The following is a 72,089-nucleotide window of genomic DNA, read 5'->3' as shown; positions in this document are numbered from 1 at the left end:
TAACGTCCAGTGGCAAATATTTCATGCATATTCAGGACAAGAACAAGTTCACAATAAATACAATAGGTAGGTTGATACAATAGTGGCCAACTGGGATGATGGTCGGAGAAATTTGGACTGCCACTGGAAAATGAGGGTATATTGGATAGGGACAGAAATTTTGCCTTGCAACAGGCCACCTACGGACCCCTCAAACAGTTGTTTCAACGGTTCTTAACGTGCAAAGAGCGTGGCACTCTCTTTACACGAGGCATCGGATTTAACGTCCCCTTCTGACCGGAGGTGACTGCAAACTTGATACATCCCGCACAGCCAAACGGACGCCCCACTTCGGCATGCGTTTTACTGCCGGTCGGGAGAAGTAGTGTAGTAATAGGTATAAGCGCAGGTGTAAAAGTGGTTAAGAGTGGTTATATTTGTTTAGGGGTGGTTCTATTTACCAGCACTTAGGATAAGCGCAGGTGTTAAAGTGGTTAAGAGTGGTTATATTTGTTTAGGGAGGTTATATATACCAGCCCTTAGGATAAGCGTAGGTGTTAGAGTGGTTAAGAGTTGTTATCCATATCACTTCTTAGGATAAGCAAATCTGTCAAAGTGTCTAAGAGTGTATGTTTTTTTTTTTTTGGTTTTTTTTTTTAAGGTGCTCATTTATACCTTTGCATGAGATAAGCAATCTTCTTAAAGAGGTAACGAGTGGCATTTATTTGTTTTAGGGTTGTTGTTTCAAACATAAACAGTATATTCATTGCATTATCACTGCAGACATGAAAAAGTAATTCCAGGATATTAGTGTATTGTAGTAGCTAGCTATTTTCATATGACAAGAAAGATAACTCTAGCTTCCAACTGAAATACCTTGAATCTATCAGTAACATAAATGAGGACAAATATTAAAATGTTCATTAAACTTTATTAACATATCATACATTATATATAAAACAAGCACCAGATTTGTTTTGGTTTTTAATCAAATAAATATTGCACTTTAAAAATAAATAGTTCAAGTTTTTTAAATCCCTAAGCTTTCAACATTTTTATGAACTGATATTATCAAAGAAAATGAGGTTCACATGATTTGAATTAAATTTGTAAATGAAAAATTATTAACATTATGAACTACTGAGGTATCATACATACATATAAAACAAGCACCAGATTTGTTTCAGTTTTCAATAAAATATATATTCCACTTTAAAAATAAATAGTTCAAGTTTTTAAATCCCTGAGTTTTCAACATTTTTATGAACCAATATTATGAAACATTATTAACATATCATACATTATATATAAAACAAGCACCAGATTTGTTTCGGTTTTTAATAAAATAAATATTGCACTTTAAAAATAAATAGTTCAAGTTTTAAATCCCTGAGGTTTCAACATTTTATGGACTAATATTATGAAAATGAGGATGGCAAGATTAGAACTTAATTTGTAAATAAAACACTAGAAGGAAATACAACACATTTTTCATTATTATCAAAATATCAAAGTTTACGAAATATAAATGAGAATTGGAATGTATTTATCAATATCACCATGAGACAGTAAAATTATCGGTAAGCATGTATAAAAATATCACAATCAAATGAATATTTTAAATATTCTTATCACAAAACAATCACAAAAATAAAAAAAAGTGTAACATACATCACATAGTGGATTTCAATATATATGTTTTAGCACCTTTTTAATACAACTATTGAGACACTATATAAACCTTCATTTCTCAACTAAATGAATAAAAACTTCCATCATAGGAGCAAACAATAAAGTAATATATATTGGATTTCAGTATATATTCTATATCACCTTTTTACTGAAACACACCAATAGAGTATATTAGTCTTCATCTCTAAACAATGTAAAAAAAAAAATATTTACATATACCGCTATAAAATACATCACAAATAATTGAACATTTTAATAAAATAACACTAGGATTTAATTTATAGGGAAATGACATATTAACTTTTTCCAAATTTAAAGACCTATCAAAATATTTTAGTACATTTGTGTACTTTAATAAAATTAAACCTTCTAGTAAATATAATGTTCTAAAATAATATAGTGATGAGTCATAATATAATAGTTGTTTTTCCAACACTAATCTTTTCCTCAGCTTGGATTATCCCTCATTATTAAAAGCTTAGCATCTTTTTATCTTGATACTTATTGAAATCTCAATTTTTGTTATACTTTCACCCCCTCCTTATAAAATATGACTAAGTTTTAATTCTTGTTCCAAAAACAAAATTTAATTCCATCCGCCTAGTTTATTCCCTCAAAGAGAAACATTCTTTCAATTATAAGTCTCTATTTTTTTAAAAAATACATCCAGCTTTTACTTCTTTTAACATTTATTATCATTAAGTTTATTCTAGTCTTGTTGCATATAACTGGAATATCAAAACCAAATATAAATACATTTTTTTGGCTTAAACATCAAGATACAACGATTATGGTATCCTGTATCAATGAAGAAAATATGTAAAATTCTGAATAAATTGTACTAATTGTTTTCAAAACAAGCACATATTTAGGAGTTTTATAATACTGTTACATTTAAGATTGATTTTAAGAAAAAGTATACTGTTCAGATTATTTTAAGCAGTTTTTGCAATAAAATAAAACTAAAAAAATGCTTTCGATTTCTTATGGTTTCCTGTCAGGTTTGAAAAAAACTTTAATATAACATTGAAAATAGATTTTAAATATTAACATGAAGCAAGTACCACTAGTAATGGTGTTTATTTATGCCTTTTGAATTATATTGTGCAAAATAAAGAAAATAAAGATTGGTTTCCTGTTTGGTTTCATGTCACGTAAACGGTGAATCAAAATGTATTAATTTTTTCTCGAAAAACTCAATTGTTCCATTCATACTATTCTAACACCAACACAACCCACAAAATAAAAGTTAAAATTTTAGAACTTATATAAAAGGATACAAAAAGAAACCAAAGGCTGAATACAAAATTATGGTCCATATATATATAACTTTTACGTTGTTTACTTTTTTATTACATATTTTTTTTATATTTTACTAATATTTTAATATAATGAAAGTATAGCAAGTTTCTCTCTGCAATGTTAAAATAAAAAATAAATTACATTTGCTAATTATATAAAGTAGCGGAAATGGACGAACGATGCTTTTGAGAATGAAACAATGGGAGGATAACTCTTTAAGGTTTTTTTGATTATTCTATTCATTATTTTTTTTTGGTAGGGGTGAGCAGCTGAGACAATCCATCACGTACCCCACCCTTTTCATATATTTTGTATATCAAAAATATATACCCTGTCATATATTTATGAACAACAAATAGACCTATTCATGTATATTAAACTAAATTATTTTGCCATTTCCTCTCAAAATTTGCTGACACTTTTGAAATTCCTTTTTATAATTGTAATCTTTTTTCATGTTTACATTTTTTTTTAATGTTAATTAGATGCAAAAGTAGAAATAATGGGATTAATAGCATCAACACTAGTGAATAGCTCAATGAAAATACTGCATGTAAAGATTAATAGAGAGATAAATTGATTTGACAATTATTATCTGATACATTTAATACCTTCGGACGTTTACAACTTACTGTGGTTTTTAACCACATCCAAAATATTCTGTCATCTTAATTGTTTCAGACGGTTATGATATAATCAGAGTCAGATATATACAGGTATCTATATCTCTGTTATAATCCTTAAAGTTGAAAACCCTGACCTATTGATATATTTATTCTAAATTTCGCACCCTTTTCATGTATAATGAAGCTTGAAAAATCTCCTATTCCAGCGGCTCATCCCTACCACTAATTACTTAGGAAGTAGCCCCCCGTCCCGAGGGGGGGGAGGGCTCAAACTCATCAAACGAATGGAGAGCAACTGTCATGTGTAATATCCCGCTATAATACCAAATTAGAAAACTGTATTTAAACGGAGGGCGGGGAAAAAAAAACAGAGCTCGAAATAAAAGCTAATTTTTGAATCATTAAGAATTTTTTATTGACTTCAGAGATTGAAATTATTAAGTAACTCTAAAATATGGATGTAATATCAGACCTTTCCGCAAGTATGGAACATACTATCGATGCTACAGATCAAGTGCAAATAAACATAAATACTTTTAGAACCAATCTAGACATACAAAAATGTATGATAACTAATTGCGACTACTGTCCCGATTCACTTCCAGATGAAGGCAAAAGAATTAGTGAGTGCTTTAATAGAAATGCTAAGGAATTTGGAGATCTCATTAATGGAATAAAAGGTGATGTTTCTGCCACGGCATGGCTTTTAGAAAATGAAGAAGTTTTCCCTCAAATAGCGGAACTTATTCAAATGATGGGGATTTTTTTAAACCAACATGTTTATCCTCAAGAAAGCCATCTGAGTGAGATGGAGACGGTAGCAGATTTACTGGATAACTCTAGACGAGTTGCAAAAATTCACTGTTTTAAATTCATTCTTCAACAAGTTAGACTAATGAATATTGCTTTAGATGAATTCCATCAGAGTCTGAAAATCATTTTGCTGAAAATGTTTTGCCAAGAGAACAATCTTAAAGATTCTAGCGAGGAGTAACTCATCTTTAAAACAAAAGCACATTGACAACTTGTATTTTTTTTTACCGCAATACAAACAAGTTTCAATAAATAATTATTCTTTTTATTAATTTTTGTTATATTCACTCAATAGGTAGAAAGTTACTGTCTTTTGGAGACTTCCATTGAAAAGCTCTATTTTAATCCTGTGTTGTTTCATTTATGCGAGGGTTGTATTTGTGTTTTGTTTGATGGTAGGGTTTGACTCCCCCTTCCTCGATCTAAATGAAATAAACATGCGCAGATATAACTTAAGCTTAAAAAAGGGGGGGGGGAGGTGACCGTTCGATTTCGGTGGGAATCAAAACTATAAAAGTCGAAAATATAATAATTTCCTCCATCATTTTAATTCAAAATGGCAAGCAACGTAGTTTTCCAGCAGACCGTAAACAAAAGTGGGGAAACTGAATTCCGTGCGAAATTTGGCCGGAATAAATCCTTAGTGTTTAGGAAACATGAACAGTTTTTCTATTTAGATCTTTACGATAATAAGTTCGGGAAGGCCCGTTTTAATGGAATATGTCTAGGACTTGATGAACTAGATTTCATTTTATCAATCCGAAGAGATCTTGATTCCCTGAGCAGTGTCTACCCGACAGGAAAAGCAGTCGAGGTAAGTTATTAATATGTTTAACTTCTAAACTTTTCTCCGTTCAAATGAAATTTTACGACCCTTTTTAATCTGTAAAGAACCTTTCGCTTTTATTTTTTTTTTTTTTTTTTTTAATTAGGAGTCTTCACATCGAATTCAGCAGCAGGAAGCATCCAGTAGGGTGACAACTCATCAGCCTGCAAGTACATTTGCCTACCCTTTTCCACCAGCACCACTTCAGCCTCAATTGCAAGCAGTTGCTTATAAACAATCAGCAGCTTTTATACACCCTAGCCTGAATGCTTTCAGACAACCGCCGCCAAGCCCTCCAGCAGGTTCATGTCAACAGATATATGAATGTGAAGAGGTTGTCCCTACGAGAAATTATCCTCAGAAAAGAGGATTTACTCATAGCACTGACCATATTCAACAAACTGTAACCCCTGCAGTGATAGAATAAGATCCTGGACGCCCTGAAGTTCGAATAGAGATTGAGGAATTTCACTATTTTCTAGATATATATTTGTAACATACATCACTAATTCATTCGTAATGTAAAATAGCAACCTTTTCAGATAGAATTCATCAGATGTAACTGAAGATACGCTATTAACTTTACCTGCAAGTTCATCTTTCATTTTCCCTGGCACTTTCTTAAATTCTTTTGAAAATAATGGATGGATTTCTGGATAATTTGAAGTGTCCAAGTGCTCTTTAATGGTATGCATGTCCTGGTATACATCTTTGGTTCTGATTTCATAACATAGTGAGTCTAAAGAGCAAGAAAAAAAAATACACTTTTAAAAATATATAACAGTTAATTTCACATGCAAAGACAGTACTGTACATACCCAATGATAAATTTTATTTTTACAATTTTACATAATTGAAGGGGGAAAATAGCTGATTTATAATGTAAAAGTAGAATTTGTAAATACATCAACACTTACCTATTACACATGAGTTTAAAAAAGTCCTTTTCAAACTCATTTTTAGCATTTTTCCTCATGATTGCATTGAAATCTATATAAGTCCTCAGCCATGGAGTTTGATGGAAGGCTACTATTTTATGTATTTTTTTAACTTTCATTCCAAGTTCCACATATTGCTGCAAATTTTGGTAATGAACAATGTAATTCAATTTGTCTTCTAAAGTTGGCACTAACTTCTCAGTTTTAACTCTTGATCTACTTTCTCCATTTAATTTCTTCCACAAATTTTGACTGTAGGAGGATAACTCTTGATCACTGACTTTCTTGTGTGTGGGGGCTATTGGTAATGAATTCAACTTGTCATGGATTTCAGGTGGACATTGTAAGTCTACCTCTAAAATGTACCCTTCATCAGAATCTGAAGTTTTCCGTTGCAAATCAAACTGATTGATTTCATCATCTGAAAGAAAACGCATCTTTCCAGTAGGTAATGGTTGTCTCATAGCCCACCCATACAGATTGTTTGCATCAAGATACATGATGTGTTTACTCTCTTGTGTTGGGTTGAAATCATCTAGGTGAATGTGATTGGCTTTGCTGTACTTTTTACACACCATACTAACTCCACCGCGAATTCCAAGTTCAAAAATGTTGTACATAGTTGGATCTGTTAGTAGCTCTAAAGATATTCCACTCATTTTTAATGCTGCCTGCCAAGCAAGACCAGGACTAGTGTAAAAATGACAAGCATCAAGTTTATAACTTCGCAAACACATTTGCCGAAACTTTTCAAAGACATCACATAATAGGAGGCAGTCTATTTTACATACAAATCATGAAAATCTCCCAGGGTTTTCATTTCAAAAAAATCCCAAACTTTGACAGCATGTTGATAACTCTTCTCTGAAATTGGTTCCTTTTTTAAATTGTTATAAAAAGTATCCATAGAGGGTAGCTTAGTTTCGCTGAATTTTTCAGAACAATCAACATAATCATAACAGTATTCATTCTTTTGTAAAAGTAACTTAGCTGCTTCATCAGACGAAAACGCTTTGCTGAACTGTTTGAAATTAACCAGTCCATCTGCTGCTAAATTGTTTACTAATGCTTCCAAAGAACTGCTCATGAACTGAAAACTGTCAAGAAACCGTAGATTTCCTAATGAAAATGAAATGTATCTTTCACTGTTTTGAGCTATAACACTCAGTTTTTTATCCTTATACTTCCCCAATTTACTCATTAATAAATGTAAGTCAAATCCTCGCAGATTGTGAAAGAATACAGGAATGAACGATGGATGTTGAAGATTCAGATTACATGATTGGCAAGCAGCGTTTCTAAAATTTGTATAATTGTCTGATGTTGGATCTCCTGTTCCCAGATGATCATGATCTCTGCATTTAATTAAGTTTGTGAAAGGATGATTGCAGATATAACAATGAGTTGCGTTTTGAAAAGTTCTTTCACTTTCTTCATTCATCAATGGTTCTATGTGACTTAGTTTTTCCTTTATATATTCCTCTTCTTTCAACATGTCGTCAAAAAAATGCTGAACAGCATCATCTCCTCTGTAAACAACTGGAGATTTTGTATATCTCTCATTTGTGCTGACAACTATATAAGAATACCCGCAAGCTTCAAATTTGGTTCGATGAGTGGTAGATGATTTATCAGGATCAGGAAGGCAAGTATCTACTTTTCGAGCAAATGCCTCAAAATCAGCGTATATGACAAATGGAACTGGAATCTGTCTGTCAAAGTCTTTAAATGATATAATATCTCTGCCTTGTTTTGGAAATTCTACCTTTTGAAAATCAAATTTATTGCAGTAAGGTCTATGTTCATTTAATAAATCGCTTCTAATAAATCCATGTAAACATCTGCGACAATAGTAGCGTTTTGTATGAAACTTGGTAGTGGATCCTAGAAAATGATCTAGATTTTTAACTAAACAGAAGTGAGATTTTTCTTCATTTGAAAAATACAGCAAATCAACTTCTTTATATCCATTTGGGAGTTTTGTTAAATACAAAGGAAAAACATCTCCATCTTCAAAACCAAACACATTGATGGAAATATTGTTGAGCTTTTCAAATTTCTCCATTTTAGATAGGGATACTGGATAGTTGATATCTTTCATGTTTAGTTCATTTTCATATTTTCTATAATGGTAAACTTCTTGAGGATTATTCGGAGCTGGAAGTAAAGCTGCTAATACAGACCATAACAAACACTTCTGATCACTGTTTTTTATGTTGATTACACCACGACTGAATCTGATTTTTCGAGGTAAAGGTAGATGTGAGCTTCCACTTACTGGTGAGTACTTTACAGTATTTATTTCTAGACTAAGAACTTTATTTACGACCCAATTGCTGCCATGGCTTACAAATTCTTCTAAAGATTTGTTAACCCCTTGAAATGCTTCATTGATATTGTGTTCATTGTTTTCATCTGGTAGTGAGATGTAATTTTTACTTCTGAAATGTGGAGTTGTTTTCTCCTGTTCACCATTATCTACATCACGAATCATTTCAACTCTTCCAATTACATTCCATTTAATACTACGATGTGTCTCACGTGTTTTAATTAATTCGTTTTCCACATTTTCTTTAACATTAGCTAAAAATTGAAGAAGATCATACTTTTCATCTTCCATTGGAATAATGTCAACTTGCTGTGCTAAATTATTTATTGCATTTTTCCTGACTTTTGTTCTTCTCTGTTCTGATTTTTTTTCTATTTCAGATTCCTGAACATTTTCAGTGGGAAGTTGTTGGATATTACCTCCAGTTTGATTTGAAGGATGAGCAGCAGTCATATGAAGAAAAAGTGCAGCATAATTATTGAAAGGTATTCCACATTGTTTACAATTTTGTCCTTTCTCATCTGTATTCTTTTCTTTTTCAGAAGCATCAAGTTGTGTGAATTGTTTTTGGTGAGAAATAAGGCATTTTTCCTTATGTTTTGTAAGTTTATACTTTCTAGTGAATGATTTGTCACATTTCCCGCATCTATGTTTCTGAAAATGAGTCTGCAAATGACGGTCTAATGATCCAAGATGTTTGTAATGTCTGTCACAGAGATCACAAGTAAAGGCTGAATTTAATTTAGGCTTTTTATTTTCCTTCTCATAACTGATGATTTTACGCTTTCGTTTAAAGTCTTTCTCAGCCTGAATACTTGCTTGCACTAAACTATTATCGTCAGAATCATCAAACTCATCTGGTAGATTGTTCCTCAGAGATTGAATTTGATTTTCTTCCTGCTTTAAAACATAATGGGTGGAAGCTTGCGCCATAGTGTTAAAGTTAGCTAGTCATCTTGAGAAAATGAAAGATAAATTAATTTGATATTTATATACCTCATTTGAGTCAATAGCATTCCATTTTGATGACATCATAATCTTCTTTTCAGAGTGCTTTGTAGGATCAGTGAAGGATATCATTCAAGTAGACAAATGTGGAAGGATACTCAAGGAATTATATGTGAAAGGATAACCACTTTCTCTTTGTGGTAAGTCTTCCTTTCTTCTTGTATAATTTTAACATTTTTTCTGGTGGCATGAGCAAATATGACTTCCCTCCACCATTCTGCTTTTTTCGTTTATGTTTTGTTGATGATTGATTTAAGCTAGTTTGGTTGAGTTTGATTGGTGATGTCTCAGATTTCTTACTTTGATCAGGTGTTTGCACTTCTTCACTGTTTTTATCCGAAGGAATTATAGGTTTTCCTAATTCTTCACTTGTTTCATCTTTTTCATGTTTAATCAGTTGTTCATATCTTAACTTTGGAATGAGCATAAGTTCACGAGACATATTGTAAATAAGCTTTCAAGAAAATGGGTAATATTTTTCGAATTTTTAGCAGCAACAATTTTTTATGTTGAAGTGTTGTCTGTTTCAAGAGAATTTTACGAATGAGCTGTTTGTGCTTGTTTAGTAGGATTTTATCTGAATCTGAAACTGAGCACACCCCTTGAACAACATTATAAGTTATTTCAATTATCTCTTGCAGCTGTACTTTAGTTAGTATTTTGATAACCTGAATCATTTGGTTATTCGAAATATCTATCAAAAACTGCACTAAACTTGTTTTATTGCTCATTCTAAAGGTTTATAAACAATTGGTGTCTGTCCAACTCCTCGGTTAGTAGTCAACTGATATGTTTTGTCTGTGTGAGGGTTTAAGTCAATAATTAAAGGACGAAACTTAACTAATGTTGCCCTGTTGTAAGCATCCATGAAATATTTCAATTTTCCAGGAAAAATTTGTTTTCCTAAAGCTTGAACCTGTAGTTGATCTCTATAATTTCGAAATAAAATGAAGTAATGACAGTTTAAGGAAGCACTTCTCATAACTTTTCCTTTATTAAAACAGTTGTGAAGTATATGAATGACACTAATTGAGAAATGATGACAACCAATTGTCATTAAATGAAGTAGTTCTGTTGAATTTTCAGCAGCCATCATCAAGTCATCGAAGATTAAAATCTTATGACCTCCTAAGGCACCCCATTCATTAATAGCCTCCATGTTTGGTAAACCTTTATAGAATTCTATATTTTTAATGGATTTCTTCATGTCGTCATAAATGGGTTGCCATACACCATAACAGTAAAATATTCTTGAGGGGGGTATTTGAAACATGCCTTCAGCATTTTGAAGAAGATTTTTAGTGTAGACTGTTTTTCCAGAATTATAAGGTCCAACAATGAAAAGGGATGTTGGACTTTGAAACTTGAGTAAGGTTTCTTTATTCCACCAGTCAACCATTCTCTTTGAATATTTTTCATTAACTGATAATGTAAATAAACCTTGAATTCTTATATATTAATATATTTTTTTCAGTCTGATGAAAAGAAATGATGAAATACGTATAAGTAAGTATTTTTATTTTTATTTTTTTTGACAAATACATGATTGAAGAGTAACATTTACAGAAGTCATACAGCAGTTAAATCTTTCATTAATGAAATCATAAACAAATTGATCATTTAAATAATATCTATCACTAAATACATCTTTTATTTGTTCCATGGAAATTCCTCTAGAACGAGACATGAGGTAAAACAGACAATATTGTCCACAAACAAGTGTTTTTTCACTTTGCAACTGCATTTTGTTTGCTGAAGTAAATGTATATCTACTCATTAATTCATTAAAGTAAACTGAAAGTTGACTAAGGGTATATCCGAAAGAATCGAATATTTCCAACACTTTATTTTCATTATAGTAAAATGCTACCCAATGTTTTCCTGGTAGCTGCTTGACATCTGTATTTGCAATAAATCCAGTTGATGGTTGAAGTTGAATGTAGCTGATTTCATTAGAAGCGAAAACCCCACATATCTTCTTTCTCATCTCATTATCACACTTTATTGCACACTCTAGTTGATCTGTATTCATTGTAAAATTATATTTCTCTCTAAATTTACTTCAAAGTAAGCTGGAAATTCAGCATATACAACACAAGTTGTTGCCTTCGGTAGTGGTTTGCTGAACATTACTTCTAATGAGCAAGTCCCCTGCTTCACTAAGTTTAAATACTGTCCTTCATCACTAAAGTTTGCTTCAATATCCCAGCAGTATAAAGCAGTTCCTCCTGAAACATCATTTCTGGAGATATCAATGCCACTATCTCGCATCCATTTATTTGTAACTTCAAACATACTAGTAAAAGAAGGTAATATGGTGCGACTGGTAGGGGCAAAATTTAACTGCATAACATTTCCACCAACAGGAACCTGGTTCAGCTTTAATGCTATCTGACTTAAGTTAAAATGCTGAAAGTTGAATGGATTCAAAGCATATGACCCACTGGAACTGCTAGAGTCTGTAAATCCAATAACACAACGTGTAGCTCTCAAACCATTAAACAAGTTGTTATAGTTGAAACTAAGACTTCCAGCAGGTATAGATATGAGACGAACCTCTGTTCTAGTGTAAGGATATTTTGCATTAGTTGTGAGCAATTTATGACTATGTGCTGTTATGACGCTAGGATTTAGTTTTAACTTGAAGACTCTTAAACAAATGTCTTCGATATATATTTGAAAGTTTGGATTGACTACATTTGTCATTAAACAAAACTCAGGCTTTGAGCGCCATAATTTCACATTTACTGTTATTTGGTTCAATAAGTATCTGTCTAAGCTAGTCAAATCATGAAAAAGATTCCCAACTAAGTCACAGGTTTGACTCTGAGAAAAATATTGAGAACGGGCAAAAAGGGCAGTATTGCCACCATTCTTCACATCATTATCATCAAAATGACCTGCTTTGTCTTTTTTCCAAAGTTGACTGGTTAACTGGGATTCCTTAGCTTCAGAGCCGAAAGATAGCATTGTTTGAATCATGGCTTTATATGGGTAATGTGCAGTTGATGAAGTAACCAGTTTATTTTGCAAAGTAATATCCACTTGAGAAAACATAGAATGTAAAAAATTATTTACAGGTCCAACATATTCGGATGGTTTTAAATCTGAACCATCAGAATGCCTAATTCTAGCACGCACATAGAGTTGAGTTTTTCTGAGATCTATATATTCTAGGGAATTCTGTGCTGCAATAGTGAATTCGATTGGAGCTGTACCACCTAATTGTGAAGTTGATCTTATTTCATCAAAATATACATTTTCTACTGCTGTTTGTGTAGGAGGTAGAGTGAACAAGTTTAGACCAGAAGGTTGACTTTCTTGAAATCCATCCATAGTCAATGCAGCCATCTTTAATCGAAAATATCTTTAAATCTTTTTACAGATTTTAGGATTTTGCTTTTCTTTCCTGTCTTTAGAGGTGTTTTAGATTTTTTCTTCTTTATATTTTTTTCCCCTTTTCCTTTTCCTTTTTTTGAATTCCTAATCTTTGACTTTCTTGACTTTTTTTGCGACTTACTCTTTAGAGCACGTTTTGTAGAACTGTTAGGAGAAGTTTGCGACTTTCTTTTTATACCCATCTTTACCTTTTCTCTCTTCACCATATCCTCTGTTTGTTGAACTGGTGAAACAAGTTGAACTTTTAGTTTTTCATTGGTTGAATCTTTCATTGATGGTCCGATTGGTGTAATAAAGGATTTAGGTGTACCTACTAGAGATCCACCTCCTATTTGCTTTCCGCTTTTATTCAATTGATTTATGTAAGGATTGCTACCATTGTTTCCTAAATTTTCATAGTAATCCATCCAATGACTGGTATTTGGAATATACATTTTATTCATTTTAAAAGAATGGAAATGATTTAAAATGAAGTGTCACCGTTGAAGTATTATTTAAAAATGAAGCTAATTCATCTTGACTTGTAGTAATATACACATCCATATCATAAATTTCATGAATTCTTACAGGAACATAATGAGGTGCTTCAAAAATTGACGACCAGTTACCTTGGTTGATAGCAGTAAGCCTTCGGAGTAGTGGTTTCTGTTCTCCATCAACGATAGATTCTCCACATAGATTTGAATACAGGTAAATAGATTCCTCTTTAGATAAAGAACAGGATATTTCTGCTTCGACTAAAGCTACCCTCCATAAACCATCTAAAAATAGGGGTGAATTCAGATGAGAAGTAAATTTGTATGCTTTATTGTTAGGAAAATATTCCAATGCCTTGTCACTGCTCATGGTCACGTAAATACTCATTGCGATAGGTTAAGAGTCTTGTGGCTCAGTGATATCTCCCTCTTCAATCCATTGATTATATTTGGCTGGCCATCCTTCAAATTTCACTAACCACTGAATATGTCCATTCCGTTTACGCTTTTTAACTTTCTTTTCTATAAACCACATAGAATTTTCATCTTTGTCTACTTTTATCATTTCTTGCTCATAAAATAATCCTTGGACTGGGGAATTATCAAATTCGGAAATTTTATAAACAGGTATAGCTTGCATGCGAAAGCGTTTTCTGATTTTGAAAATTTCTCTAGTGAAATGTTCATCGTACGATCGATTAAAAACCATATGAATTTTAGAGAGTCTGATTGAATCATTCAATCTAAAATGAAATTTTTTAGGTTTTTTAGGTTTTTTAGGTTTTAGATACATGAAAGCCCAAAGGTCTGCTTCGTTTTCTTTGTTTACATCCTTAGGAGCAATGTTATTAAGACTTCTGTGGGGTGTCGAATTATAGGTCTTGACAAAATCTTGTAGCACATTGATATATCGATGTGATCTTTGTTTAGTAAAATAACGATACATCATGTTTTTTATGGTTTTAATTACTCTTTCAGCAAAATTAGCTTTTGTTTCTGAATTTTCTGTGGTGAAGTAGTAAATGTTTTTGCTTTTTAGATAAGCTTTCATTATTTTGTTGTTGAACTCACCACCTTTATCCGATCTACCTTTAGTAAATGTTGTATGATTAAGTATTTTTTTTAATGCAGTTACAACTTCTTTTGCTGTTTTATTTTTCAGTGTCTCAACCCAAAGATACTTGGAGAAGATGTCAATAACCACAAGCAAGAAAGACACACCTGAATTTTCACTTTTTATATTGGATATGTCAATCAAGTCCATATCGAACTGATCATGGATTCCTGATACAACGACTCGAGTTCTAGTGAAGCGTCGCCTTAGTTCCTTTCTGAGACTATAACTATCTTGATTGTGGAGCCATTTTCGAATTGTTTGTTTCCCGATGTTGGATATGCCTCTGGATTTTAAAACTTTATAAAGTTTATCTGGACCTGAATATGCACCAGACTTTGATTAATTGAAATATGTCTTCTCTAATAAATCATGAACTTTTTTTGTTTTGTACATTTTCAACACAAGACGACAAATGATTGCAAATTTGAAAACCTGATCTTTTATACTAGAAACATATAACAAAAAAGCAATGTTTCACTGATGAGTTCACAAGGGAAAAAAACAAATAAAAAAAACCGAAAAAAAACCAAACAAACAAAAAGACGATTGTAAACATATTTTATTTTGTACCTTTTCCAATCAAGTATACAGTTACAAACAATGCAAGATGATCTATGAATCATATGGTAGTCAAGTGTAACTGAATAGAAGTGTCAGAGTTAAAAATGTCCTGGACTATGACAATCTATCTTCAGTTTTTATTAAAGCTTCCACAAGCTGATACACCTTACTTGGCTTTGGTTTATTTTTCTCACAATAACTTCTATCCTGGGTAAGTTTGTCATACACTTCTTTTTTCAATTTCATTTCGCAATCGTCTATGCAATCCCATATAGAACATGGTTTCACTGTACTGATAACATCCTTTAAGGAAATTTTATCATAGGCTTCAACAAAAACTTGTTCCAAACATTCCAGTTCCGTAAAAAATAAACATGAATGCTCTCTTTGAGATGGGTGGTCTACCATACAACCATAACAATGTTCTCTAGTTAAAGTGGGTATCATCTCCTGAATTTTCTTTGCAAAGCAGAAATCGTAAGTGTTCAAAAAACATTTTTCATGCCTTGAATATTCCATGCTGCTAGCAATGCTTGTCGTGATGGAGTGTCTTTTCTGATGATAAAAGAACCCCTTTATATAGTGTTTCAGAATGCAGATAGATGAGTCATCTCAGGGTGGTTCGAAAAGAACAGATAACCACATACTTAATCGATCTTGTATAATAAGGTGGTAGAAAAGTTAAGCATTGAAATTCGGAACTTTGGGTGACACCATTTTTGCAAACAAACAGTTTGGTTCATATTTCAAATGTTCAGTTTCGATATGGTCAGAACTGTTCCACTGTTAATGTCACACCACAACAGAAGCATGTCACGCGATCTCCTACGTTGGTATAATAAAAACCATTTCGAATTAGATCTGCAGGTTTCTGAGCAAGTTGAGTTGGCCAATCTTTGTAAGTTTGTTCTCTGGTAATGTAATAAAGCATATGCGGGTGGAGAGGATTGAAACAAAACAAATCTAATAAATGTGAATCCAATTCCATCGTGGTAGATATGAAAGGATATTCTTATTTCATAATGATATAGGCTAGAAAAGAGACACTTTTTATAGTGAGATTAATTACCTCTGAATTGATGTTTCACGGACTTCCTTTTGTATTGTAAAGCAATACTTAAAGTTAAACGACACTACATTTAATAAGAGCAACTACACACTATTCATACTAATAAAATAGAGGTTTAAGGTGGTCTTGTAAAATGCTGTACTTCCAATTTTCTATGATGTGAGGACTATTTTCATATAAAACTTTCAATTCTTTTAAGATACTGGTTTTAGTTTTCAATATGAAAAGGTACACTTCTTTTGATCTCTGCAAGAATGCAAACTCATTGTGAACGGCATCAAATTGGTCGTCTAATATGCACAAAACTGACTTTATCAGTAGAGGTAACAAATAATGAAATGTACGTAATGTTCGTTTTTTTCTTCCTAAACTAATGCGAGCTTTTGCTAAAGATCTGACTGTAAGCCAATAGTCTTTTAATTTATGTTTGTGTATATTTGGAAGACTTATTCTTCCCTGCAGAAGAAAAGAAGCAATTTCTGAAAAGGCTTGAACTTTTTCGTCGGAAATCAAATCGATCATTAACTTTCTCTGTATGGGTTCAGCATAATACAAGGCTTTTAAGAAAGCGAAATTCTCGATAATATGTCCACTCATGATCGATTTAATTTTATGTATAAAACAATTTATTAAACTTTATATATTTATTCACTCCTTAACCTCTTTAAAAGGTTTGCTCAGCCCAAGCAAAGATTTAGATAACCACCCTAAAACAAATAAATGCCACTCGTTACCTCTTTAAGAAGATTGCTTATCTCATGCAAAGGTATAAATGAGCACCTTAAAAAAAAAAAAAAAAAAACATACACTCTTAAACACTTTGACAGATTTGCTTATCTGGATAACCACTCTTAACCACTCTTACACCTGCGCTTATCCTAAGCGCTGGTAAATATAACCACCCCTAAACAAATATAACCACTCTTAACCACTTTTACACCTGCGCTTATACCTATTACTACACTACTTATATATATATATATATATATATCATTGAAATTATTTAGAGCACAGGGGAAGTTTGGGGACAACTTGACCGTAGGTATAAATAGCCACAACGGGAAAACATGGGTTCATTTGAGACAAACTGCAAGAAATGGCCAACAGAAAAGCTTCTTCATTATGGCGGAAGAATACATCCAACCCATGAGGATGGTAGATGCCGGGGCAATAAAATTGCTCGATGAAAGTTTTGAAAAACAGGTAAGCACATTACTTTCATTCATTATTGTTGAAATTCATGATTATTGGATAAAATACCAACGAAGTCCTTCTTGTCTGCTTTAAAAAAATAATAATACAAAGCGCTTTGTGGTGTTGTTATAGAATCAACTCATTCCTTTTTTTTCGTTTTTTGATGTTTATTTATATAAGTTATGTTATGAAGATAACTTTTGATGGTCACAATTTAATGAGGTTAATAATTGCATCGCCATTATGATGAATAATGATAAAATATCTTGCTAAACGTCGTTTACGATGATAAAATGAATAGTGCTGTTTATTATTTAAGATCTATCGCAACCAAAAACGACGATAGCGGTTTATTATTTAAGGTCTATTGCAATAAGGATAGTTTGATGAATAACGATGAAATTCTAACTAAATTGGTGCTAACGATAGGTGCTTGTGACAAATTGTCTTAATGTTCGGAGATAAAGTCTTTTATTGAGATGTCATATTTTTTTTCTGTTTTCACTGAAGAGTTCATCATGACACCAAACTCATTGTATTTTTTTTTTTATTTAGAACAGTGTGAGAGTGCAGGAGGAAGAGGAAGCGTTCAGATGTCTGGAACAGCAGACCTCAGAGGAGAAAACTCAGCCACCTCAGAAGAAGAGGAAACTGCCAGTCAAGAGACTGGACTATGTGGACCTCTCGGACGACGAGAGGGATTGAGAGAAGTGTGTCTGGACATGGACAGGCAATGCATTTCAAGCACCATCAATATTTTAATTCGTACGCCAATATGCTCAAAGGTGTAATACTGTATACATAATTTGTACTGAACAAGTATAGATATATATGTGTGTTAAGGGGCCAGCTTAAGGACGCCTCCGGGTGCGGGAATTTCTCGCTGTATTAAAGACCTATTGTTGACATTCTAATGTTGTCTGTTCTATGGTCGGGTTGTTGTCTCTTTGACTCATTCCCTTTTTATATTTTTAATTTGAATGCTACCTTAATGAACACGCTTATAACCATCAAATACGGTGATGCCATATTGAGAGCACAGGGGAAGTTCGGGGATATCCTAACTGTTGGTTTCAACGGTCACAAAGGGAAGACGTGTGTGGGGATATCCTAACTGTTGGTATCAACGGTCACAAAAGGAAGACGTGTGTGGATATAAGACAGAATACAAGGAATGGACAAAAAAAGCTTTTCTATAAAAGCAGAGGAATATATACAACTAGTGAAGATGGTTGTCGATGGAGCTTTAAAAATGTTCAATGAAAGTTTTGAAAGCCAGGTAATCACATTATTTTCTTTTATTATTGATGAACTTTTTGAAATTTTTAAGAGCTATATAACAAGAACATAAATATAATCAATCAAAGGTTGAGTTTGTCTGAGGAATTTGTGACCTTAGTTTAACAAGTATGACCTAGCCATGTGATACTTTTCTATGTTGCCTCTTTTCCTACAATTTAGTATTTTCTGGCGACAGATCTTAAGAATTTTCAAATAATCGAAAATTTGCATATTACGAATCGACAGTGTAAACAGTTTCATTTGAAAAGGGATGAATATAACAGCATGTTCTGAATTTGAACTTCATGGTACGAGATCTATTGTAGGTTCTATGTGTTTATTCGCAAAGGTTATACGTGCAATTTCAGGGAAAGTCTGGAATATGACAGTTGTTATCCATTCGTTTGGACTTTTGATTTTGCCTTTTGATTTTGGATTTTCCTTTTTGAATTTTTCTCGGAGTTCAGTTTTTTGTGTTTTTTCCTTTTTACCACAAACCGTTATATCAATAGAGATTATTCAAAAAGATTACCCCACAGATAGATAATCTCTTCCTGTGCTGAGCTAAAATCTTGAATATCATATTTTTATACCAGGAAAGGAAAGATACCGGACAAATATTTTTTCTTAATATCCATTCTCTTATCAATTATGTATTTGCACATGCCAGGTATTCTTTTGGTTTCTTCGTTTGCCTTCCTTTTCTTTCGTCTCGTTTATATATAATGTTAATAAAACAGCTTTGGACCTATGAATCAATAAACGTGTTGTTTTTTCATATCTTTTTCTCTTACACTGATAAGCTTCCAACGTGTAAATTACAAACTTAAGTGTATAGCGAAATACCTTTAATCAATATTTTGACATGGGAGTCACCGTGTTCTCATATTCTAACAAGGTATCCTTTGCTAGATACTTAAAAGCAATTATATGTTGAATGACATTAAAAAGAAAGGCTAGTACTTTTGTAGGCAAAGGTCTGGTAGAATGAGAACCAACGTGCTATATACTAGGCACACAACTCGTTAATGACCGGGATTATCTAAACAGGTAAGATACCACAGGTGTTAACACCTCCAGTTTTAAGCCAAAATCTTGAAAATCATATGTTTTGTATTAAAACAGATTAAGATTATCTAAACAGGTAAGCGACCACATGTATATTCTCACCTAGTGACCTTGTTTTAAGCTGAAATCTTGAATATCATATTTTTGTACTAAAAAAAATATCGTTGTTTTAACATGTATTTGATAGCAGGTAGCATATTCATTTATGATAAGATGCTTCCTAATTTTGCATAATTATCTACAGTTGTGTATTCTTACATCATACGTTATTTATTCTTTTTTTAGTGGATGTAACTTAAAATTAGAACTTATAGATATTTATTTGATGCATCTTCTTATTATATTGATTTTAATGATTGATATTTAGCCATTAATCATGATCGATATTATTCGATACATATGTAAAATAAATATTATTATACATTATTTTTTTTCAACCTGCATATATTCAAAGTTCCACCATCTAATATATTTGTTTTCAGAAGGGAATATGATAAAAGCCCTTTCGAGAAAATTTAAAAAAATGTAATCATTGGGAAAGCAGTTAAAGGTTGAACATGCAGTTGACTAAAAATCTTGTTATTATAAAGATCAGGTTATCACTTCATGTGTTATATAAAAAAATCACAGGTACTTGATCACTTCTTGTCTAAGTTGACTATATCTTTGTAACAGGACAGACATAAAAATCAGGAAGTTTCGCTTTGTTGAAAATGAAAACATGATGAATAATTTCATGTTCCGAAATGTTTTATGTATAATGTATAAGAACCGAAACGTTTTCATAGCTATACGACAAGAACATTAGTATAATCAATCAAATGTTAAGTTTGTTCGAGTAATTTGAGACCTTAGTTTAACAACTGTAATCTAGGCATTTAATATGATACGTTTCTATGTTGCCTCATTTCCTACAATTTAGTATTCCTACATCATAAGTTGTTAGTATTTTCTGGCAGCGGTTCTAAAGAATTTTCAAATAATCGAAAATTTTCAAATAATCGAAAATTTTCAAATAATCGAAAATTGGTATTTTACCGAAACTTTTCCCCCAAACATTACGATTCGAAAATGTAAACAGATTCATTTGAAAAGGGATGAATATAACATTTTGTTCTGAATTTGAATTTCATGAACCGTGATCCACTGTAGGTTACATGTGTTGATTCGCAATAGTTATACGTGCAATATACCACGAACACTGATATGCTTCCAACATGTAAATTACAAACTTGAGTGTAAAGCAAAATATCTTTAATCAATATTTTGACATGGGAGTCACCGTGTTCACATATTCTATCATGGTATTCTTTGCTGGAAAATTAAAGCAATTGTATGTTAAATGACATCACAAAGAAAAACTAGTACTTTTGTATACAAAGGTCTGGTAAAAATAAAACCTAAATTAAGGCATTTCCAGAAAGACTAAATTAATTTCGATGACTCTCCGGTGTTTTATTTCTGCATATATATTTTTTTTGATAATGTTAAACACGATGCAGTATGAAGTGATGTGCGTGTATATTTTCAAAATTTATATCAACACCATAAACTTAAAACTATTCTTAATCCCAATAAAGATATTTTGTCTGGTGTTGTAGACTATATAAAGCAATCATTGGAATTGCCAAAATAAGGTTCACATTGGTCAATTGTATATATAATCCACTTCACTTGTTTAAAACATTTATAATGTATTATGTTTCATGTCACTTGTGTATACAATGTACTATGTTTGAATTTTAACCCGTCAGGGTTTCATGTTTTTTAGCAATAAAGTTATATGTCTCCTCGCCTTTAGATAAGATACTTTCTTACATTGCCTCATTGTCCACATATGTGGATTCCAACATTGAACATTGTTTTCTTTTTGTCGGTGGCGACTATAAATTTGCAAGTAGCTTATAAATTACTTAGTCAGTGACTTTTATCAATGATATAAAAAGCATTACGAATCAACAAAGATGAAGATGAATACTCAGTTTTAGCTACAATTCAATTGATTTTGCTGTCTCAATAGTTTATTACTGCGTGATACTATATTTGTTGTTTTCGAATATCTCGCAGAAAACCAATGTGATATTTACTAGGCACACAACTCGTTAATGACCGGGATTATCTAAACAGGTAAGATACCACCGGTATTAACACCTCCAGTTTTCAGCTGAAATCTTGAATATCATATGTTTTGTATTAGAACAGATTAAGATTATCTAAACAGGTAAGCGACCACAGGTATGTTCTCACTAGTGACCTTGTTTTAAGCTGAAATCTTGAATATCATATTGTTTTACAAGAACAGGTTTAATGTTGAAAAAGGTGAGCCTGTACCGGTAATTTACCAAAAAAAAAATTCGTTGTTTTAACATGTATTTGATTTGATAGAAGGCAGCATACTGATTTGTATAATTAAATATAATCTTTTTATCAATAACCTATTTAGAAAGGTAAATTCTGGACTTATGTTGAAAATTCCTTGAAATTGAGGTTTATACAATAAATCGGTTCTAAAAGTATTTTCTTTTAAAATTGTACTCGTTCAATGATATATTTTAAATGGAGGTTTGTACATTTAAGCAGTCGATTGCTTCCTGTGTTGTACGTTGTCTAAACTAAGCTTTATTATTCAATGCTTCTTATCTGTGGGTGTATTTCAATGCAACGCTGTTAAACCCTAACAAATGAACGTTCTCTATACTAAGCTTTATTATACAATGTTTTAACAATTGTTCCTTGGTCCATTACACTTATCTTTATCATTGTATGAACCGTGATACTTTTCTGTAAAGGATCATATTTTCCTATTGTAAATTTTTTACCAACAAGATGAAAATAATACTATTCATATTAGCATTTGCTTCCCTTATGGCACCTGTACTGTTGGAAAATGTGTTTTTCAACATGGACCACACACGTACAAAATACAATGGAAACCCTAAAATTGTGACTTGTCCAACACCAGTTGGGAAGGATGTCACACTTCAGGGAAATGACAGAAGAGTTATCTTCATTTTTCTGTCTAGCGACATGAAGATTACTATCTACAGTGACAAAACACCCAACCTACGCATTATCGAGATACTGAAAAACGAGTTCCAAACTATTAAATCTAAACTGATTATCCAAGTTTCAAACAGCAACAGTTTTTGCAAGGTAAGACACCAAGATTTTAAGAAGGAAACCCTCAACAGCGGAACCTTCAATGTATCTGTCAAGCTAACTAACACTGATGGAGCATTCCAAAGCAATGGCTGCTAAATTTAAAATACTTTGCCGAAAAACATCCCCTGAGCCTTTATCAGTAGGGCTTAATAGAAGAACAGGCTCTGTTTAGACAATCGAAGGGTATATAACCTACTTATTGTACTCATCATTTATGTGTTCATGTCCTGAACATACCTGAAAGATTTGCCACTATACGTAAAGCAACCAACAACCATTGGTGTTAAGCAGCGTTACGCTTTGTAAGAGTGTTAACCTTAGCCGTATTTGGCACAACTTTTTGGAATTGTGGATCCTCAATGCTCTTCAACTTTGTATTTATTTGGCTTTTTAACTATTTTGATCTGAGCGTCACTGATGAGTCTTATGTAGACGAAACGCGCGACTGGCGTATAAAATTATAATCCTGTTACTTTTGATAACTATTTACATGTACACCACTGGGTCGATGCCACTGCTGGTGGACGTTTCGTCCCCGAGGGTATCACCAGCCCAGTAGTCAGCACTTCGGTGTTGACATGAATATCAATTATATGGTCATTTTTATAAATTTTCTGTTTACAAAACTTTGAGAGAATTTTTCGAAAAACTAAGGTTTTTCTTACCCCAGGAGTAGATAACCTTAGCCGTATTTGGCACAACCTTTTGGAATTTTGGATCCTCAATGCTCTTCAACTTTGTATTTATTTGGCTTTTTAACTATTTTGATCTGAGCGTCACTGATGAGTCTTATGTAGAAGAAACGCGCGACTGGCGTATAAAATTATAATCCTGGTACTTTTGATAACTATTTACACCACTGGGTCGATGCCACTGCTGGTGGACGTTTCGTCCCCGAGGGTATCACCAGCCCAGTAGTCAGCACTTCGGTGTTGACATGAATATCAATTATATGGTCATTTTTATAAATTTTCTGTTTACAAAACTTTGAATTTTTCGAAAAACTAAGGTTTTTCTTACCCCAGGAGTAGATAACCTTAGCCGTATTTGGCACAACCTTTTGGAATTTTGGATCCTCAATGCTCTTCAACTTTGTATTTATTTGGCTTTTTAACTATTTTGATCTGAGCGTCACTGATGAGTCTTATGTAGAAGAAACGCGCGACTGGCGTATAAAATTATAATCCTGGTACTTTTGATAACTATTTACACCACTGGGTCGATGCCACTGCTGGTGGACGTTTCGTCCCCGAGGGTATCACCAGCCCAGTAGTCAGCACTTCGGTGTTGACATGAATATCAATTATATGGTCATTTTTATAAATTTTCTGTTTACAAAACTTTGAATTTTTCGAAAAACTAAGGTTTTTCTTACCCCAGGAGTAGATAACCTTAGCCGTATTTGGCACAACCTTTTGGAATTTTGGATCCTCAATGCTCTTCAACTTTGTATTTATTTGGCTTTTTAACTATTTTGATCTGAGCGTCACTGATGAGTCTTATGTAGAGGAAACGCGCGACTGGCGTATAAAATTATAATCCTGGTACTTTTGATAACTATTTACACCACTGGGTCGATGCCACTGCTGGTGGACGTTTCGTCCCCGAGGGTATCACCAGCCCAGTAGTCAGCACTTCGGTGTTGACATGAATATCAGTTATATGGTCATTTTTATAAATTTTCTGTTTACAAAACTTTAAATTTTTCGAAAAACTAAGGTTTTTCTTACCCCAGGAGTAGATAACCTTAGCCGTATTTGGCACAACCTTTTGGAATTTTGGATCCTCAATGCTCTTCAACTTTGTATTTATTTGGCTTTTTAACTATTTTGATCTGAGCGTCACTGATGAGTCTTATGTAGACGAAACGCGCGACTGGCGTATAAAATTATAATCCTGGAACTATTTTCCTAGTTCACCAGTATGATATTTAGTTTGAATTCAAAATCATTTGTATTCAATTATGCGTTTCAATTTCGTCGTGAAATACAGAGATTAACTATAGTAATTATTCAGAGAAACTTCTCAATAAAATGTGAGGTGCCTTTGTTGAACTCACAATGAAGGCAATATGTAGTGAGTTGTACTTTTGCTTTCAGATGATTAAGGTGAAGATTGATTGCAAGTTGCTTAACGTCCAGCGGAAAATATGTCATGCATGTTCAGGACGAGAACAAGTAAACAATAAATACAATAGGTAGATCTTGTCATAATAGAGGCTATTCGGGATAATGGTTGGGGAAATTTGGACTGCCACTTGAAAATGAAGGTATATTGGATACGGAAAAAAATGTTGCCTTGCAATAGGCCACATAATGACCCCTCAAAGAGTCGTTGCAAGGGTTCTTAACGTGCACAGAGCGTGGCACTCATTTCACACGAGACATCGGATGTAATGTCCACATTCTGACCGGACGTGACTACGAATTTGATACATCCCGTACAGCTAAACGGACGCCCCATATCGGCCAGCGTTTTGCTGCGGGTCGGGAGAAGACTAAGTGACCATATTATGGTTCCCTGTCACCCTAGGGGTTTTTAAGTTGAAGATGTGAAGCAAAAGAATCATAATGTTACAAGGTGAAAATTATTTTAAAATGTCTGAATAATAGAAGTTAAAACACTTGAATGAATGTAGGTTAATTAATTACATGGTACATGTACTATCGACAAAGTTACATCAAATCAGTTTACAAAAACAGAAAAACAATCCTGCAATTTGTTTTTTATGTTGTTTTCATCAGATCGAAACAGTTATTGTTGGTATAAATTCTGTGATCTGTCTGAATATGATGAAATGTTTGCTACTGGACATTTATCAAATAATCTTTATTTCTTACATAGATTTTTCTATCATATATACAATGATATATATTTATACCAAACATGTAGAAAAAAGACCCCAAGTATAGAACTAATGGTTATAATTTGTACTATTTTTATACATTAAGTGGTAAACCAACTGATGAGCAATAAGATTAACCTTTGTACCTCAGACTAAATAGAACATTATTGTTCATGTCTTTGCACATGTTGTATACAGCCAATAATTTTTTTTTATTGAAATGTTGAAATACCTCGCCTTTGGTTGGGGCGGGACGGAGGGTGTCAAATCCCTAGTTGCTTAATTCCAAAATTTGTAGACGGCACAAAAATACGCTAATTAAATCCTGTTTGATAAGGGGTTTTTTCACTCACGTTTACAAATCTCATTTTCCACAAAAATATAATGATGGCAGTAAAATAAAAATCCGACAGTCAATACAACAGACCTCAGGTTTCCTCTATTCTCAGCGAAAAGGGAGGAAAACAAAAAATGGACGTTAATAAAATGCTTTACATGTCAGGGTAATAGCTAACATTCTTATAACCGCATTTTCCACATTCACATTGTTTAGCTTGTGTAACATGACAGAGGTGGAGATTAAATGCCCAACAATAGTAGTAGAATAGGGATACGAAAACAGTAGAGCAGGTATAGCAGGTAGAGCAATGTAAACATTGTGCTAGTGATGGTGGAATGTTTGGTCCACGTATCATAATTTTGACCACACTTTATTTTCATTATAGTAAAATGCTACCCAATGTTTTCCTGGTAGCTGCTTGACATCTGTATTTGCAATAAATCCAGTTGATGGTTGAAGTTGAATGTAGCTGATTTCATTAGAAGCGAAAACCCCACATATCTTCTTTCTCATCTCATTATCACACTTTATTGCACACTCTAGTTGATCTGTATTCATTGTAAAATTATATTTCTCTCTAAATTTACTTCAAAGTAAGCTGGAAATTCAGCATATACAACACAAGTTGTTGCCTTCGGTAGTGGTTTGCTGAACATTACTTCTAATGAGCAAGTCCCCTGCTTCACTAAGTTTAAATACTGTCCTTCATCACTAAAGTTTGCTTCAATATCCCAGCAGTATAAAGCAGTTCCTCCTGAAACATCATTTCTGGAGATATCAATGCCACTATCTCGCATCCATTTATTTGTAACTTCAAACATACTAGTAAAAGAAGGTAATATGGTGCGACTGGTAGGGGCAAAATTTAACTGCATAACATTTCCACCAACAGGAACCTGGTTCAGCTTTAATGCTATCTGACTTAAGTTAAAATGCTGAAAGTTGAATGGATTCAAAGCATATGACCCACTGGAACTGCTAGAGTCTGTAAATCCAATAACACAACGTGTAGCTCTCAAACCATTAAACAAGTTGTTATAGTTGAAACTAAGACTTCCAGCAGGTATAGATATGAGACGAACCTCTGTTCTAGTGTAAGGATATTTTGCATTAGTTGTGAGCAATTTATGACTATGTGCTGTTATGACGCTAGGATTTAGTTTTAACTTGAAGACTCTTAAACAAATGTCTTCGATATATATTTGAAAGTTTGGATTGACTACATTTGTCATTAAACAAAACTCAGGCTTTGAGCGCCATAATTTCACATTTACTGTTATTTGGTTCAATAAGTATCTGTCTAAGCTAGTCAAATCATGAAAAAGATTCCCAACTAAGTCACAGGTTTGACTCTGAGAAAAATATTGAGAACGGGCAAAAAGGGCAGTATTGCCACCATTCTTCACATCATTATCATCAAAATGACCTGCTTTGTCTTTTTTCCAAAGTTAACTGGTTAACTGGGATTCCTTAGCTTCAGAGCCGAAAGATAGCATTGTTTGAATCATGGCTTTATATGGGTAATGTGCAGTTGATGAAGTAACCAGTTTATTTTGCAAAGTAATATCCACTTGAGAAAACATAGAATGTAAAAAATTATTTACAGGTCCAACATATTCGGATGGTTTTAAATCTGAACCATCAGAATGCCTAATTCTAGCACGCACATAGAGTTGAGTTTTTCTGAGATCTATATATTCTAGGGAATTCTGTGCTGCAATAGTGAATTCGATTGGAGCTGTACCACCTAATTGTGAAGTTGATCTTATTTCATCAAAATATACATTTTCTACTGCTGTTTGTGTAGGAGGTAGAGTGAACAAGTTTAGACCAGAAGGTTGACTTTCTTGAAATCCATCCATAGTCAATGCAGCCATCTTTAATCGAAAATATCTTTAAATCTTTTTACAGATTTTAGGATTTTGCTTTTCTTTCCTGCCTTTAGAGGTGTTTTAGATTTTTTCTTCTTTATATTTTTTTTCCCTTTTCCTTTTCCGTTTCCTTTTCCTTTTTTTGAATTCCTAATCTTTGACTTTCTTGACTTTTTTTGCGACTTACTCTTTAGAGCACGTTTTGTAGAACTGTTAGGAGAAGTTTGCGACTTTCTTTTTATACCCATCTTTACCTTTTCTCTCTTCACCATATCCTCTGTTTGTTGAACTGGTGAAACAAGTTGAACTTTTAGTTTTTCATTGGTTGAATCTTTCATTGATGGTCCGATTGGTGTAATAAAGGATTTAGGTGTACCTACTAGAGATCCACCTCCTATTTGCTTTCCGCTTTTATTCAATTGATTTATGTAAGGATTGCTACCATTGTTTCCTAAATTTTCATAGTAATCCATCCAATGACTGGTATTTGGAATATACATTTTATTCATTTTAAAAGAATGGAAATGATTTAAAATGAAGTGTCACCGTTGAAGTATTATTTAAAAATGAAGCTAATTCATCTTGACTTGTAGTAATATACACATCCATATCATAAATTTCATGAATTCTTACAGGAACATAATGAGGTGCTTCAAAAATTGACGACCAGTTACCTTGGTTGATAGCAGTAAGCCTTCGGAGTAGTGGTTTCTGTTCTCCATCAACGATAGATTCTCCACATAGATTTGAATACAGGTAAATAGATTCCTCTTTAGATAAAGAACAGGATATTTCTGCTTCGACTAAAGCTACCCTCCATAAACCATCTAAAAATAGGGGTGAATTCAGATGAGAAGTAAATTTGTATGCTTTATTGTTAGGAAAATATTCCAATGCCTTGTCACTGCTCATGGTCACGTAAATACTCATTGCGATAGGTTAAGAGTCTTGTGGCTCAGTGATATCTCCCTCTTCAATCCATTGATTATATTTGGCTGGCCATCCTTCAAATTTCACTAACCACTGAATATGTCCATTCCGTTTACGCTTTTTAACTTTCTTTTCTATAAACCACATAGAATTTTCATCTTTGTCTACTTTTATCATTTCTTGCTCATAAAATAATCCTTGGACTGGGGAATTATCAAATTCGGAAATTTTATAAACAGGTATAGCTTGCATGCGAAAGCGTTTTCTGATTTTGAAAATTTCTCTAGTGAAATGTTCATCGTACGATCGATTAAAAACCATATGAATTTTAGAGAGTCTGATTGAATCATTCAATCTAAAATGAAATTTTTTAGGTTTTTTAGGTTTTTTAGGTTTTAGATACATGAAAGCCCAAAGGTCTGCTTCGTTTTCTTTGTTTACATCCTTAGGAGCAATGTTATTAAGACTTCTGTGGGGTGTCGAATTATAGGTCTTGACAAAATCTTGTAGCACATTGATATATCGATGTGATCTTTGTTTAGTAAAATAACGATACATCATGTTTTTTATGGTTTTAATTACTCTTTCAGCAAAATTAGCTTTTGTTTCTGAATTTTCTGTGGTGAAGTAGTAAATGTTTTTGCTTTTTAGATAAGCTTTCATTATTTTGTTGTTGAACTCACCACCTTTATCCGATCTACCTTTAGTAAATGTTGTATGATTAAGTATTTTTTTTAATGCAGTTACAACTTCTTTTGCTGTTTTATTTTTCAGTGTCTCAACCCAAAGATACTTGGAGAAGATGTCAATAACCACAAGCAAGAAAGACACACCTGAATTTTCACTTTTTATATTGGATATGTCAATCAAGTCCATATCGAACTGATCATGGATTCCTGATACAACGACTCGAGTTCTAGTGAAGCGTCGCCTTAGTTCCTTTCTGAGACTATAACTATCTTGATTGTGGAGCCATTTTCGAATTGTTTGTTTCCCGATGTTGGATATGCCTCTGGATTTTAAAACTTTATAAAGTTTATCTGGACCTGAATATGCACCAGACTTTGATAAATTGAAATATGTCTTCTCTAATAAATCATAAACTTTTTTTGTTTTGTACATTTTCAACACAAGACGACAAATGATTGCAAATTTGAAAACCTGATCTTTTATACTAGAAACATATAACAAAAAAGCAATGTTTCACTGATGAGTTCACAAGGGAAAAAAACAAATAAAAAAAACCGAAAAAAAACCAAACAAACAAAAAGACGATTGTAAACATATTTTATTTTGTACCTTTTCCAATCAAGTATACAGTTACAAACAATGCAAGATGATCTATGAATCATATGGTAGTCAAGTGTAACTGAATAGAAGTGTCAGAGTTAAAAATGTCCTGGACTATGACAATCTATCTTCAGTTTTTATTAGCTCACCTGGCCCGAAGGGCCAAGTGAGCTTTTCCCATCACTTTGCGTCCGGCGTCCGTCGTCGTCCGTCGTCCGTCGTCCGTCGTCGTTGTTAACTTTTACAAAAATCTTCTCCTCTGAAACTACTGGGCCAAATTGAACCAAACTTGGCCACAATCATCATTGGGGTATCTAGTTTAATAAATGTGTGGCGTGACCCTGTCAACCAACCAAGATGGCCGCCACGGCAAAAAATAGAACATAGGGGTAAAATGCAGTTTTTGGCTTATAACTCAAAAACCAAAGCATTTAGAGGAAATCTGACAAGGGTAAAAATGTTTATCAGGTCAAGATCTATCTGCCCTGAAATTTTCAGATGAATCGGTCAACCCGTTGTTGGGTTGCTGCCCCTGAATTGGTAATTTTGTGGAAATTTTGCAGTTTTTGGTTATTATCTTGAATATTATTATAGATAGAGATAAACTGTAAACAGCAATAATGTTAAGTAAAGTAGGATTTACAAATAAGTCAACATGACCGAAATGGTCAGTTGACCCGTTTAGGAGTTATTGCCCTTTATAGTCAATTTTTAACCATTTTTCGTAAATCTTAGTTATCTTTTACAAAAATCTTCTCCTCTGAAACTACTGGGCCAAATTAATCCAGACTTGGCAATCATCATCTTTGGGGTATCTTGTTTTAAAAATGTGTCCGGTGACCCGACTTTCAAATCAAGATGGCCGCCACAGCTAAAAATAGAACATAGGGGTAAAATGCAGTTTTTGGCTTATAACTCAAAAACCAAAGCATTTAGAGCAAATCCAACACAGGGTAAAATTATTACTCAGATCAAGATCTATCTGCCCTATAATTTTCAGATGAATCTGACAACCCATTGTTGGGTTGCTGCCCCTGAATCGGTAATTTTAAGGAAATTTTGCTGTTTTTGGTTATTATCTTAAATTTTATTATAGATAGAGATAAACTGTAAACAGCAATTATGTTCAGCAAAGTAAGATTTACAAATAAGTCAACATGACCGAAATTGTCAATTGACCCCCTAAGGAGTTATTGTCCTTTATAGTCAATTTTTAACAATTTTCATAAAACTTGTAAATTTTTATTAACATTTTCCACTGAAACTACTGGGCCAAGTTCATTATAGATAGAGATAAATGTAAGCAGCAAGACTAGTAAAGTAAGATTTACAAACACATCACCATCACCAAAACACAATTTTGTCATGAATCCATCTGCTTCCTTTGTTTAATATTCACATAGACCAAGGTGAGCGACACAGGCTCTTTGGAGCCTCTAGTTAAAGCTTCCACAAGCTGATACACCTTACTTGGCTTTGGTTTATTTTTCTCACAATAACTTCTATCCTGGGTAAGTTTGTCATACACTTCTTTTTTCAATTTCATTTCGCAATCGTCTATGCAATCCCATATAGAACATGGTTTCACTGTACTGATAACATCCTTTAAGGAAATTTTATCATAGGCTTCAACAAAAAATTGTTCCAAACATTCCAGTTCCGTAAAAAATAAACATGAATGCTCTCTTTGAGATGGGTGGTCTACCATACAACCATAACAATGTTCTCTAGTTAAAGTGGGTATCATCTCCTGAATTTTCTTTGCAAAGCAGAAATCGTAAGTGTTCAAAAAACATTTTTCATGCCTTGAATATTCCATGCTGCTAGCAATGCTTGTCGTGATGGAGTGTCTTTTCTGATGATAAAAGAACCCCTTTATATAGTGTTTCAGAATGCAGATAGATGAGTCATCTCAGGGTGGTTCGAAAAGAACAGATAACCACATACTTAATCGATCTTGTATAATAAGGTGGTAGAAAAGTTAAGCATTGAAATTCGGAACTTTGGGTGACACCATTTTTGCAAACAAACAGTTTGGTTCATATTTCAAATGTTCAGTTTCGATATGGTCAGAACTGTTCCACTGTTTTAATGTCACACCACAACAGAAGCATGTCACGCGATCTCCTACGTTGGTATAATAAAAACCATTTCGAATTAGATCTGCAGGTTTCTGAGCAAGTTGAGTTGGCCAATCTTTGTAAGTTTGTTCTCTGGTAATGTAATAAAGCATATGCGGGTGGAGAGGATTGAAACAAAACAAATCTAATAAATGTGAATCCAATTCCATCGTGGTAGATATGAAAGGATATTCTTATTTCATAATGATATAGGCTAGAAAAGAGACACTTTTTATAGTGAGATTAATTACCTCTGAATTGATGTTTCACGGACTTCCTTTTGTATTGTAAAGCAATACTTAAAGTTAAACGACACTACATTTAATAAGAGCAACTACACACTATTCATACTAATAAAATAGAGGTTTAAGGTGGTCTTGTAAAATGCTGTACTTCCAATTTTCTATGATGTGAGGACTATTTTCATATAAAACTTTCAATTCTTTTAAGATACTGGTTTTAGTTTTCAATATGAAAAGGTACACTTCGCTTGATCTCTGCAAGAATGCAAACTCATTGTGAACGGCATCAAATTGGTCGTCTAATATGCACAAAACTGACTTTATCAGTAGAGGTAACAAATAATGAAATGTACGTAATGTTCGTTTTTTTCTTCCTAAACTAATGCGAGCTTTTGCTAAAGATCTGACTGTAAGCCAATAGTCTTTTAATTTATGTTTGTGTATATTTGGAAGACTTATTCTTCCCTGCAGAAGAAAAGAAGCAATTTCTGAAAAGGCTTGAACTTTTTCGTCGGAAATCAAATCGATCATTAACTTTCTCTGTATGGGTTCAGCATAATACAAGGCTTTTAAGAAAGCGAAATTCTCGATAATATGTCCACTCATGATCGATTTAATTTTATGTATAAAACAATTTATTAAACTTTATATATTTATTCACTCCTTAACCTCTTTAAAAGGTTTGCTCAGCCCAAGCAAAGATTTAAATAACCACCCTAAAACAAATAAATGCCACTCGTTACCTCTTTAAGAAGATTGCTTATCTCATGCAAAGGTATAAATGAGCACCTTAAAAAAAAAAAAAAAAAAACATACACTCTTAAACACTTTGACAGATTTGCTTATCTGGATAACCACTCTTAACCACTCTTACACCTGCGCTTATCCTAAGCGCTGGTAAATATAACCACCCCTAAACAAATATAACCACTCTTAACCACTTTTACACCTGCGCTTATACCTATTACTACACTACTTATATATATATATATATATATCATTGAAATTATTTAGAGCACAGGGGAAGTTTGGAGACAACTTGACCGTAGGTATAAATAGCCACAACGGGAAAACATGGGTTCATTTGAGACAAACTGCAAGAAATGGCCAACAGAAAAGCTTCTTCATTATGGCGGAAGAATACATCCAACCCATGAGGATGGTAGATGCCGGGGCAATAAAATTGCTCGATGAAAGTTTTGAAAAACAGGTAAGCACATTACTTTCATTCATTATTGTTGAAATTCATGATTATTGGATAAAATACCAACGAAGTCCTTCTTGTCTGCTTTAAAAAAATAATAATACAAAGCGCTTTGTGGTGTTGTTATAGAATCAACTCATTCCTTTTTTTTCGTTTTTTGATGTTTATTTATATAAGTTATGTTATGAAGATAACTTTTGATGGTCACAATTTAATGAGGTTAATAATTGCATCGCCATTATGATGAATAATGATAAAATATCTTGCTAAACGTCGTTTACGATGATAAAATGAATAGTGCTGTTTATTATTTAAGATCTATCGCAACCAAAAACGACGATAGCGGTTTATTATTTAAGGTCTATTGCAATAAGGATAGTTTGATGAATAACGATGAAATTCTAACTAAATTGGTGCTAACGATAGGTGCTTGTGACAAATTGTCTTAATGTTCGGAGATAAAGTCTTTTATTGAGATGTCATATTTTTTTTCTGTTTTCACTGAAGAGTTCATCATGACACCAAACTCATTGTATTTTTTTTTTATTTAGAACAGTGTGAGAGTGCAGGAGGAAGAGGAAGCGTTCAGATGTCTGGAACAGCAGACCTCAGAGGAGAAAACTCAGCCACCTCAGAAGAAGAGGAAACTGCCAGTCAAGAGACTGGACTATGTGGACCTCTCGGACGACGAGAGGGATTGAGAGAAGTGTGTCTGGACATGGACAGGCAATGCATTTCAAGCACCATCAATATTTTAATTCGTACGCCAATATGCTCAAAGGTGTAATACTGTATACATAATTTGTACTGAACAAGTATAGATATATATGTGTGTTAAGGGGCCAGCTTAAGGACGCCTCCGGGTGCGGGAATTTCTCGCTGTATTAAAGACCTATTGTTGACATTCTAATGTTGTCTGTTCTATGGTCGGGTTGTTGTCTCTTTGACTCATTCCCTTTTTATATTTTTAATTTGAATGCTACCTTAATGAACACGCTTATAACCATCAAATACGGTGATGCCATATTGAGAGCACAGGGGAAGTTCGGGGATATCCTAACTGTTGGTTTCAACGGTCACAAAGGGAAGACGTGTGTGGGGATATCCTAACTGTTGGTATCAACGGTCACAAAAGGAAGACGTGTGTGGATATAAGACAGAATACAAGGAATGGACAAAAAAAGCTTTTCTATAAAAGCAGAGGAATATATACAACTAGTGAAGATGGTTGTCGATGGAGCTTTAAAAATGTTCAATGAAAGTTTTGAAAGCCAGGTAATCACATTATTTTCTTTTATTATTGATGAACTTTTTGAAATTTTTAAGAGCTATATAACAAGAACATAAATATAATCAATCAAAGGTTGAGTTTGTCTGAGGAATTTGTGACCTTAGTTTAACAAGTATGACCTAGCCATGTGATACTTTTCTATGTTGCCTCTTTTCCTACAATTTAGTATTTTCTGGCGACAGATCTTAAGAATTTTCAAATAATCGAAAATTTGCATATTACGAATCGACAGTGTAAACAGTTTCATTTGAAAAGGGATGAATATAACAGCATGTTCTGAATTTGAACTTCATGGTACGAGATCTATTGTAGGTTCTATGTGTTTATTCGCAAAGGTTATACGTGCAATTTCAGGGAAAGTCTGGAATATGACAGTTGTTATCCATTCGTTTGGACTTTTGATTTTGCCTTTTGATTTTGGATTTTCCTTTTTGAATTTTTCTCGGAGTTCAGTTTTTTGTGTTTTTTCCTTTTTACCACAAACCGTTATATCAATAGAGATTATTCAAAAAGATTACCCCACAGATAGATAATCTCTTCCTGTGCTGAGCTAAAATCTTGAATATCATATTTTTATACCAGGAAAGGAAAGATACCGGACAAATATTTTTTCTTAATATCCATTCTCTTATCAATTATGTATTTGCACATGCCAGGTATTTTTTTGGTTTCTTCGTTTGCCTTCCTTTTCTTTCGTCTCGTTTATATATAATGTTAATAAAACAGCTTTGGACCTATGAATCAATAAACGTGTTGTTTTTCATATCTTTTTCTCTTACACTGATAAGCTTCCAACGTGTAAATTACAAACTTAAGTGTATAGCGAAATACCTTTAATCAATATTTTGACATGGGAGTCACCGTGTTCTCATATTCTAACAAGGTATCCTTTGCTAGATACTTAAAAGCAATTATATGTTGAATGACATTAAAAAGAAAGGCTAGTACTTTTGTAGGCAAAGGTCTGGTAGAATGAGAACCAACGTGCTATATACTAGGCACACAACTCGTTAATGACCGGGATTATCTAAACAGGTAAGATACCACAGGTGTTAACACCTCCAGTTTTAAGCCAAAATCTTGAAAATCATATGTTTTGTATTAAAACAGATTAAGATTATCTAAACAGGTAAGCGACCACATGTATATTCTCACCTAGTGACCTTGTTTTAAGCTGAAATCTTGAATATCATATTTTTGTACTAAAAAAAATATCGTTGTTTTAACATGTATTTGATAGCAGGTAGCATATTCATTTATGATAAGATGCTTCCTAATTTTGCATAATTATCTTCAGTTGTGTATTCTTACATCATACGTTATTTATTCTTTTTTTAGTGGATGTAACTAAAAATTAGAACTTATAGATATTTATTTGATGCATCTTCTTATTATATTGATTTTAATGATTGATATTTAGCCATTAATCATGATCGATATTATTCGATACATATGTAAAATAAATATTATTATACATTATTTTTTTTCAACCTGCATATATTCAAAGTTCCACCATCTAATATATTTGTTTTCAGAAGGGAATATGATAAAAGCCCTTTCGAGAAAATTTAAAAAAATGTAATCATTGGGAAAGCAGTTAAAGGTTGAACATGCAGTTGACTAAAAATCTTGTTATTATAAAGATCAGGTTATCACTTCATGTGTTATATAAAAAAATCACAGGTACTTGATCACTTCTTGTCTAAGTTGACTATATCTTTGTAACAGGACAGACATAAAAATCAGGAAGTTTCGCTTTGTTGAAAATGAAAACATGATGAATAATTTCATGTTCCGAAATGTTTTATGTATAATGTATAAGAACCGAAACGTTTTCATAGCTATACGACAAGAACATTAGTATAATCAATCAAATGTTAAGTTTGTTCGAGTAATTTGAGACCTTAGTTTAACAACTGTAATCTAGGCATTTAATATGATACGTTTCTATGTTGCCTCATTTCCTACAATTTGGTATTCCTACATCATAAGTTGTTAGTATTTTCTGGCAGCGGTTCTAAAGAATTTTCAAATAATCGAAAATTTTCAAATAATCGAAAATTTTCAAATAATCGAAAATTGGTATTTTACCGAAACTTTTCCCCCAAACATTACGATTCGAAAATGTAAACAGATTCATTTGAAAAGGGATGAATATAACATTTTGTTCTGAATTTGAACTTCATGAACCGTGATCCACTGTAGGTTACATGTGTTGATTCGCAATAGTTATACGTGCAATATACCACGAACACTGATATGCTTCCAACATGTAAATTACAAACTTGAGTGTAAAGCAAAATATCTTTAATCAATATTTTGACATGGGAGTCACCGTGTTCACATATTCTATCATGGTATTCTTTGCTGGAAAATTAAAGCAATTGTATGTTAAATGACATCACAAAGAAAAACTAGTACTTTTGTATACAAAGGTCTGGTAAAAATAAAACCTAAATTAAGGCATTTCCAGAAAGACTAAATTAATTTCGATGACTCTCCGGTGTTTTATTTCTGCATATATATTTTTTTTGATAATGTTAAACACGATGCAGTATGAAGTGATGTGCGTGTATATTTTCAAAATTTATATCAACACCATAAACTTAAAACTATTCTTAATCCCAATAAAGATATTTTGTCTGGTGTTGTAGACTATATAAAGCAATCATTGGAATTGCCAAAATAAGGTCCACATTGGTCAATTGTATATATAATCCACTTCACTTGTTTAAAACATTTATAATGTATTATGTTTCATGTCACTTGTGTATACAATGTACTATGTTTGAATTTTAACCCGTCAGGGTTTCATGTTTTTTAGCAATAAAGTTATATGTCTCCTCGCCTTTAGATAAGATACTTTCTTACATTGCCTCATTGTCCACATATGTGGATTCCAACATTGAACATTGTTTTCTTTTTGTCGGTGGCGACTATAAATTTGCAAGTAGCTTATAAATTACTTAGTCAGTGACTTTTATCAATGATATAAAAAGCATTACGAATCAACAAAGATGAAGATGAATACTCAGTTTTAGCTACAATTCAATTGATTTTGCTGTCTCAATAGTTTATTACTGCGTGATACTATATTTGTTGTTTTCGAATATCTCGCAGAAAACCAATGTGATATTTACTAGGCACACAACTCGTTAATGACCGGGATTATCTAAACAGGTAAGATACCACCGGTATTAACACCTCCAGTTTTCAGCTGAAATCTTGAATATCATATGTTTTGTATTAGAACAGATTAAGATTATCTAAACAGGAAAGCGACCACAGGTATGTTCTCACTAGTGACCTTGTTTTAAGCTGAAATCTTGAATATTATATTGTTTTACAAGAACAGGTTTAATGTTGAAAAAGGTGAGCCTGTACCGGTAATTTACCAAAAAAAAAATTCGTTGTTTTAACATGTATTTGATTTGATAGAAGGCAGCATACTGATTTGTATAATTAAATATAATCTTTTTATCAATAACCTATTTAGAAAGGTAAATTCTGGACTTATGTTGAAAATTCCTTGAAATTGAGGTTTATACAATAAATCGGTTCTAAAAGTCTTTTCTTTTAAAATTGTACTCGTTCAATGATATATTTTAAATGGAGGTTTGTACATTTAAGCAGTCGATTGCTTCCTGTGTTGTACGTTGTCTAAACTAAGCTTTATTATTCAATGCTTCTTATCTGTGGGTGTATTTCAATGCAACGCTGTTAAACCCTAACAAATGAACGTTCTCTATACTAAGCTTTATTATACAATGTTTTAACAATTGTTCCTTGGTCCATTACACTTATCTTTATCATTGTATGAACCGTGATACTTTTCTGTAAAGGATCATATTTTCCTATTGTAATTTTTTTACCAACAAGATGAAAATAATACTATTCATATTAGCATTTGCTTCCCTTATGGCACCTGTACTGTTGGAAAATGTGTTTTTCAACATGGACCACACACGTACAAAATACAATGGAAACCCTAAAATTGTGACTTGTCCAACACCAGTTGGGAAGGATGTCACACTTCAGGGAAATGACAGAAGAGTTATCTTCATTTTTCTGTCTAGCGACATGAAGATTACTATCTACAGTGACAAAACACCCAACCTACGCATTATCGAGATACTGAAAAACGAGTTCCAAACTATTAAATCTAAACTGATTATCCAAGTTTCAAACAGCAACAGTTTTTGCAAGGTAAGACACCAAGATTTTAAGAAGGAAACCCTCAACAGCGGAACCTTCAATGTATCTGTCAAGCTAACTAACACTGATGGAGCATTCCAAAGCAATGGCTGCTAAATTTAAAATACTTTGCCGAAAAACATCCCCTGAGCCTTTATCAGTAGGGCTTAATAGAAGAACAGGCTCTGTTTAGACAATCGAAGGGTATATAACCTACTTATTGTACTCATCATTTATGTGTTCATGTCCTGGACATACCTGAAAGATTTGCCACTATACGTAAAGCAACCAACAACCATTGGTGTTAAGCAGCGTTACGCTTTGTAAGAGTGTTAACCTTAGCCGTATTTGGCACAACTTTTTGGAATTGTGGATCCTCAATGCTCTTCAACTTTGTATTTATTTGGCTTTTTAACTATTTTGATCTGAGCGTCACTGATGAGTCTTATGTAGACGAAACGCGCGACTGGCGTATAAAATTATAATCCTGGTACTTTTGATAACTATTTACATGTACACCACTGGGTCGATGCCACTGCTGGTGGACGTTTCGTCCCCGAGGGTATCACCAGCCCAGTAGTCAGCACTTCGGTGTTGACATGAATATCAATTATATGGTCATTTTTATAAATTTTCTGTTTACAAAACTTTGAATTTTTCGAAAAACTAAGGTTTTTCTTACCCCAGGAGTAGATAACCTTAGCCGTATTTGGCACAACCTTTTGGAATTTTGGATCCTCAATGCTCTTCAACTTTGTATTTATTTGGCTTTTTAACTATTTTGATCTGAGCGTCACTGATGAGTCTTATGTAGAAGAAACGCGCGACTGGCGTATAAAATTATAATCCTGGTACTTTTGATAACTATTTACACCACTGGGTCGATGCCACTGCTGGTGGACGTTTCGTCCCCGAGGGTATCACCAGCCCAGTAGTCAGCACTTCGGTGTTGACATGAATATCAATTATATGGTCATTTTTATAAATTTTCTGTTTACAAAACTTTGAATTTTTCGAAAAACTAAGGTTTTTCTTACCCCAGGAGTAGATAACCTTAGCCGTATTTGGCACAACCTTTTGGAATTTTGGATCCTCAATGCTCTTCAACTTTGTATTTATTTGGCTTTTTAACTATTTTGATCTGAGCGTCACTGATGAGTCTTATGTAGAAGAAACGCGCGACTGGCGTATAAAATTATAATCCTGGAACTTTTGATAACTATTTACACCACTGGGTCGATGCCACTGCTGGTGGACGTTTCGTCCCCGAGGGTATCACCAGCCCAGTAGTCAGCACTTCGGTGTTGACATGAATATCAATTATATGGTCATTTTTATAAATTTTCTGTTTACAAAACTTTGAATTTTTCGTCCCCGAGGGTATCACCAGCCCAGTAGTCAGCACTTCGGTGTTGACATGAATATCAGTTATATGGTCATTTTTATAAATTTTCTGTTTACAAAACTTTAAATTTTTCGAAAAACTAAGGTTTTTCTTACCCCAGGAGTAGATAACCTTAGCCGTATTTGGCACAACCTTTTGGAATTTTGGATCCTCAATGCTCTTCAACTTTGTATTTATTTGGCTTTTTAACTATTTTGATCTGAGCGTCACTGATGAGTCTTATGTAGACGAAACGCGCGACTGGCGTATAAAATTATAATCCTGGAACTATTTTCCTAGTTCACCAGTATGATATTTATTTTGAATTCAAAATCATTTGTATTCAATTATGCGTTTCAATTTCGTCGTGAAATACAGAGATTAACTATAGTAATTATTCAGAGAAACTTCTCAATAAAATGTGAGGTGCCTTTGTTGAACTCACAATGAAGGCAATATGTAGTGAGTTGTACTTTTGCTTTCAGATGATTAAGGTGAAGATTGATTGCAAGTTGCTTAACGTCCAGCGGAAAATATGTCATGCATGTTCAGGACGAGAACAAGTAAACAATAAATACAATAGGTAGATCTTGTCATAATAGAGGCCATTCGGGATAATGGTTGGGGAAATTTGGACTGCCACTTGAAAATGAAGGTATATTGGATACGGAAAAAAATGTTGCCTTGCAATAGGCCACATAATGACCCCTCAAAGAGTCGTTGCAAGGGTTCTTAACGTGCACAGAGCGTGGCACTCATTTCACACGAGACATCGGATGTAATGTCCACATTCTGACCGGACGTGACTACGAATTTGATACATCCCGTACAGCTAAACGGACGCCCCATATCGGCCAGCGTTTTGCTGCGGGTCGGGAGAAGACTAAGTGACCATATTATGGTTCCCTGTCACCCTAGGGGTTTTTAAGTTGAAGATGTGAAGCAAAAGAATCATAATGTTACAAGGTGAAAATTATTTTAAAATGTCTGAATAATAGAAGTTAAAACACTTGAATGAATGTAGGTTAATTAATTACATGGTACATGTACTATCGACAAAGTTACATCAAATCAGTTTACAAAAACAGAAAAACAATCCTGCAATTTGTTTTTTATGTTGTTTTCATCAGATCGAAACAGTTATTGTTGGTATAAATTCTGTGATCTGTCTGAATATGATGAAATGTTTGCTACTGGACATTTATCAAATAATCTTTATTTCTTACATAGATTTTTCTATCATATATACAATGATATATATTTATACCAAACATGTAGAAAAAAGACCCCAAGTATAGAACTAATGGTTATAATTTGTACTATTTTTATACATTAAGTGGTAAACCAACTGATGAGCAATAAGATTAACCTTTGTACCTCAGACTAAATAGAACATTATTGTTCATGTCTTTGCACATGTTGTATACAGCCAATAATTTTTTTTTATTGAAATGTTGAAATACCTCGCCTTTGGTTGGGGCGGGACGGAGGGTGTCAAATCCCTAGTTGCTTAATTCCAAAATTTGTAGACGGCACAAAAATACGCTAATTAAATCCTGTTTGATAAGGGGTTTTTTCACTCACGTTTACAAATCTCATTTTCCACAAAAATATAATGATGGCAGTAAAATAAAAATCCGACAGTCAATACAACAGACCTCAGGTTTCCTCTATTCTCAGCGAAAAGGGAGGAAAACAAAAAATGGACGTTAATAAAATGCTTTACATGTCAGGGTAATAGCTAACATTCTTATAACCGCATTTTCCACATTCACATTGTTTAGCTTGTGTAACATGACAGAGGTGGAGATTAAATGCCCAACAATAGTAGTAGAATAGGGATACGAAAACAGTAGAGCAGGTATAGCAGGTAGAGCAATGTAAACATTGTGCTAGTGATGGTGGAATGTTTGGTCCACGTATCATAATTTTGACCAAGGTAGAGCAACATTGGTTGGTAACCAGGGAATGGTTTGTCACCCATGTTGTCCACATTGCAGAATTTTGTGTTGTTTTTTGCTCGTCTAAATTTGTATTTAAGTGAGCGGCATCCATTTTTTTTACGTTACTATATTTATTTTTGACGATATATGTTGTTAATAATTTTAAAATGAAAATTCTGAGGTTACATTACCAGGTTTTGTTATCAACAAAAAAGGGGCAAATATATATCTTATTATTTATGTATGGTTTGAGTAGATTCATAGAATTAAAGCAGCTTTATGACATTGTTAAATTAAAGGTTGAAGATTGAAAGTACGATTTAATTATACAAATTGTAGAGACTTCAGGTGGTGGTGGTATATAAGTAAATGTTAGTCTTTACTTATTAATCATGGATTTATTAACAGACTCGGGATGTTACTTTTCAAACATCCTCCGTTTCAAACCAGCCCATCTGAATATGATGTATTTCACAAATAGAATGCAAACATATACAAATTGGCCGGATTAGATTAAACATAAGCCAGAAGATCTAGCTCATAATGTTTTTTTTTTACACCGACATAGGAGGTAGAGTGACATGTTTTTATTGTAACATTACTCTAAAAAGGTGGACTAAAGAAGACGATATCGAAACAGAACATATAAAATGGGATCCAAATTGTTTGTTTACAAAGATGGTATCTAGTAAAACCTTGTCCAACATACTTATGAAATAAGAATGTTACGTAATGAATGAGATACACTATAAGAAGATCCTCGAATTCCGTTCATTTACAGATTGATTGTTGTAGAGAGAAGACACTATGGATGCAACATTTAAAAAAGCCGAGAAACTTATGCATCACACACTTAAATATTTGTATGCTAGGATGGTCTTAGACTGTTTACCGGATATTGTGAAAGAACATTGTTATGGGTGCGAAGTAAACCACCCGAGTCAGATTCAACACACTTGTTTAATGTGGACAAAAATGGAACATTTAGAAACTTATTTCGATATTGTTTATAAACAGATAGCGGAGAAGGACATGGTTAGGAAGATGTCCAATCAATTGAAGCTCATGGATGTACCAGATGACTATAACAATGACTTTTTATCTACATTAAAGGATTGGTGCATTCTATATAAAACAAGTACCAAAAATGTGTTAAACTGGTGCAAACGATTGGTGTTGTTGGAAGAAAGATTCACAAACGAATTAAATTAATTTAAAACACACCTTGGTTATCATTTGATGTGAAACACTCATCATGAACAGACGTATTTTTGAAAACTCAACCTTTCTGAAAGAACTTTACTATGATAGACCCCGAAGAAGAAAAGAATTGATTGAGGAGAGTTCCGATGATCAAATTCAAACCATTTCACTCATTGCATATAAAATTTATCATGCAACACTTATGATTAGTATAGTACATAGACGAAAACTGCGAGAGTTTCGGAAAACTATTCAGTTTTAGCCAGTGGGAGAATTAGTGTAAGCAGGAAAAGACGAGTACTGTTAGTGTATCACAAATTAATACCACTCCTGATTAAGCCTCTGTTGCATTTACTAGACGAACAATGAGATGCTTGAACTGTTTCTAATGATATTGTAATAAAAGTTAGTTACTTGTATTTTTTTTTTTTTGTCTTTTTATTATATTTTCACAAAGTGCATATTGGTTAGGTCTCCACAACAAACATAACGATTATCCTCTGGCACCCGAACATCTACTCATTGAAGACAAAGATCTATCGAAATACAGTACTGATTTATGGGGAAAGTTAAATTCTATGAAGAATGCAAATGGTGGAAAAAGTGAAACCTAGGAAAAGAAAAAGACAAACTATGTGGTGCATTATGAAAATTTACAACTTTATACAGAACTTGGAATGAAAATAACTAAAATACATAGAGTATTAGCATTTCAACAAAAGGCATGGCTTAAAACCTACATAGAATTCATCACCAACATGAGAAAACAGGCAAACAACGACTTTGAGAAGGACTTTTTCAAACTGATGTGTAATAGGTATGTTTCTCGGTTTTTTTTATATATAGATTAGACCGTTGGTTCTCCCGTTTGAATGGTTTTACACTTTTGGGGCTCTTTATAGCTTGTTGTTCAGTGTGAGCCAAGGCTCCGTGTTGAAGGCCGTACATTGACCTATTATGGTTTACTTTTTTTTTTAAATTGTTATTACCCCCAAGGGTGACTGGGGTATAGAAATATGGTCACTTGGTCTTCTCCCGACCGGCAGTAAAACGCTTGCCGAAGTGGGGCGTCCGTTTGGCTGTGCGGGATGTATAAGTTCGCAGTCACGTCCGGTCAGAAGGGGAACGTTAAATCCGATGCCTCGTGTAAAGAGAGTGCCACGCTCTTTGCACGTTAAGAACCCTTGCAACAACTCTTTGGGGGGGGGGGGGGGGGGGGGGGGTCCGTAGGTGGCCTGTTGCAAGGCAAAATTACTGTCTCTATCCAATATACCCTAATTTTCCAGTGGTAGTCCAAATTTTCCCGACCATCATCCTCTATTATAACAACCTACCTATTGTATGTATTGTGAACTTGTTCTCGTCCTGAATATGCATGAAATATTTGCCACTGGACGTTAAGCAACCAACAATCAATCAATCAATTTAAATTGTTATTTGAAAGGAGAGTTGTCTTATTGGCACTCTCACCACATCTTCCTATATCTATGTTATTTTTAAATGTGTAAGATTTTAAAGTGTTGTCAAGATCTCCAGTTTGCTTGTTGTCTCATTGTCGCATTACCAAAATTGATTTAATTATGTTTTGTGGTTTTTGTGTCAGCTTCTAGTACTTATCTAAAAGTATTCCTACTTTTTCAGTGTTTTTGGTAAATGTATGGAAAATTTGCGTGCTAGGATGATTCTAAGACTAATCAATTCAGCCTCGGAAGAAAAACTAAAAAAGTTAGTAGCTCAGCCGTCGTTTCTATGCTGCCAAATTTTCAATGAAGACCTCGTTGGAGTACACAACCAACAGATCAACATAACTCTCAATAAACCCATCTATGCCGGACAAGCTATTTTAGACCTTTCAAAGAGACTGATGTATGAATTCCATTACAAGGTGATGAAGCCTCAGTACGGTGACAAGATCAACTTGCTGTTTACAGATACAGGTATGATAAAAAATTTTGTTAGTTTGTTAAAATAAAAGCCATTGTTTCTTTAAATTTCTAATATTTCTCATTGTTTTCTCCTTTGTATAAGTAGAATAAAGGAAGTGATTCCTCTTTGGTATTGTGCTAACATTTCTGAATTCATTTTAGATTCGTTGTGTTATGAGATTCTGACTGATGATGTATATGAAGACATGAAACCTATCAAAGACCTATTCGATACCTCCAACTACGGCTCATTCAACAAAACGAAACATCTCTTTTCCAGCAAATATAAGAAAGTCGTTGGGAAATTTAAAGATGAGCTTGGTGGTGAGTTCTTTCAAACAAACATCTCTCTCTAAAGTTTAACATAAACTCTCTTTCAAATTTTCCTTTTTCTTGTGAATTTTCTGTTAAATTTTCCTTTTTCTTTAGAATTTTCTTTCAAATTTTCCTTTTTCTTCAGAATTTTCTTTCAAATTTTGCCTTTTCTTTAGAATTTTCTGTTAAATTTTGCTTTTTCTTTAGAATTTTCTTTCAAATTTTGCTTTTTCTTTAGAATTTTCTTTCAAATTTTGCTTTTTCTTTAGAATTTTCTTTCAAATTTTGCTTTACTTTAGAATTTTCTGTTAAATTTTGCTTTTTCTTTAGAATTTTCTGTTAAATTTTGCTTTTTCTTTAGAATTTTATGTTAAATTATTATTAAATAGTGTCTTTCTCATGTGCCTCAAAACATCTTTTCAGGTGTTCCTTTAAAAGAATTCGTTGGCTTGAGACCTAAAATGTACAGCCTTTTGTATAACCAGACCTCTACAGAAGGTATCACATGCGAAAAGGAAAAAAAAGTGGCGAAAGGCATTTCAAAAACTGAAATAAAAACAAGACTCTCCGACATGAAATGTATAAGAAATGTTTAAATCAAGAAACTACGACCACCAATTCAATGACGTGCATTAGAAGTAAAAATCATGAACTGTTCATGGATACCGTAGTGAAAAAAGGACTGTGTAGTTTTGATGATAAACGTTACTGGAAGAACCCAATTGAAAGCTATGCCTATGGACATTATAAGATAGACACATATTAGTGATAGTATTTATTAAATATTCTTAAAAAACTAACCGTTTGTTTGTATATATGTCCGTAATGAAATTTTGAAAATGTTATTCCTTGATAGTATTTATTAAATATTCTTAAAAAACTGATAGTATTTATTAAATATTCTTAAAAAACTCTCAGTTTGTTTGTATATATGTCCGTAATGAAATTTTGAAAATGTTATTCCTTTAAACGCCTCACTAGTCACACCACATCGTCATTGCATCGCCTGGAAAAATGCTCCCATCTCCTCCTCTGATAGATTGTATAGATTGTTTTTCACAGGAGACACCTGCTCATACTTTGCAGTCTTGCTGACCCACTGCGGGAGTGATTCTTCTCGCCTCTTGGTGGCCACCCTCACCGGAATTGTACTTCCTTTATTCCACATCGGGTCTGTTTGAAGTGGAGTGGCCTCGTTTTCATATATCAATGTTGGAGGTGCCTGCAATAATAAAATGAAATGTTTAAATAAATAAACCAGAGAGAAATGAAATACTTTCAGTGTTGCTTATCTTTTTTTTAAGGACAAAAAGGTTGTTTGCAAGTTCAATTCTATACTTAAAAAAACAAGTATTGCTTTGTTTGCATTGTATCAAGTTAAGAATACATGATGATTCTTGAGAAGAACAAAAAAAACACACCACCCTCTATTGCAAGACTTACCTATTGTATGTATTGTTAACTTGTTCTCACCCTGAACATGTATGAAATATGTGTCACTGGACGTTAAGCAACCAACAATCAATCATGATTCTTGAACATATTCAACTCTACATTAATAAATATATACTTTACGGAAGGTGATGGTGGTGGTGGTGGTGGTGTATAAACCGGCACTACATTTTCTTTCAGAATAGCTGGGAGAGCGGCTAAAACAAGAAAAATAAAATAAAACTCAAATGTTATGAAGAAAGTTTTATATACTTGCGAGAGGTGTTGATGGTGTGCATATTGTTTTTCGTTCATTCTTTTGTGCATAAATTAGGTTGTTATCTTTTTTCTCTCCTCGGATGTTTGTTTTACATTCATCATTTTGAAGCTATTTATAGCTGACTATGAGGTATGGGTTTTGCTTATTGTTGATGTCGCAAGGTGACCAAAAGTTGACAATTTCTGTATCATTTGGTCTCTTGTGAAGAGTTATCTTATTAACAATCATACCACATCTTCGTTTTATGTTATTCAATTGTTGCATTAAATTGGTTAAAATAAAAGACAAATGTGAACACCGATATCTCTCCTAACAAAAGCGAGGTAGATAGATAAACAGAAAGATAAACGGTAATAGACAATACTTAAAACCTTCCTGTTGTTTACGGTAAGCGCATACAAACAGAGAAAAAAAACACCTCAAAGGGTATAATCTTTAATTTCCTCGGTGTTTAAAGAAAACTCCTACACGTGAACCTCGTGTAAAAACAAAAAGAAAGAAAATAGTCTTACCTGTGGAAAGTATGCCGTTAGGGACTCTAGGTGCCCCCTCAGGGTAAAAAGATCATCCAGCTCGTCTAACCCTAAATTCAGCTTCATCGTACCATTAGATGCCGCCAAATCTAAATAAAAGAGTCCTCTAGCGGACTTTTTAAAGGAAAGTACTTTCCCTTTCCCGAATTGGGTTTTGTACTCCGTCCTGCCAGTTGAAGTAACAGACTGGGTAAACTGCACATTTTCGGCTGCCATTCTGATAACACTTAATCGTTTGCAAATATATTTCTAGACAAAGGTTAGAAGTACTGACTTGTAAACGAAAAATACACACTTTTATATTTATTTCATTTTTCTAGCTAATATTATCTAAACCAATAATATTACACTTTGAAGTATGGGTGGGACTAAAGGAGGGATAACCACCTCATTCTTAAGTTTCGCATTACAACTCTATACCAAATTGTTTATGTGGTGCGCAAACAAAAATGCGCTTAACAACAAAACAACGTGTTGATGAATCTCTAGAAACTATACTATGATAATATGTCATCTGCTTTTTTTTTGGGTTTCTTAACTTAAAATCTTTATCTAAAGCAGCTACATTGTAAAACAAAAACCCCAAAACGTTCGATTTTTTTTTAGTGCCATTGTCTTGTACCTAATATATTCTTATTATATGTTTCCGTTCCCCCCTTTTTTTCGAGTTATACTATTGTTGAAGATCATATAGCAACATCTCAATTCTTTCATATTTATTCTTTTTCGTATTGTTTTTTGATACAATCATAATCTCCCGCCTTTTTATTTTTAATTAACTGTTGATTTTGTGCACATGCGCAGACGATTCACAGAGAAAAAACTGAAAAATCAAAAATGGTGCTCGTAAAGTGTTTGATGTTATTATGTATTGTTGTGTGTTATGGCCAAGTGCATGACCTTAGTATAAGGAAATGCAAAAGTGTGGTTGATGAAAACTACGAGGTAGTAGAACTGCAGTGTTTGTATGAGGGGGAAGGCAGCTACGTTTTCACTGGACCGGCTTCAGTGAAAAAGATCACCCTAGACAGACTGGTGGGTTCCAGCACGTTGATTACTTTTGGCCAGCATTTAGAGAGTATCCATAAAAACCTGCACGATAGGCAATTGTTGCCAGGCCATCTCAACATCCCCTAACACGGAAGTGTAGATTGCAGATAAAATTTGTGTAAGATGCTATTACGTAACTTGTTTTCAACATCCGCCATTGTTATTGTTTACAAAAAATTGACACCTACTATATGAAAGACAAATTCCCTTTATTTTCTTTTAAAAGTATATCAATATAAGAAAAGAAATATTTGTTAGCATAATTTTAATTGTATTTCTATTAAACAGATTTGTGTTAAAAACTATAAATATTAAATTTGATAACTGTCTATAAATATTATTGTTTTTTTACAGTCACTGGAAAACCTGAATACCGAAGACCTAGTGTCCACTACTGATGCGGGCGAGACCTCTCCTCATACGGAGGGGAGTTCTCCTGACTCCTCAACAGAATGGCCTCAAAACGTTCCAACAGCAAAAGTGTACGACCACAGCCAAATGTCCAGCACTCTCCCTGACCATCAACAGGTGGGTTTTCACCAATAGGGCAAAGAGAATCCCTACTTAACATAACCATTGCATTGTGCTGGTGTATTCTAAAAACATAAAAACACTGCTGTTAAAATTAACGTAAACAATTTTTGTAAAAGTTAACGCCGGACGCCAAGTGATGAGAAAAGCCAGGTGAGCTAAAAAACCATAGAATTTAGGTGTTGACCCCTCTTGCATTTGTTTTCCTCTCAGGGGGTTTCAATAGCAATAAAGCACAGTACAAAATTCATACAAGGAACCAGCTTCACATCAGAACATGTAAGATATAGAGTCGACATCGGACAAATCTCTTAGACGAAAAAGGAACCTTACAGAAAAGGCTCAAAAAGCATAACAAGTAAATGTTCAGAAATATTGCACTGTACTTACCGGAATAAAACAGGACATTCATTTGTTGATTCAAGCTATTCGTGAAAGGACCTGCACAATATCAGATGTTGATACGCATAAACGCCAAAAACTTGGAACTTTATAGTAGAAAATCAGAAGGTTTTCATAGATACCTATCATCAATTCGCACAAGATTTAGTGACATTGAAATTAAAAATAATGATCAGGAACTTTAAAACATTGAAGTCCAGTTCTATCTTTATAGGGTTGATTGATTGCTGGTTGATTTACGCCGCATTAACACAACAAGGATATATCGTTAACATGTTTAACCCCGCCTCATTATTTATGTATATGCCAGTCCCAAGTCAGGACTAATTCAGTGGTTGTTGTTTGTTTGTGTGTTACATATTTGATTTTCGTTAATTTTTTACATTAATAAGGCCATTAGTTTTCTCGTTTGAATTGTTTTACATTGTCTTATCGGGTCCTCTTATAGCTGACTATGCGGTATGGGCTTTACTCATTGTTGAAGGCCGTACGGTGACCTATAGTTGTAAATGTTTGTGTCATTTTGGTCTTTTGTGGATAGTTGTCTCATTGGCAATCATACCACATCTTTTTTATATTGACGGAAACCTCTGTTTACTGCACAGACCTCTGAAAACATAAAGGACATTTCAGTGTGTTTTTCTATATTTAATGTGTAATGATATTGTAATTATTAAGTTTATTTATATTGGCCTAATTAGTGTTGTATGGCCTGATAGTTGTTTACTAAATAATCTTATAACTGTGCAGTTTAGGAATCACTGGAACAATCACAGAATGATTGGAACTTTCTAGAATGATCCTTATAAAAGATGCGTAATTTAAACTTCTACGTTATTCCAGAAACCTCCGTTATAGTTCTCTAGAACTTTCCATTTATAGAATGTTTTAGAGTTTTCCGTGACAACTATATATATATACAGACACTAAAGTTAAACTCTCCTAATTAGAATTAAACTTATACTTAGACATTGATAGACATTAGTATTCACGGCATTTGGATTGACACTTTTATTCTACAAACAACATCATACTGGATTGTGACCTTAGTAGTGAACATAATATTCAGATTGGATTCCGAAAGATTTCCGGATACAGATACAGATATAGGAGTGGACTCATATTTTGACAGTTAAGTTAATAGTAATATTTGTAAAATACTTCTTGTAAACTTTTGTATAATAAATATTGTTAAATTTTAGTATTGATTTGTGTCTTTTGTTGGCTACAATTTAAAGGCGATTTCTGGCCGTAACAAATGTTAAAAGATTTTTACAACTGTTTAATGCAGGAGGAAAATGAGAAATGTGTCCAGGCTGGGTCATCTACACGTCCGGAGCCACCTAAAACAAGGGAAAAGGCAAATGAGACAATTGGGGGTAAGAACAGTTTAAAGATCTGAATACCCTTCCGAAGCACATGAGATCACCCCCGGTTTTAGATGGGGTTAGTGTTACTTAGTCTTTAGTTTTTGAGCAGTTTAAAATAATACATGATGGTTATATTATAAAGGAAAGTTATTAAAATATTGGGACTTTTTCAAATTGATTTAATTTTGTGAATTAAATATTTTGTATATTTTAATACATGTAGTTGATACCCCAAGGGTGATGTAGAAATATGGTCACTTGATATTCTCCCGACCGGCAGTAAAACGTATAACAAGTAGGGGTACATTTGTTCTAATTTTTAATGGCGGCAAAGTTATTTGTGAAGAAATATCAGACTACATAGACTTACCTGGCTGTAACGATCAACGGAATACAGCAGTCATGTTACCCATTAGTAAATAAGAAAAGGGCATCTTTTTACAGAAAATAAGACACTTTATTAAGAAGGTGTTTGAGCACTTTCACCTCAAAACCTGATGAATATTTTATAAAGGAAAATAATTTAAACAGGCAAAGATATCAGCAGGTATTTAGGACATTTTTAAGGCTTTTAATGATTGAAATACATTGTTGGTTGTTTTCTTAATGATTAATTTAGTTGTTTATTTTATTTTAATAGTTGACTAATAGTTTTCGCATTGTAATGGAGCATTGACAGACTTGTCCATTCTGATTTCAATTGTTTTGAAAACTATAAAGACAAATGCGAAATGGAAAGTTTGTGGGACTTCGGTGGTAAAAAATTTACCACATGACGCACCAACTATTTATAACAAGAAGGGGTACATTTATTCTGATCTTCAATGGCGGCAAATGTATTCATGAAGAAATATCAGACTACATAGACTTACCTGGCTGTAACGATCAACGAAATACAGCAGTCATGTTACCCATTAGTAAATAAGAAAAAAGTAATCTTTTTACGGAAAGTAAGACACATAATTAGGAAGGTGTTTGTTTTAGCACTTTCATCTCAAAACCTGATGATTATTTCATAAAAGAAAATAATTTAAACCATCGAAGATATTAGGAGGTATTAAGGACCTTTTGAAGGCTTTTAATAATTGAAATACATTGTTGTTTGTTTTCTTTATGATTATTTTTTTTTTATTTTAATAGTTGTCTAATAGTTTTCGCATTGTAATGGAGCATTGACAAGATGAAATATATATGAACTTGTTAAATATTTATTCTTCCAGATACAGAAAAAACATGGGAGATAAACTCGTATTATGCAGTTGCATTTGGCTATTCATTATATCAAATTAAATCAAAAATAAAAACACATGTAATCTTTTCCATATTTTCCTTTGTATAAAATATCAATTTTGCCAATATTTACCATAGTCAACAACAAAACAGCCTTGTAAAATAGGATGTATAATGCCATAAAGAGGTGGAAGATGAATTTATTTTTTTCATAACATGTACAGAACTTATTAGACCTAGTCCTCTTGTGAAGAATGTAATATATTTATTAATTAATTATATCGTTTACAGCATAAGTGAAATGTATAATGTAATAATTGTAAACTATGTGCGATTGGTGACTAACATTATAATGTAATATTTCAAAAAATCTCTATTATTTTCAGTGCTACTTTATTGTTTTAATATACAAGTATTATATAAATTTAAAATGTACATTAGGAGATGCAAGAAGTAATTGTTTTAACTTTTAATTCCTAAACAAGGTGAAGATTAAACTATATCTATCATTTGTTAGCTTTCAATGTTGAGTAAAAATGAACATAATAAATTCAATTTGATAACTTTGATATATTTGTTGTTGCTGTTTTACTATTAAAATATATATATACTACACTATATGGACAAACAAAAACAAACAAACCTAGAAACAAATTTGTTTTTCTGTAATGCAAAATTAATTTGTACCAACTAATGGGAGATAACCCCTACTTCCTTAAAATAAATGTTATATTACAGATTTGTGTAATATTAGATTTGTGTAATATAACATTTTAATGTAATATTGCAGTTTTCAGTAATTGCCTGGACTGCATTATTCTGTTCTTCGCTGTTGCTCGAGCCGACACTACAATTTAACTAGTGGATGAGTTAAACATGGAATGCAATGTGGAAGATGCTTCTTATCGTGAAGAATCAAAGCTATATATGAATATCAAAGCTACGGAGCAGCCCCACTAGGGATAGATTCTTTAAAGCTCACCTGGCCCATCGTCGTCGTTAACATTTTACATTTTGAACTTCCTCTAGAGAACCACTGATTGCAATGAAACAAAACATGACATGAATGTTCCTTATGAGATGCTGACCAAATGTTTGTAGCCGATTAATCATCAACGATGGCCGCCAGTGGGGGACTTAGTTTAACATACGACCCTGTGGGAAATGCATATAAATGACCTCTTTAAGAGAACCACTAAATGGAATAAATCTAAACATTGCATGAATGTTCCTTATGAGGTGCTGACCAAGTGTTGTTTCTATGTAGCCGATCCATCATCCAAGATGGGAGCCAGTGGGGACTTAGTTTAACAAAGGACCCAAAAGGGAAATACATGCAGATGTCATCTTTAAGAGAACCACTGAATGGATTGATTGATTGTTGGTTGCTTAATGTCCGGTGGCAAATAGTTCATGCATATTCAGGACGAGAACAAGTTGAAGTAAAATAATTACAATAAATAGGTCGTGTCATAATAGAACCACTGAATTGAATGAAATCAAACATAGCATGAATGTTCTTTTCTTAATAAGGTGGTGACCAAGTGTTGTTACTTCGTAGCCATTATATATATATATATATATATATATATATATATATATATATGATTCAAAAACCCTAGTTGAGCCAGGTGAGCGATACAGGCTCTTTAGAACCTCTAGCTAACATACAGCGACAAAATTATTTTTACAGAAAGGTATCGCATTTAGTCATTGGGCATACTTCCTTATCTTCACTAAGAACGATGATTTCCGTGCCTTTATAGTTAATAACAGTAAATACAGCGCTATCTAGATTTTCTTTAAAATAGTGCTGTTTAAAATATATGCAATCACTCAAATACTTCGATACACATTTCGTATAAACCGGCATGTATTTTTACTTTGTCGTTAACCTATATATATATATAGCGACAAAATTATTTTACTTTCCTGTATGACATAGTTCAAAGTACGATATACACTAATTTGGGCTCCTGAAGGGATATAAGTTCGATTGGAACTTGATAAAATGTAGCGATTCATTAATACGTACTGCACATCTAGATGAAGAGAGGCAATCGCCCAAATATGTTGGTATAGAAAATCTGTCCGCGTACATCATGTGTGAACAGGTATTGAAAATATTTTGGTAGCTGGATGTATATAGGATTTTTAACTATATTCGACCTTTTAATATTACAAAGTAGGCTTTGTATACATGATTAACAGGATGATTAAATGATGAATATAGTTCATATTTTACATTTCGAAAATTCATTCTCGCATCTCCTTTTAAGTATTTCGAGATTTTGAACAACGACTGCAAAATAATATATTTACAAGTTTGTGCAACTGCGTATACTTCTTCCACTCGGAATACTATTAAAACAGCTCAGATACACTTAATTGACTATATCGTTATTTCATACAAACTATAGCTGAATAATATTTACACACTCATACAGGTGAATAAAAATAATTTTGTTGCTGTTAGTATTTCGCAAAATCTGAAAGGTGGTTGCCGTCCAACTGTTAATAACAGATAAAATAAACAAACAGTGTTAAAGTCACACAGAATAGGATATAATATCTCAAATAATTTAAAAAATATTTATTGCATGTTGTACAATTCACAATCATGTTCATCGAGTTGCACAACATTCTGGCTAACAAAAACAAAAAGATTTTGACGTTGTTAGTAATAATCGTACATACACCGATGGGACAAAAAGTCTGAAATAATTTGCTGACAAATGCTTGAATATATGAGAGAAAGATTGTCTGTTTGTAACATATATTTATCTTTAAGGTAAGCAAATGTTCATAAGCCTTGAGTGGCCTGTTGCAAGGCAAAATTTCTGTCCCCAGCCAATATACCCTCCTTTTTCTGTGGCAGTCGAAATTTCTCCGACCATCATCCCAGATGGCCTCTATTGTATCAACCTACCTATTGTATTTATTGTGGACTTGTTCTCGTCCTGAATATGCATGAAATATTTGCCACTGGACGTTAAGCAACCAACAATCAATCATAAGCCTTGATAAATGAAAAATGTTAAAATTTAATCATGAAAAGGGTGGCTGAGAATAGAAGGAATGTAGGACAGAAAGTCACAGACAAAAGTCACAATTCAGTTTTTCTGATTAATTATTTGATGAAAAACCGCTTATTTCTACTAAAACATTTATGTGTTTTTCTTGAACTACTGTATGTAAACCAACTTTGTTAACACAATTTATCAATTAATTGTTAAAAAACACTAAAAGTCAAAGTGGCTTGGCACTTAAATGGCTTTATCGTGCCAAGAAATATATATTTTGCATGACTAAAAACTAAATAAATCTTGATTCAAGTATTATGACACATTTCCTAATCTTCGATATGAATATATGTATTAAAAAGTAATTATTTCTCTTATATATATATATACTAACTAATTGCTACCAAAGTCCCGATGCGTTAAAACAGCTACTAAAGTAAGCATGATTCAGCATTTTCAAAGAATTTAAAAAATCGGTTATTATCGAAAATCTTGATGTTATATTAATATTGTTTGGACGTACAATATGTTTTTTATAACAATTTAAGATAAATATGTTACTTTAAACATGTGTAAACTCGGCCTCCAAAATGTATACGTGCCTACTTTAAATTTTGTGCCTTCTTATACAATTTTTAAAAAAAAATATTGTTAAATTACTACTTAAGTCGCAATCACCGGAACATCTCTTGATTTTGTATTTAAACAAGTATAAGGTCGTTAAAGTCAGCGTATATATTAAGGATAAGAATAACATTTCTTTTCGGAAGTCTTTGTTAATAAACAAACAAAACGGCTGTTCTGTTGGCAAGGAAGTTATATTTGTAGAAAAAAATGACACGTGCTGCAAAAAAAAGTGCACTGGTATATAAAAGAAAAACTTGATCAAACTTTTTGTGTTGTTTTATTAGCATAGAAATATAATTATAAGAAATGAATGCCTCTTTTTGTATTTTTTTTTTTTTTGGCGGTAAAAGGGAAGGGGGATTTTATATTGTTGATCGTGTGCATATTTTGCGAACAAACCGCTTCGTACAAGTTAATTGTGCTTCAGTCAACACTTTTACAACTCAATTAAATTATTAAAAGAAGCATAATTTCTTAATTGAACAATATGATTCTAAACATGTGATACGCGTTTTAAAACCCTAGACGGCTATATTATAATAATATTTGCATGTACATTTATATTTTATAACTGACTAAGCGGTATGGGCTTTGCTCATTGTTAAAGGCTTACGGGGTGACCTATAGTTATTATTTCTGGGTCATCTGGTCTCCTGTATAGAATTGTCTCATTTCTACATAATGTACATGTCATTTAAACCCGTCCCCTTACATCTATAGTCTTCTTTTTTCTAAAGCCTGCATACATATTCTGGGTTTCTTTTTTACGATTGAATGTTGTTAATTGACAGGTAGTTTTAAAGAGTTTTAAATATTCTTCCCCACATATGATCAGATCAATGTTTTCGTACTTTATAAATGCATGAATATGTACTATGCTTGCTTTCTCAATTAAAATTGTGATGTCATAAAAAATTAATAGCACGAAAAGCCCATGAGATGAGGATATTCTTCAGTTTTAGTAAAATTTATTAACTAGTAAATTTAAAATGTTCACTACTGTGTAGATATTTATAAAACTTCGAAGAAGTGATCAATTTCTTCACTAATTGCTTCTTTCCCGATCCAATTTCCTATTATTTAGATACCAACTTCAAGAAACAACATTTATAAATAGTGCATTTCTGTGTATTGGTTTTTCTAAAAATAGAATAATCCAAAAATACGCAATTCTACTTTCTATTGATTTACCTTCTTTTCTTCGTATGAGCTTCCTCTGTTAGGAACACCCCTCTTTTGAGGGTAATATGGATAAAAGTCTTTAAGTATGTACACACTCCGTGAATATATATACACTTGCTAAAATCTAAAATAAACTTTAAATAAGTGAGTGATAATTGTCAACAGCCATTGTTGTTGTTGTTATTGTGCTGGTAAATTCCTCCGTTGACTTCGGAGCACCCTGTCGTAAACAGGTATAAGGTTACCAAATGAAAAGATTGGTGGTGGTGTTCGGAAAAAAGAATCAAATATATCACTAAAAGTTCCTTTGTCTAAACTATTGTCTCACACGATATAAAGTTCACAGATTGTTATTATAAGTCTATTCGGCCCACGTCGATCCGGCCCCAAGTCGATGCGGCCCCATAATAAAATATGAATAAACTATATTCACTATATGGAGGAATTTGTGACAAAGAACAAATGCACTATATTACCGCAAGGCCGTAGCTACCCTTGAGGCAAGTGAGGCAATTGCCTCACTAAAATTTCGACACTGATTATTTTTTTTGTATTCATATATATAAATATAATGGTCATTTTTGTTGTTCTGTCTCAACCTTAATTTCTATAACTTGTCATCCTTCGTTTTAAACTATTCTTCTGGATATAACATTTCGTTTCTTTATATTCGGGTTTTCGAAATCGGACACAAATTATTCAATTTATTTCATCTCAGTGTGTCTTTTTAAAATCTCAGTGTGTAATTTTGAATTCTCAGTGTGTTTTTTATTTTTTTAAATCTCAGTGTGTAATTTCGATTTCTCAGTGTGTTATTTTAGGTTTTTAAATCCCAGTGTGTATTTTTTTTTTTGAAAAAAGGGTTTAAACATAGTTTTGACGAGAACGGCTTGCCATGGTAATATAGTGCATTTGTTCGGAGAAGGATTCCATTAACATATACCCATTACAGAAGTGAGGTCCAGGACAATTCCAGTATATCTTATAATTATCCTTTGTAATAAATTCCATTTTTTTGGAACATGTATTTAGAATTATCTGATTTTTTTGTATGAGGATAATGTTCCTTGTTTCCCGTACCAACATATTAAATCAGAACAATTATTAATATGACAAAAAGGAAAACATATGGCCAGGAATATCTGACAAGAATCTCAATTAAGGACTAGGTCCTTACAACCAGTTAGCCTTTTATATAATATGCATGGCACATTGACTAAGCTCTGTGATTCTTTTCAAAGAAGAACCAGACACATTGTACAATGAAAGTTCCAACCATATACTGGGTCCCGAACTCGGGCGGCAGCACATAGCTTATTACAAACAAAGATTTATTTCGTCTTTAAGCCATTACTCCCCTACTTAAATATGTATTCTACTTACTAGTACACTTGGTCCAATCAATAGCCTGATAAAAAATTGTTCAAACTGAGCCTTTGAAAATAATGGAATAAATTACTTTTGGAGTGTCAAAATTGGTTCGAGGTATACTTGATAAATTGCATGCTTATAATGTATAATTGGTGCTTTTGATTTTTCTACCCTATCTACTGACCACTTTGCCTCATAGTCTTATTAAGAAAAATTCACACACCTCATTAAATGGGCATTTAGGAATGCGAATATATATATTCAAACTCTTTTAGGTCATTTTTTAGTAGCAACAAACACAAGAACTATGTGAATTGAATACCATAATGTTCAGCCCTTGCATTTTTACTAGATATCATTTTTGTCTCTTTGACATATTCCTCATTTCCATACTCAATTTTATTACACACTATTTAAATTACAATGTTAACAATTCACCAAAATTCCTTGCAAATTTGTGAAAGGATTTTTGAGATACTAAGTTATCAAAAAAACAAAAAAAAACACCATTTTTATTGAATAAACTGACCCCATTACTCAGAATCTTAAAATCAGAAATTTATGAAACACGTCAATAGATATAAACAATTTCCAAAAGTTTTATGCAAATTGGTTAAAGAGTGTTGGAGATAAAATTCGACATATTGACGACAGACGGACAACAGTATTCCATAATACGTCCTGTAAACGAGTGAAAAAAAGATATTGAGTAGTAAACACATTCTAGATACATAATTTTAAAAACATGTTCATAGAAAATGGAATTCATTACAAAGGATTATACCCGTAATAAGAAATACTGGATTTGTCAAGGTCCCGACTTATTTTGATATTTCATTTACTGTTATCTGTTTTTGATTTCATTTACTGTTATCTGTTTTTGTCCATTTTAATTCCTTGTTATCTGTTATTAGCCAAATCAATTTGCTGTTTTGCTGTTATTGGGAGCCCCCTTGTCCCCCTCTATTTTGTGTTACACATAAAATAATTTATATATGAAATCGAAAGCACAAACACATTTAATTCAGTAAATTATTGCGAGTTCCTGTCATGTGCCCCAAATATCCTGACATATCCTATCATATATTTTTTTCACTATGTCTGACGGTATTTTGTACAGAAGATTCTCCAATCAGACAATACTATATAAAACATAATTAAAAAATTTAAGATGTGCAAATCACAATGACATTGGTGTCCTGTATACTGACAGTGTAGTATATTCTTCAGGATGACAGTGTTCAAGGATTTAATTGTTTGCATCTTTTTGTTGACGGTTAATACCATAGCGGTTGTCCAGGTGCAAGAATGGTCGTTCATTTAGATTAGTTGCCCTTGGAAAAACGCGTACACAATATTTTCCCAAAAGGTGTAAAGCAATTTTTAAAAACATTTTTTAATGTGTGGCAACATGTCAACATGTCATATTTGCTGTATTTGAAGATGTATAATCAAATTTTAAATGTGTATTTATTTGCCCTTGTGAAAAAATAAATTTAACAATATCTGTCTAATAGACCACAATAAATAAAAATATAGCTTGACCATACATTAGATAGGTCTGTGCCGATGATTTGCCATTAATTCTGTATATAGTGTACGGAAGTCTTCGGGGTCGTTTGACCTCCAAAAAATAACAAACACAAAATTAATATGCTACTATGTTACACAAATCCATGAGTGTAAATCTGATGTCAGTTTAGATTTCCTAATAGATGTTCATGTATATATATACATGTATTAAACGAGTACCAAGGTCCTAGCTGTAATATATACCATCTAAGATAAAGTTCGAGGCAATTTAAATTTGAACTGCAAATGGAACTCTCTACACGAGGCATCGATTAACAGTATGTATGAAAATTTAATTGGTCTATACTTTAGGTTCAAATAATATGAACCTCATGTAGACCAAGCCTTCCAAACAATTATGACAATACATTAACATTTATCATATCTGGGTGTATGTAGGTAGAATAGTTTTGCACTTCCAGTCTTGAAGTAGTGTTGATGTGTATCTCAAGAAAACAAAGGCTGTCCAAAGTTGTGATGATAATACTCATCAATATTCATCAGAGTATGATATAGGTAGATAAAATTTCTCTGCACTTGACGCTAAGTAGACAAATCCGTACGCAAGTGTGATCGTCCTGAACATGTAATAATAAATAGTGACCTGAGGTAACCAAAGTCAATATATGATGACCAGTAGTAACCAAAGTGAATGATTGTTTGTTAGTCTTGTATTATTTTAATTTTAGTTTCTTGTGTACAATTTGGAAATTAGTATGGCGTTCATTATCACTGGACTAGTATATATTTGTTTAGGGGCCAGCTGAAGGACGCCTCCGGGTGCGGGAATTTCTCGCTACATTGAAGACCTGTTGGTGACCCTCTGCTGTTGTTGTTTTTTATTTGGTCGGGTTGTTGTCTCTTTGACACATTCCCCATTTCCATTCTCAATTTTACACTCAACTATATAATACACACAGACATCATATCTTGTAATAAATGTTCTATTGTATCTATCACACCTACATATATAAGGTCTACATATAACACCCCAGTCATGCCCACATAGCACCCTAGTCAGGCATTTGGGACATCCTAGTCATACGCAATCAACTATACAATAATGTGCGTATTGTTATGCGTTTACTTTACTACATTGGTTAGAGGTATAGGGGGAGGGTTGAGATCTCACAAACATGTTTAACCCCGCCGCATTTTTGCGCCTGTCCCAAGTCAGGAGCCTCTGGCCTTTACATAACAAATCTACACTACTGTAAATAAGTGTACACTGTAGCAATCAACGTGGTTACCGCCTAATCTCGATAACTGAAAAATCGAGACCCTTTTCTTATATACTACCCGCGAAATTTATACCGGTTCTCACAATAGGTACTACGCGACTAAAAATTACTACGAGGTCTACATATAACACCCCAGTCATGCCCACATAGCACCCTAGTCAGGCATTTGGGACATCCTAGTCATACGCAATCAACTATACAATACATACAGACATCATATCTTTGTAATAATTGTTCTATTGGGTCTATCACACCTTCATTTATAATGTCTTCATCCAACACCCCAGTCATGACCTTGTAACACCCTAGTCAGGCATTTGTGACATCCTAGTCATACACAATCAACTTTATAATACATAAAGACATCATATCTTTGTAATAATTGTTCTATTGTATCTATCACACCTTCATTTATAATGTATTCATCTAACACCCGTCATGCCCTTGGTAACACCCTAGTCAGGCATTTGTGACATCCTAGTCATACAAACTCAACTATATAAAACACACAGACATCATATCTTGTAATAATTGTTCTATTGTATCTATCACACCTACATATATAAAGTCTACATCTAACAACCCAGTATCGCCATTGTAACACCCTAGTCAGGCATTTGGGACATCCCAGTCATACACAATCAACTATATAATACATACAGACATCATATCTTTGTAATAATTGTTCTATTGTATCTATCATACCTTCTTTTATAATGTCTTCATCTAACACCCCAGTCATGCCCTCATAGCAACCTAGTCAGGCATTTGGGACATCCCAGTCATACACAATCAACTATTTAATACATACAGACATCACATCTTTGTAATAATTGTTCTATTGTATCTACCACACCTACATATATAAGGTCTACATCTTACACCCTAGTCATGCCCTCATAACACCCTAGTCAGGCATTTGGGACATCCTAGTCATACACAATCAACTATACAGTACATACATACATCAAATCTTTGTAATAACTGTTCTATTGTATCTATCACACCTTCATTTAAAATGTCTTCATCTTACATCCCAGTCATGCCCTTGAAACACCCTAGTCTGGCATTTGTGACATCCTACTCATACACAATCAACTAAATAATACATACAGACATCACATCTTTGTAATAATTGTTCTATTGCATCTATCACACCTTAATTTATAATGTCTTCATCTAACACCCCAGTCATGCCCTTGTTATACCCTAGTCAGGCATTTGTGACATCCTTGTCGTACACACTCAACTACGTGCCCTTGTAACAACCTAGTCAGGCATTTGGGACATCCCACTCATACACAATTAACTATATAACACATACAGACATCATATCTTTGTAATAATTGTTCTATTGTATCTATCACTCCTACATATATAATGACTACATCTAACACCCCAGTCATGCCCTCATAGCACCCTAATCAGGCATTTGGGACATCCTAGTCATACGCAATCAACTACACAATACATACAGACATCATATCTTTGTAATAATTGTTCTATTGTATCTATTACACCTTCATTTATAATGTCTTGATCCAACACCACAGTCATGCCCTCATAGCACCCTAATCAGGCATTTGGGACATCCCAGTCATACACAATCAACTATATAATACATACAGACATCATATCTATGTAATAATTGTTCTATTGTATCTATCACACCTACATGTATAAGGTCTACATCTAACACCCCAGTCATGCCCTTGTAACACCATAGTCTGGCATTTGTGACATCCTAGTCATACACAATCAACTATATAATACATACAGACATCATATCTTTGTAATAATTGTTCTATTGTATCTATCACACCTTTATATATAATGTCCTATCTAACACCCATGTATCACACCTTTATATATAATGTCCTATCTAACACCCATGTAATGCCCTTGTAACACCCTAGTCAGGCATTTATGACATTCTAGTCATACACAATCAACTATATAATACATACAGACAACATATCTTTGTTATAATTGTTCTATTGTATCTATCACACCTACATGTATAAGGTCTACATCTAACACCCCAGTCATGCCCACATAGCACCCTAGTCAGGCATTTGGGACATCCTAGTCATACACAATCAACTATACAATACATACAGACATCATATCTTTGTAATAATTGTTCTATTGTATTTATTACACCTTCATTTATAATGTCTTCATCTAACACACCAGTCATGCCCTTGTAACATCCTAGTCTGGCATTTGTGACATCCTAGTCATACACAGTCAACTTTATAATACATACAGACATCATATCTTTGTAATAATTGTTCTATTGTATCTATCACACCTATATATATAAGGTCTACATCCAACACTCCAGTCATGCCATCATAACACCCTAGTCAGGCATTTGTGATATTCTAATCAAACACCATCAACTATATTATACATACAGAGACATCATATCTTTGTAATAATTGTTCTATTGTATCTATCACACCTTCATATCTTTGTAATAATTGTTCTATTGTATCTATCACACCTTTATTTATAATGTCTTCATCTAATACCCCAGTCATGCACTCATAGCACCCTAGTCTGGTATTTGTGACATCCTAGTCATACGCAATCAACTATACAATACATACAGACATCATATCTTTGTAATAATTGTTCTATTGTATCTATCACACCTTCATTTATAATGTCTTCATCCAACACCACAGTCATGCCCTCATAGCACCCTAACCAGGCATTTGGGACATCCCAGTCATACACAATCAACTATATAATACATACAGACATCATATCTTTGTAATAATTGTTATATTGTATCTATCACACCTACATGTATAAGGTCTACATCTAACACCCCAGTCATGCCCTTGTGACATCCTAGTCATACACAATCAACTATATAATACATACAGACATCATATCTTTGTAATAATTGTTCTATTGTATCTATCACACCTTTATATATAATGTCCTATCTAACACCCATGTATCACACCTTTATATATAATGTCCTATCTAACACCCATGTAATGCCCTTGTAACACCCTAGTCAGGCATTTATGACATTCTAGTCATACACAATCAACTATATAATACATACAGACAACATATCTTTGTTATAATTGTTCTATTGTATCTATCACACCTACATGTATAAGGTCTACATCTAACACCCCAGTCATGCCCACATAGCACCCTAGTCAGGCATTTGGGACATCCTAGTCATACACAATCAACTATACAATACATACAGACATCATATCTTTGTAATAATTGTTCTATTGTATTTATTACACCTTCATTTATAATGTCTTCATCTAACACACCAGTCATGCCCTTGTAACATCCTAGTCTGGCATTTGTGACATCCTAGTCATACACAGTCAACTTTATAATACATACAGACATCATATCTTTGTAATAATTGTTCTATTGTATCTATCACACCTATATATATAAGGTCTACATCCAACACTCCAGTCATGCCATCATAACACCCTAGTCAGGCATTTGTGATATTCTAATCAAACACCATCAACTATATTATACATACAGAGACATCATATCTTTGTAATAATTGTTCTATTGTATCTATCACACCTTCATATCTTTGTAATAATTGTTCTATTGTATCTATCACACCTTTATTTATAATGTCTTCATCTAATACCCCAGTCATGCACTCATAGCACCCTAGTCTGGTATTTGTGACATCCTAGTCATACGCAATCAACTATACAATACATACAGACATCATATCTTTGTAATAATTGTTCTATTGTATCTATCACACCTTCATTTATAATGTCTTCATCCAACACCACAGTCATGCCCTCATAGCACCCTAACCAGGCATTTGGGACATCCCAGTCATACACAATCAACTATATAATACATACAGACATCATATCTTTGTAATAATTGTTATATTGTATCTATCACACCTACATGTATAAGGTCTACATCTAACACCCCAGTCATGCCCTTGTGACATCCTAGTCATACACAATCAACTATATAATACATACAGTTTTGTACATCCATCTCTTCAATTGTCATTGAATTTCCTTGAAATGTATTGATCATATTACTTATTAGTACCAGAGAAAAAAATCATAATTTAATAACATATATATACTACTGAAATATAAATCTGAAGTTATTGCTTTAACAAAACTGAAGTTTAAAATTTTGGTGACATTTGAAAAAATATCCCAAAAAATGCTGACAAATGTGATATGTTAATGGAAATATATAACCACAAAATTTGACAAAGCTATACTGTTGTAAAAAAATAAATTGCATAAATAAGCATATAAAAGAGCTGAGGTCCTGTAATGGAAGGGCTATTATATGATGACTGTTATGATGAAATGATGATATACAACTGTTTATATATTGTACAGATCAAAGCAATGCAACAAAATGAAGGTCAACAAAGATCTTACCAACATTTTAAGATACTGTTTATTCATTATTATTTTGTTATTTACCAAATTTTGTGGATTTTGTGGGTAAAGGTGAACCACGAAATTAAAGGATGAGAGAAAAAACAAGTGAATATGTTGCAACACTAATATTGAGTTATACATTGTAATATATAAAATTAGTTATATGTGTCCATCACCATATTTTAATTGATTACCAAAAAGTCACTTACTATCTATTAAATGTGTAACACTCCCAAACGTGTCCATCCCCTCAAACGTGTCTGTCCGATTCCTCCAAACGTGTCTATTCTCCCTAAACGTGTCCGTAATATCCAATATTCCCCAAACGTGTCTGATTTTATAACCCCCAAACGTGTCCGATAATTGTTATTCGCCAAAACGTGTCCACTGTAACGCCAGGACGTCTCACGTCTTTTAGCGCTAATACATGAAAAAAATCAATAACGTTTACGGCAATTCTATAATGGGGGACACAGTTGATGAAGTGATCATTTATTAGTATTAGTTGGTTCAATGCCGGTTGTTATTGCAAATTTAATCTGTAACATATAAATCGACTCTTGACTGAAATTGCTTATAGTCCAGTTGCAAGTATTATGCTCGTTTAAAGCACACAAACATGTACAAACAATTCTAGTTCAGTTGGATTAAGCGTTTACCATAGCGGATAACACCAAATTAAATTCAAATATTTAACTATGCCTATACATCTATAATACTAAAATTACGAGGTCCAATTTGTCAGCCGTCATCACGTAAAAACGACGAATCAAAGAATTCAACTTTATATATAACTAATATAGTACAAAGGCGTAGATTAAAAATTACACCACTCCAGGCCCTTTTGTTTTCCACGTAATTAATATTGCCAATAATTAAGAAGTTCCGGGTCGAGTCCGATACCGATACCAATAGTATATTAAAGATTTAGCAATGCAAACCCAATAAAAACCGAAGTGAACTCAACCGCCCCTGAATGGTTAGCAGTTCCTGATCCACTTGTATTGTTTAAAGATGTCAATCTTATTTACAAAGCTTGTATTAACAATTACACAAACAAAGCAAGCAAGCCAAACAAAGTTTTACTTTGCAAGCATTAGAAAATCCGCGAATACTGCACGGTAGGATTTTAAAAGAATTGACTTCCTTTTTTTCAACAGTTTTGATATTTTAAAAGATATTCAAATCATAAACTGGTTATCAGGTATTTTAATAAATTTTAGATTTCCAGCATCACTACTAAAGTGAAGACATACAAACAAGAGTCATAAGTCCGGTGCCAAATATTTCATGCATTATTTGAACGATATCATATTAACAATAAATACTATACATAAGTTTTATTACCATACCGGGAATTTGGGAATAGGCCTAAATGAATTGTGTACAGTTATAAGAATTTACACTTTACGGTTTTTAGGAATCAACACTAATCATAACTCAGAATTAAATTATATTTTTTTGGAGCGGAAAAGGACAGTTTTATTGTTACGGAATATCAGTGTAACAATCTTTTAGTTCCCTTTATACTATAGGACAACTTGAGTTTGGGGGATTGGGCACGTTTGACGGATTGGGCACGTTTGGGTGTTTATTAAAAAAATGGACACGTTTAGGCGTTTAAATAATACAAATGACACGCTTTGACGCCCTTTTTACAACTAGACATGTTTTGCAGTTCAGAGACGTCGATGTGGACACGTTTGGGAGTATCGAACACGTTTGGGGGGAAGGACACGTTTCTGAGTGTTACAAATGTATCTGAAATATGGAATAGTGAATCATCTTGATTGTCAGTAAAAAATACATTTGAACTATATGAGATTTTGTAATTAAATAGTTAATTGGGCTAATGAAAATCAAACATATTCTAGATGCCTTGTGGTTTAAATATCAAGGAGTAAAGTAAACACGAAATAAAAAAGTGAACAATAACATTTTTGTATATTTATTTCCTGCACTTCCTAATCAATGTGTGTATGTTTTACATAATACTCACCTGGTGTATGAATCTGGAAAGAACTTCTTTACAAGTGTTCCTAGCAGCTGGCTTAATGACTTTGACTTTTTCATATCTAAATAGTCATACTTCAAGGCTTTGTTCTGACGCTCCACACCATTGTTTGTGTTTACCAATATATTAAATATTCCTTCACGAAAACTTTTTACCCAGCGCTGAAATTAGATTACTTTTTAATTAAATTTGTAACTTTGACCTACTAGTCATTAAATGACCAACTACAATTCTACCATGCACTCTAGACATTATGATTATTTCATCAAAACCATTCTTATGCAAGTAACTATGTTAATAACTTCCAGAACTGTATGCTAGAGCCTGAATAATGTTCACCACAGTGCAATAGTATAGTTGATTGTTGTTGATAACATACAAGAAAAAGAAATAATTAGAAATTAAATACCTTGTACTTGCTTAGCCAGGTTCTCCCAAACCAGTTACTTAACCGGTCATTCTCTTTCCAGATAACACTGGCCTATTAAAGAATGAAACATACATAACCTAGATCTACTAAAAAGATGCCAAATTAATATCTTCAGTGGCTTACAGAAGTCATAATAATATTTGTCAATAGTACAATGGACCCTGTTAAAGGATCAGCGAAATCTTGCAAAAAATAACCTAGTAGGCGTATATATATATCAATTTATGTAATAATGAATAAAGTTCAAGTTGATATGAATACAAAATACCATTAACCAAAACATATAAACATTACATTTATATGTTCAGTGATTGTGACATTACATTTATTACTGTGTCCCACAGACATTTAACATTTTGTACTAGGTGCAGTTATACATTTAGAACTCTTCCACATTTTAATTGCCCATGTTGTGTGGAAAATGAATCATTATCAGGAAATCAAACACTTTTCTTGTCACAGTCTGTATAAACATTAAAATATTTTTAGGTTATTAAAAAAAACAATCAGGTATAGTTTTAACTAGAGTACTCTCAAATCATACTTCTGTGTTAATTTGACCTGTTGATACAATTTGTAATGCTTTTTGGTTTAAAATTTTAAGTTAACTTATTAAAAGTTATATCTCTTCTCTCTATTTTTAATATATACTAGCTTTGATTATTGTTGAGTTTACAGCTAATTTCCTAATGCATGTAAAGCAAAACTTTGGTTGGCTTGCTTGCTTTGTTTGTATAATTGTTTACATAAGCTTAGAAAATATGATTGACATCTTTAAACAATATATATATAGACATAGTTTAACCTGTATATAGAATATTTGAATTTAATTGGGTGTTATCCTAATGATTGTACAATATAAAAACAAAGCAAGCAAGCTAAGTAAAGTCTTGCTCTTCATGCTTTAGGAAATTAGCTGTAATATTACTAAACTTTAGTATGACTATAAATTTTCACTCCTGTTCTTGTACTATGTGTTTCTCATTTCTCTGTTTATATATACATTTGACTGTTAGTTTTCCTGTTTGAATGGGTTAACACTAGTCATTTTTAGGCCCTTTATAACTTGTGGTCAGTCTGCATCAAGGCTCTGTGTTGAAGACTATACTTTGACCTATAATGGTTTACTTCTACTTATTATGACTTGATTGGAAGTTGTCTCATTGGCACTCATACCACATCTTCTTATATCTATAGTAATGTATTTGACTATCTACAAGTATGCAATGTTTTACCTGTAGGAACTCTTTTGCTCTAACATATTCATCTTCTGTTGTTGATGCTGCAATATGTCTCTGAACATCTTGAGTAGTTCTGGTTTAAACTGAGAGACTCCATTATGCATTGCAGTAACCCACCTCTCCCATGCCTGTTCTCTATGGAAGTCACAGAGATACACAAAAGAATCTACAATATGTATTGTACATATTTTATTTATACAATTCGGCACACATATATATACAACACAATTCCATTTATTGTGCTAAATGTTCATGATTTTGTTGCACAAGTGTTTGCCATTTATGTATAATACAAAAAGAATGACACATAATATTTGAAATCTGTTACCTTAAAGAAAAAAACCATGCAAGGCCTCCATTACCAATTCTCTTATAATCCATCTAAAATATGTACTGAAAAGAAGAAATTATAGTTTTTAGTTAAATAAATTTTGTTTATCATGCTTTTGTTTGTTGAAGACGCCAGTATTTTTGTATTGGTATTGAAATTGGTTTGAGGATTGCTGTGTTGGCCTTAGGCGAAGACAAAGCCAATACAGCTGGCCGAGGGACCAATTACAAAGCCAATTAAGAAATACTCGCATAATGATATTTTTATTAATGAACTACAGTGTTAACATATTTTTTATTTCATTTCACAAGAGATTAAATTTTTTTACCTTAAAGTGGAACTATCCAATTCTGAGTTCCCTTTTATAAGCTGCAATATCAAATTATCTGGTGCTGTTTCCAGATGTCTTCTACATTTCTGATGATTTTTTTACCCTTTCCAGTCAATTTAAAGTGTTACATTGATATTAAAGTAACCTTAAATCTGTTACCTTAAAGAAAAAAACCATGCAAGGACTCCATTACCAATTCTCTTATAATCCATCTAAAATATGTACTGAAAAGAAGAAATTATAGTATTCAGCTTAACAAATTTTGTTTACCATGCTGTTTTTATTTGTTGAAGATGCCAGTATTTTTGTATTGGTATTGTTATTGGTTTGAGGATTGCTGTGTTGGCCTTAGGAGAAGACAAAGCCAATACAGCTGACCAAGGACCAATAACAAAGCCAATTCAGAAATACTCGCATAATGATATCTTTATCAATTAACTACAATGATAACATATTTTTTATTTCATTTCACAAGAGATTAACATTTTTTTACCTTAAAATGGAACTATCCAAATCTGAGTTCCCTTTTATAAGCTGCAATATCAAATGATCTGGTGCTGTTTCCAGATGTCTTCTACATGTCTGATGATTTGTTTACCCTTTCCAGTCACTTTAAAGTGTTACATTTGATATTAAGACGCAACACATAAATAGTAATTGGAAAGGTGCTGTCATTGCATGAATTATGCAGAAACAAAAAGGAAGAAAAAGCAAAATAATTGAAATATATGAAGTGTTAAAAAATAGGATTTGGTGACTAAAGACTTGATAAAGCAAATGTGCCCAGTTAGAAGGAAGAATATTGTACATAAGAAAAGTTGATTATATGGTATCAAAATTATAATAACTTTTATTGCAACCATCACAAGTAAGTGTATTGGTATTTAACCATTAAGAACATGTGCAAGTAAATATTTGTTAAATAATGCAAGTTGCTAGATTTCAATAATTCAATATAATACAAAATGATATATACAATAAATGTGCAATGTCAGAAAGCTGCATGTTTAGAAATAAATGATTGAGTAAGAAAGAGGCTGTGTTATACTATACTCTCATGGTTAGTTCTGTACTTTATCATTGATCCTGCAATTAAGTTTGCCACATTCAAAAGGAATTTACACAATTAATTCTATATAGCTATTAGTGAAGTGAAGGTATATGCTGAAAGTTTTACAGAGATCCTCTTATATTATGCGGAAGATGGGAGAAACATAAATTTATGACAGTGTATTGTATGTGTCCCAAATGTTGTATTTGTACCATTTTTTGTACATCAACCTAGACCGTTAAAGCAAATACCTTAAAAGGTACAACTTTTAAAATATGTTCCATTAAAAGGACCAGGTGTACTATAAAAGAAAATGCAGTGATATAAGCAACAATTTGCAACCATTCTATATTTGCCTGTCCAAAGTGAAACTGGTGGTAAATTAGTGGTTGTGGTTTGTTACTACATGTATCTGTTATATTGATTTTCATAAAACACAAGGCTTTCTTTTTCGTTGAAATTGTTTCACATTGTC

At 33.0% G+C, this 72,089-nt stretch overlaps 4 protein-coding genes across 4 annotated transcripts; 1 reads left to right on the top strand and 3 right to left on the bottom strand.

The window, feature by feature from the left end:
• Window positions 1-13,785: 13,785 nt before the first annotated feature.
• Window positions 13,786-14,334, bottom strand: LOC134718193 (uncharacterized). The gene has a single exon (XM_063580684.1). The coding sequence runs from the start codon at window positions 14,332-14,334 to the stop codon at window positions 13,786-13,788; it is 549 nt and encodes a 182-aa protein (XP_063436754.1).
• A 13,139-nt stretch (window positions 14,335-27,473) lies between these two features.
• Window positions 27,474-27,902, bottom strand: LOC134718192 (uncharacterized protein F54H12.2-like). The gene has a single exon (XM_063580683.1). The coding sequence runs from the start codon at window positions 27,900-27,902 to the stop codon at window positions 27,474-27,476; it is 429 nt and encodes a 142-aa protein (XP_063436753.1).
• Window positions 27,903-28,835: 933 nt separating this feature from the next.
• Window positions 28,836-29,384, bottom strand: LOC134718191 (uncharacterized). Its single transcript, XM_063580682.1, has one exon. It carries the CDS (start codon window positions 29,382-29,384, stop codon window positions 28,836-28,838), a length of 549 nt encoding a protein of 182 aa, XP_063436752.1.
• Window positions 29,385-45,308: 15,924 nt separating this feature from the next.
• Window positions 45,309-46,533, top strand: LOC134718189 (uncharacterized). Its single transcript, XM_063580681.1, has 3 exons — window positions 45,309-45,634; window positions 45,785-45,946; window positions 46,361-46,533. The coding sequence occupies exons 1-3, from the start codon at window positions 45,355-45,357 to the stop codon at window positions 46,531-46,533; spliced, it is 615 nt and encodes a 204-aa protein (XP_063436751.1). The 5' UTR covers window positions 45,309-45,354.
• The last annotated feature ends 25,556 nt before the right edge of the window (window positions 46,534-72,089 follow it).

The sequence above is a fragment of the Mytilus trossulus genome, chromosome 5, assembly GCF_036588685.1.
Source record: "Mytilus trossulus isolate FHL-02 chromosome 5, PNRI_Mtr1.1.1.hap1, whole genome shotgun sequence".
Classification (NCBI taxonomy): Eukaryota; Metazoa; Mollusca; class Bivalvia; order Mytilida; family Mytilidae; genus Mytilus; species Mytilus trossulus.
Note: the sequence above shows the minus strand (reverse complement) of the source record. Positions and strands in the feature narration are given on the sequence as shown.

Excerpts from the sequence above, each read along its gene's own strand:
- LOC134718193 (XM_063580684.1), bottom strand. The coding sequence starts at position 14,334 with ATGTATCGTTATTTTACTAAACAAAGATCACATCGATATATCAATGTG.
- LOC134718192 (XM_063580683.1), bottom strand. The coding sequence starts at position 27,902 with ATGGCTGCATTGACTATGGATGGATTTCAAGAAAGTCAACCTTCTGGT.
- LOC134718191 (XM_063580682.1), bottom strand. The coding sequence starts at position 29,384 with ATGTATCGTTATTTTACTAAACAAAGATCACATCGATATATCAATGTG.
- LOC134718189 (XM_063580681.1), top strand. The coding sequence starts at position 45,355 with ATGGAAAATTTGCGTGCTAGGATGATTCTAAGACTAATCAATTCAGCC. Across the intron at positions 45,635-45,784 it reads CTTGCTGTTTACAGATACAG|ATTCGTTGTGTTATGAGATT; the intron begins GTATGATAAAAA and ends AATTCATTTTAG. Across the intron at positions 45,947-46,360 it reads ATTTAAAGATGAGCTTGGTG|GTGTTCCTTTAAAAGAATTC; the intron begins GTGAGTTCTTTC and ends ACATCTTTTCAG.